General features: G+C 43.2%; 1 protein-coding gene across 2 annotated transcripts; it reads left to right on the top strand.

The window, feature by feature from the left end:
* Positions 1-38,328: 38,328 nt before the first annotated feature.
* On the top strand, positions 38,329-48,761 carry LOC124039188. Of its 2 annotated transcripts, none has more exons than XM_046355098.1 (8): positions 38,329-38,513; positions 38,895-39,009; positions 39,096-39,240; positions 39,823-39,936; positions 46,309-46,471; positions 46,661-46,809; positions 47,200-47,333; positions 47,641-48,761. In XM_046355098.1, exons 2-8 carry the CDS (start codon positions 38,904-38,906, stop codon positions 47,784-47,786), a joined length of 957 nt encoding a protein of 318 aa, XP_046211054.1. In that variant the 5' UTR covers positions 38,329-38,513; positions 38,895-38,903; the 3' UTR covers positions 47,787-48,761. The 2 variants fall into 2 exon arrangements, with proteins under 2 accessions (XP_046211054.1, XP_046211055.1); XM_046355099.1 differs by having other exon boundaries at positions 46,327-46,471.
* Positions 48,762-72,089: the final 23,328 nt, after the last annotated feature.

Below are 72,089 nucleotides of genomic sequence, written 5' to 3' on the forward strand. Positions count from 1 at the left end.
ACCTGACTCAGTTACACCAGCTCTGTCAGGAGGAATGGGCCAAAGTTCACCCAACGTATTGTGTGAAGCTTGTGGAAGGCTACCCAAAACGTTTGACCCAATTTAAACAATTTTGTTATGCAGGTGAATGAGGACCCAAAAGCGACTTGGCGAAAACAGAGTCTTTAATCCAGTTTAAGGAAATAGCAATACTCCTAGACAAATCGGAGCGGTAAATAAAGCATAAAAACAATATCACTCGTAATCACGAGAACTGACTGGAGACTCGATAATAAACTGCAGGTTGCCTCGGGAAGGCACTTGACCGTAGCAGACTCAGACACCTGCTCACCACGCAGCATCTGAGGGAAACACGACACGACAGGGCGATACAAAGACACAGCACGGTGAACAATATACAAGGATCCGACAGGGCAGAAACGGAAAACAAGGGGAGAAATAGGGACTCTAATCAGGGGAAAAGATAGGGAACAGGTGTGGGAAGACTAAATGATTGATTAGGGGAATAGGAACAGCTGGGAGCAGGAACGGAACGATAGAGAGAAGAGAGAGAGGAAGGGAGAGAGAAAAAGGGGAACGAACCTAAAAAGACCAGCAGGGGGAAAACGAACAGAAGGAAAAGCAAAATGACAAGACAATATAAGACAAAACATGACAGTACCCCCACTCACCGAGCGCCTCCTGGCGCACTCGAGGAGGAATCCTGGCGGCAACGGAGGAAATCATCAATCAGTGAACGGTCCAGCACGTCCCGAGACGGAACCCAACTCCTCTCCTCAGGACCGTAACCCTCCCAATCCACTAAGTATTGGTGACCCCGTCCCCGAGAACGCATGTCCATGATCCTACGTACCTTGTAAATAGGTGCGCTCTCGACAAGGACGGGAGGGGGGAGGGAAGACGAACGGGGGTGCGAAGAAAGGGCTTGACACAGGAGACATGGAAGACAGGATGGACGCGACGAAGATGTCGCGGAAGAAGCAGTCGCACAGCGACAGGGATTGACGACCTGGGAGACACGGAACGGACCAATGAACCGCGGAGTCAACTTACGAGAAGCTGTCGTAAGAGGAAGGTTGCGAGTGGAAAGCCACACTCTCTGGCCGCAACAATACCTTGGACTCTTAATCCTACGTTTATTGGCGGCTCTCACAGTCTGTGCCCTGTAACGGCAAAGTGCAGACCTCACCCTCCTCCAGGTGCGCTCACAACGTTGGACAAACGCTTGAGCGGAGGGAACGCTGGACTCGGCAAGCTGGGATGAGAACAGAGGAGGCTGGTAACCCAGACTACTCTGAAACGGAGATAACCCGGTAGCAGACGAAGGAAGCGAGTTGTGAGCGTATTCTGCCCAGGGGAGCTGTTCTGCCCAAGACGCAGGGTTTCTGAAAGAAAGGCTGCGTAGTATGCGACCAATCGTCTGATTGGCCCTCTCTGCTTGACCGTTAGACTGGGGATGAAACCCGGAAGAGAGACTGACGGACGCACCAATCAAACGACAGAACTCCCTCCAAAACTGTGACGTGAATTGCGGACCTCTGTCTGAAACGGCGTCTAACGGGAGGCCATGAATTCTGAACACATTCTCGATGATGATTTGTGCCGTCTCCTTAGCGGAAGGAAGTTTAGCGAGAGGAATGAAATGTGCCGCCTTAGAGAACCTATCGACAACCGTAAGAATCACAGTCTTCCCCGCAGACAAAGGCAGACCGGTAATGAAGTCTAGGGCGATGTGAGACCATGGTCGAGAAGGAATGGGGAGCGGTCTGAGACGACCGGCAGGAGGAGAGTTACCTGACTTAGTCTGCGCGCAGTCCGAACAAGCAGCCACGAAACGGCGCGTGTCACGCTCCTGAGTCGGCCAGCAAAAGCGCTGGCGAATAGAAGCAAGAGTGCCTCGAACACCGGGATGACCAGCTAACTTGGCAGAGTGAGCCCACTGAAGAACAGCCAGGCGAGTGGAAACAGGAACGAAAAGAAGGTTACTAGGACAAGCGCGCGGCGACGCAGTGTGCGTGAGTGCTTGCTTAACCTGTCTTTCAATTCCCCAGACTGTCAACCCGACAACACGCCCATAAGGAAGAATCCCCTCGGGATCAGTAGAAGCCACAGAAGAACTAAAAAGACGGGATAAGGCATCAGGCTTGGTGTTCTTGCTACCCGGATGGTAAGAAATCACAAACTCGAAACGAGCGAAAAATAATGCCCAACGAGCTTGACGAGCATTAAGTCGTTTGGCAGAACGGATGTACTCAAGGTTCTTATGGTCTGTCCAAACGACAAAAGGAAAGGTCGCCCCCTCCAACCACTGTCGCCATTCGCCTAGGGCTAAGCGGATGGCGAGCAGTTCGCGGTTACCCACATCATAGTTGCGTTCAGATGGCGACAGGCGATGAGAAAAATAAGCGCAAGGATGAACCTTATCGTCAGACTGGAAGCGCTGGGATAGAATGGCTCCCACGCCTACCTCTGAAGCGTCAACCTCGACAATGAATTGTCTAGTGACGTCAGGAGTAACGAGGATAGGAGCGGACGTAAAACGTTCTTTTAGAAGATCAAAAGCTCCCTGGGCGGAACCGGACCACTTAAAACACGTCTTGACAGAAGTAAGAGCTGTGAGAGGGGCAGCAACTTGACCGAAATTACGAATGAAACGCCGATAGAAATTAGCGAAACCTAGAAAGCGCTGCAACTCGACACGTGACCTTGGAACGGGCCACTCACTGACAGCTTGGACCTTAGCGGAATCCATCTGAATGCCTTCAGCAGAAATAACGGAACCGAGAAAAGTAACGGAGGAGACATGAAAAGAACACTTCTCAGCCTTCACGTAGAGACAATTCTCTAAAAGGCGCTGGAGAACACGTCGAACGTGCTGAACATGAATCTCGAGTGACGGTGAAAAAATCAGGATATCGTCAAGGTAGACAAAAACAAAGATGTTCAGCATGTCTCTCAGAACATCATTAACTAATGCCTGAAAAACAGCTGGCGCATTGGCGAGACCAAACGGCAGAACCCGGTACTCAAAATGCCCTAACGGAGTGTTAAACGCCGTTTTCCACTCGTCCCCCTCTCTGATGCGCACGAGATGGTAAGCGTTACGAAGGTCCAACTTAGTAAAGCACCTGGCTCCCTGCAGAATCTCGAAGGCTGATGACATAAGGGGAAGCGGATAACGATTCTTAACCGTTATGTCATTCAGCCCTCGATAATCCACGCAGGGGCGCAGAGTACCGTCCTTTTTCTTAACAAAAAAAAACCCGCCCCGGCCGGAGAGGAAGAAGGCACTATGGTACCGGCGTCAAGAGACACAGACAAATAATCCTCGAGAGCCTTACGTTCGGGAGCCGACAGAGAGTATAGTCTACCCCGAGGAGGAGTGGTCCCCGGAAGGAGATCAATACTACAATCATACGACCGGTGAGGAGGAAGGGAGTTGGCTCGGGACCGACTGAAGACCGTGCGCAGATCATGATATTCCTCCGGCACTCCTGTCAAATCGCCAGGTTCCTCCTGAGAAGTGGGGACAGAAGAAACGGGAGGGATGGCAGACATTAAACACTTCACATGACAAGAAACGTTCCAGGATAGGATAGAATTACTAGACCAATTAATAGAAGGATTATGACATACTAGCCAGGGATGACCCAAAACAACAGGTGTAAAAGGTGAACGAAAAATCAAAAAAGAAATAGTCTCACTGTGGTTACCAGATACTGTGAGGGTTAAAGGTAGTGTCTCAAATCTGATACTGGGAAGATGACTACCATCTAAGGCGAACATGGGCGTAGGCTTGTCTAACTGTCTGAAAGGAATGTCATGTTTCCGAGCCCATGCTTCGTCCATGAAACAACCCTCAGCCCCAGAGTCTATCAAGGCACTGCATGTAGCACCCGAACCGGTCCAGCGTAGATGGACCGACATAGTAGTACAGGATCTAGATGGAGAGACCTGAGTAGTAGCGCTCACCAGTAGCCCTCCGCTTACTGATGAGCTCTGGCTTTACTGGACATGAATTGACAAAATGTCCATCAAATCCGCAATAGAGGCACAGGCGGTTGGTGATCCTCCGTTCCCTCTCCTTAGTCGAGATGCGAATACCTCCCAGCTGCATGGGCTCAGTCTCTGAGCCAGAGGAGGAGATGGTTGCGATGCGGAGCAGGGAAACACCGTTGACGCGAGCCCTCTTCCACGAGCTTGGTGACGAAGATCTACCCGTCGTTCTATGCGGATGGCGAGAGCAATCAAAGAGTCCACACTGGAAGGAACCTCCCGGGAGAGAATCTCATCTTTGACCACTGCGTGGAGTCCCTCCAGAAAACGAGCGAGCAGCGCCGGCTCGTTCCAGTCACTAGAGGCAGCAAGAGTGCGAAACTCTATAGAGTAGTCCGTTATGGATCGATCACCTTGGCATAGGGAAGCCAGGGCCCTAGAAGCCTCCCTACCAAAAACTGAACGGTCAAAAACCCGAATCATCTCCTCTTTAAAGTTCTGGTAATTGTTTGAACAATCAGCCCTTGCCTCCCAGATAGCTGTGCCCCACTCTCGAGCCCAGCCAGTAAGGAGTGAAATGACGTAAGCAACCCGAGCTCTCTCTCTAGAGTATGTGTTGGGTTGGAGAGAGAACACAATATCACACTGGGTGAGAAAGGAGCGGCACTCCTTGGGCTGCCCGGAGTAGCAAGGTGGGTTATTAACCCTAGGTTCCGGAGGCTCGGCAGACCAGGAAGTAACAGGTGGCACGAGACGAAGACTCTGGAACTGTCCAGAGAGGTCGGAAACCTGAGCGGCCAGGTTCTCCATGGCATGACGAGCAGCAGACAATTCCTGCTCGTGTCTGCCGAGCATGGCTCCTTGGATCTCGACGGCAGTGTTACGAGCGTCTGTAGTCGCTGGGTCCATTCTTTGGTCGGATCCTTCTGTTATGCAGGTGAATGAGGACCCAAAAGCGACTTGGCGAAAACAGAGTCTTTAATCCAGTTTAAGGAAATAGCAATACTCCTAGACAAATCGGAGCGGTAAATAAAGCATAAAAACAATATCACTCGTAATCACGAGAACTGACTGGAGACTCGATAATAAACTGCAGGTTGCCTCGGGAAGGCACTTGACCGTAGCAGACTCAGACACCTGCTCACCACGCAGCATCTGAGGGAAACACGACACGACAGGGCGATACAAAGACACAGCACGGTGAACAATATACAAGGATCCGACAGGGCAGAAACGGAAAACAAGGGGAGAAATAGGGACTCTAATCAGGGGAAAAGATAGGGAACAGGTGTGGGAAGACTAAATGATTGATTAGGGGAATAGGAACAGCTGGGAGCAGGAACGGAACGATAGAGAGAAGAGAGAGAGGAAGGGAGAGAGAAAAAGGGGAACGAACCTAAAAAGACCAGCAGGGGGAAAACGAACAGAAGGAAAAGCAAAATGACAAGACAATATAAGACAAAACATGACAAATTTAAAGACAATGCTACCAAATACGAATTGAGTGTATGTAAACGTCTGACCCACTGGGAATGTGAAGAAACAAAATAAAAGCTGAAATAAATTGCTCTCTACTATTATTCTGACATTTCACATTCTTAAAATAAAATGGTGATCCTAACTGATCTAAAACAGGGAATTTTTACTTGGATTAAATGTCAGGAAATGTGAAAAACTCAGTTTAAATGTATTTGGCTAAGGTGTATGTAAACTTCCGACTTCAACTGTACATAATCAAAATATAATATTTACATGTAAAATGTTTATCCTGTTACTTGTAACAGGATAAATGGCAGAAGAATAATTGCAGATTAAATAATGCTTTAATTGAAAATGTTACTCAAAATTGTACCGCCAACCTGTTCCTCATGTTTTTTTGTTTATCTGTGGCACTATTGTGAAGGGCCATGGCCATGTAGTAGCTTGTAGTAGTAGCTTATAGTGTTGTAGCGTTTAGTGCTTGGTGTGGAAATAATTATAAGCGAACCTGGAGAGCTTTGTCTTCACATTCCACAATAAAATGGAACTGAACCTAAGACTTCAAGTAAGCTGAACTCAGACCACCTCTCAAGTTCAGTTCGCTTTGAGGGTTCGGATTTCCTTTGAAACCTTCACACTGCACAAAAATGTCAGAGAACTGCACTGAGTTCCAACATTTTCTGAAAGGGACCAAGTGTGAAAACACCCTAAAATGTATAAAAAGGTCAAATTATTCCCAGACCCTAGTCTACAAAAAAGGATCCATATGTGTACAGCTTCTGCAAGCGCCTCTCCTCTACGACAGTAGGCAAAAGCGATGATAATGCATGCAATGCTTTATAATAAAGATACTTTTTTCCCCCCTTACATTCCAGTACCTCAGAGCCCCCAAGTAACCCCCCTCTCGGGCTCACTTTTTGTTCCGGCACAACCTAACTTACAAATTAAGCACTGCATTTAGCTCAAGCAAGCCAGAGGGTGGGCAGACTGGTTAGGGAATTAAAGAGGCCGCAGTCAGCACACTACTTAGAGAGCACAGAGGGAGAGGATTGTTCCTATAACATGTTTATGTGAGTGAGCCGCACCTTGAGCCTGTCTATGCTACTTTTCGGTTACTGGCCCAACACTCTTAATAGCTAGGCTACCTGCTACAGTGGATGTGGATGGAAAAGAGATGAGGTTGACACCATAACATAGAATGAATAGAGCGGGCGTCCCCATTCAAGTCAATGTTGCCATAATGGGTGGACCATTGCCAGTGTACCCATAGGAGTAAAGCAGGAAGTAAAATGTAAAATGTGCTAGAATATGTGCTCTGCTTTGTTGATTGAACTCAACTGGCATAAATAAATACATTCCATTGCATGAGCCACATCAGTTAGCATCATTTGAATGAACATTCTACATTATCATGGAAATTATTGCATCACAATACCAGGCAGCCATTAGGAGTGTACCCGTGAGTTTACCAGCCAAATTGCCAGGGTTAGAGGTTCCAAGCCCGTTCTATTCATTCTATTTCTATGGTTGACATGGGGACCACTGCATCGGTCATCAGTGAGGAGACCTACCGAATCACTTGGTCCTCAAAACAGGCTCCCGCCATCCCACTGGCAGGAATCAGACTGCGTATGTACACCGGAGAGACCATACAATTGCTGGACGCGAGAGCACAGCCCCTAGTGGTGAAAGGGAATGGGCCTAGTTTACTAGGGTGTGACTTGCTCAACAAAATACTCAACTGGGGTGAGAAAACACACGAGTGACTGAGGATGTCATTCAAAACCTCAGGTCCGAGCCTCGCTTTTCAAGCACTGGATAGTGCTCTACGCCAGGAAAAAAAGACAAGTTGTAGCGGCTGCAGGAAACAAACATCATTACTCCCATTTAGTTCTGAGATCTTATGCAAAGTGCAAAACTGAGCTGAGTGTGCAGGATGGCTGCATACTCGGGGGTTTCAGAGTGGTCGTCCTGCCTCCTGATGGTTCACAAGTCATGGATGAGGTCTATGAGACTCACCCGGGTGCCTCCCGGATGAAAAGTTTGGCCAGATCTTACATCTGGTGGACTAACATAGATCAGGACTTAGAAAACGGGTTGAGAGTTTCAAGTTCCTTGGTGCCACATCACCAACAAACTATCATGGTCCAAACACACCAAGACAGTCGTGAAGAGTGCACGACAACACCATTTCCCCCTCGGGAAACTGAAAAAAATTGGCATGGGTCCCCAGAGCCTCAAAAAGTTCTACAGCTGCACCCTCGAGAGCATCCTGACCGGTTGCATCACCACCTGGTATGGCAACTGCTTGGCATTCGACCATAAGACGCTACAGAGGGTAGTGTGAACGGCCCAGTACATCACTGGGGCCAAGCTTCCTGCCATCCAGGACCTATATACATTCGGCAGTGTCAGAGGAAAGCCCCAAAAAATTGTCAAAGACTCCAGTCACCCAAGTCATAGACGGTTCTCTGCTACTGCACGGCAAGCGGTACAGGAGCCCAAAGTCTAGGACCAAAAGGCATCCTAACAGCTTCTAGCTCCAAACCATAAGACTGCTAAACAATTAATCAAATGGTCACCCGGACTATTTACATTGACATCCCCCCTTTTGTTTTTACACTGCTGTTACTCGCTGTTTATTATACATGCATAGTCACTTTACCTCTACCTATATGAACAAATTACCTCAAATAACCTGTAACGCTGCACATTGACTCGGTACCGGTACCCCCTGTATATAGCCTCGTTATTGTTATTTTATTGTCTTTTTATTATTTTAGTTTATTTGGTCAATATTTTAAAGTCTTTATATTCATCTGCATTGTTGGTTAAGGGCTTGTAAGTAAGCATTTCACGGTAAGGTCGACACCTCTTGTATTCGACACATGTGACAAATAAAGTTTGTGGCGCTGCCCGTCCCACTATATTTGTGGGAGGGAATTGACCACCCATGGTCCAGGATGCACTTTTGCAGGCCCCTTCATGGGTCACATGTTCCTTGTCATGGTGGTTAGAGGCTCATAGTGGCTGGAGGCTCATATCATGAGCAACATCACGGCGACAACAACCATTGAAAAACTTTGGCAGGGGTTTGCAGACCATGTTCTACCTACCTGACACTCGTGTCCGACGATGCGACAATCTTCCCCTGGGACTTGTTCCAAGAACTAATGCACAGAAAATGGATTTGCCATGTCTGGAGTGCTACCGTTTCACCCGGCGTAGGTGACACTGAAAGAGAAGCTCAAAGGGATGACAGGGGGAACCATCACAACTAAGCTCTCTCGGTTCTTGTTCCAGTACCGCATCATGCCAAAAAACAGGACAGACTCTGAGATGCTGATGGACCGGACACCCAAAAGCTCACCTGGACTTTACTGCATCCGGACATCAAAGCATTAGTGGCATGGAAGCAGGAGAAACCAGGAGACATGACGATCACTCAAGGGAATGACAGTTCAAACCCAATTACTTTCTACATCCGTAACTTCACAAGCAGCCGAGACTGGTTGCCAGTTAACATTCTGAGTCAGTGGTCCAGTCTCTTTTGTGGTCAAACTGACAGATGGTCGAGTCATGCACAGACACCACAACCACATCTGCCTGTGCTAAGACAAAGAAAAGACAGTGTTTTCCAAAAACACATTTGTAGGTTGGACCCAGGTGCACACACCACAGTACATGGTGATTGAGGAACGAGGGACTCTGGCTCCAGGAGAGGGTGATGAACTTTCTTTGATTCTCTCACAAACACCCAACCCACTCCAGTGCCCTCAGACCCAGCTCCACTGGGGTATGCCTCACCTGTGTGTAGTGGCACACCAGGAGTACTGAGCAGGTCACAGCCTAGTCACAAGGCTCCTGAAAGACTAACTTTATAGTTGAGACTGAGAGACTCATGGTGTTAGTGTATGAACAGCAGACCTAGTTAAAAAAGAAAAGAAATGACTAAATGGTTTACATTTTAAGTGTTCATTTCCAAAACGCTGTATCCCACCAATTTGGATTTTTTGTCTCTCTGAAATGAAACCACCAAGTGATAGATTTCAAACAAATACATGCCTGTCATTGAACAACCCCATGCCTTGATTAGATCATGAAAAAAAACACACCAATCTCTTTCATAAGTTCTTGGAAACAATAAAAGCCAAATCACCAACATTTCTGAAAATTGCTATATAGCGTTTTGGAAAGAAACTCTTAATTTGCAGCAACACTTTGCTCTAGTTCTAAAGTGTTGTGAAGAAAAGAAAACCGGGTTGTTCCACCTCAAAAAGCACATGAAAGAGGATTGATACTCACCATCTCAGATTTTTCTGGAATTGTTTCTGTAGCTAGTAACAGATCCTCTGACGAGGAGGAGTAGTAAGGATCGGAGGACCAATGCGCAGCGTGGTACGTGTTCATGCTCTTTATTAAACCAAGCGAACACTGAAACAAAACAATAAAGGACACGTGAAATAGCCAACCGAAACAGTTCCGTGTGGAACAAACACAGACACAGAAAATAAACACCCACCAAACACCACTGGGAAAAGGCTGCCTAAGTATGATTCTCAATCAGAGACAACTAACGACACCTGCCTCTGATTGAGAACCATACCAGGCCAAACGCAAACACAACATAGAAAATGGAACATAGACAACCCACCCAACTCACGCCCTGACCATACTAAAACAAAGACAAATCAAAGGAACTAAGGTTAGAATGTGACACATGCGATTTGGACCAAACATCTTACTACCAATGAGGCAGACATGAGGAATTAGGAAAGCCACCTACGGATCCCTCTCACTCCATGCCAATCCCACCCCAACCACCAGTATCAGTTCTCTATGTTTGGCAAGTAATATGAGGCTGTGGCTTGATGTGTTGCAATTTGTCATTGAAGTTACTTTGCATATTTACCATAACGTATTGTGAAAGTACCTGGGTTTGACGACTAGATGTTGCTGTTCCTGCGATACCGCCACACTCTTATCCATTTTGCTGGTCACTTATGTTTATTAAATAGATCACACCATTTCCTTTGCAGCTTTGGGTAGAAAACCAATAGATTTGTCTCATTCTAATGCTTCAACCCAACTCTCCTTGAAAAGTATATGCAATTCTCACATGAAGACTTTTCCTACGAGCCCAAAACTTTGATGGAGAAATGGGCTAGGGACTAAAATGTTGTGATAAACCCAATAAAATAATGAATAGAATGGCAGTCATGTTTAAAATAATAATAATATCAGGATACAGCTCTGTACAGTGCCTTCAGAAAGTATTTACACCCCCTTGACTTTTTCCACACTTTGTTGCGTTACAGCCTGAATTTAAAATGTATTACATTTAGATTTTTTTCATACTGTCCTTCACACAATAACCCATAACGTCTTGAAAGGTCTTGAGTCAATACGTATTCAACCCCTTTGTTATGGCAAACATAAATAAGTTCAGGAGTAAATAATTGCTTAACAAGTCACATAATAAGTTGCATGGACTCACTATGTATGCTATAATAGTGTTCAACATGATTTTTGACTGGCGACCTCATCTCTACCCCTCAGCAGTGGAGGCTGCTGAGGGGAGGATGACTCATAATAATGGCTGGAACAGAGCAAATGGAATCAAACACATAGAAACCATGTCTTTGATGTATTTGATACCATTCCACTGATTCCGCTCCAGCCATTACCACAAGCCTGTTCTCCCTAATTAAGGTGCCACCAACCTCCTGTGCCCCACACATACCATTAACTGTAAGGTCCCTCAGTCGAGCAGTGAAATTCAAACACAGATTCGACCACAAAGACCAGGGAGGTTCTCCAATGCCTCGCAAAGAAGGGAACCTATTGGTAGATGGGTAAAAAAAAAACAGGCACTGAATATCCCTTTGAGCGTGGTGAAGTTATTAATTACACTTTGGATGGTGTATTAATACACCTAGTCACTACAAAGATAAAGGCTTCCTTCCTAACTCAGTCAGGCGACAGAAAGACCAGGACCGGGCTTGGCTGCACGACCAAGTTGAGTTGGCTATGGATGCACTTCTCTGTCGCTTATCGTTTGTACACCATTCGTTTACTAGTTTGAAAGTAAAGGCGAGTAAACTGTGAAACTCAAGTGGACACTCCTTGTCAAATTACAACAGTTATGTTTCAGTAATGTTCCAGTAATGTTTCAGTAATTCCAGAGAAAAGAGCCAGCAGCACACATTCGTCCCTTGTGACTCAGTAAGAGGATCCAACACTTCATCTCCAGGTGACACTGGGTTTTACTACCATCTGACCACAGGAGGCTGCTGAGGGGAGGACGGCTCATAATGGCTTGAATGGAGTGAATGGAATGGTGTCAAACACATGGAAACCATGTGTTGATGTGTTCTATACCATTCCATTAATTCCGTTCCGGCATTTCTATGAGCTGGTCCTCCCAAATTAAGTTGCAACCGGCCGCATGTGCATCTGAAAAAGCATTGTACTTGCCTTCCTCCCCTTTCCTTTCCTCATCCCCTCCATTGACATGGTGCTCACACCTCCCTCACACCTCCCTAAACATCACGGAAATAATTCATAGTGAAATATGAAATATTGAAGAGCACCATCGAGGCAGTTATAAGGGTCAGGAATGAGGGTGACTGAGAACTGAGATGGGAAGAGTTGAGAATTCGTTATCATCTTAAATCCAATCTAAAGTTAGAGGCCAGATCTGCCAACGTATCACTTTACTTTAATGAGATGGTAAAGATTTGGAAGGCTGAGATCAAGAGAAGGTGCAGCAGTTTCTGTATGTTACCCTGCCAACCTCTACAAGAAAATAGTTTTCCCCAATATTGTATGTTTTGTATTAGTTCAGGCAACGTAGGCACATTTTGGGATTGTAACGGCAGATCTCCTCTTCGTCTGAAGAGGAGTAACAGGGATCGGACCAAAACGCAGCGTGGTAAGTGTCCTTAATGATTTATTACGAAAACAACTGAACACTCGAACAAAACAAAAATAACGTGCATCAACGAAACAGTTCCCTGTGGTGACGAACACTGACTTGGAAAACAAACACCCACAAACTAACAGTGAAACCCAGGCTACCAAAGTAGGGAATCTCAATCAGAGACAACTAACGACACCTGCCTCTGATTGAGAACCATACTAGGCCGAAACAGAAAGCAAACATGGAAAAACAAACATAGACTGCCTACCCCAACTCACGCCCTGACCATACTAAATAAAGACAAAACAAAGGAAATAAAGGTCAGAATGTGACAGGGGTGATTTTTACTTTTTCATATAAGCATGAACCTTGGTACACCTATACAGTTTGGGGCCCTGTACATTTTCTGTAAAAAACGTTTTATTCATATAAGGTCTACAACAAAATAGAACTCCATTGCTGATTCCAAAGCTTAATAGTAGTGAAGTACGAGTGCTCTATTGTTGCAGGGAGATTCCTTAAGACATTTGGGCGTAATACCCTTTTGATAGAGACAGACAGTAGCAGGTTCTTCGAGCGAGTCACTCACAGGTAGAAGATGTAGCTGAATGCTCTGGCCCGAGTGACTACGTTATCCTCGCTTTAACGCTCTCTCACACACACACAATCTCTCTCTGAGAGGTTACCCTGTCCCGCCTGAAGTGACAATTGCCAGAGGGGGGGACCACTCATATTGACTGAAGACTTTGACCTTGCCACAGAGTTCTGCACCTGCCACATCCATCAACTCCATTCTCCCTACACTCGCTCATCTTTCGGACACAAAGGAAGCTGGGAATGATTGTTCTTAAATGTCACATAGAATGGGAGCATTGCAATGCACCTCTGAAATGTAACAAATCAGGTCCAATAATAGAAGCACACATTTTTTAATGTGACCATTAATATTCTGTGTTAAGAGAAGTTCTGCATTGAATTATTTAGTGATGTGTTGCTTTTAACACACACGACTCAAACATATTTTGCTGTAGGGGGGAGTAACAAGAGCACTACATACGTTCTGGTAGAGAGAGGGATGTTTGGCATGTGTATGTATGCGCTTGGCATAAAAAAGGCATACGTTGTGAGATTTCCAGAGAACCTCAAAGGCTTAGCTGTGACTGAAGAGGCGAATTAACCTTGAACAAATGTTTGCTCTCCACGCCTCTGCAGTTGACAGGGGACCACAGCCAAATACAAGACAGGGGTTGCAACTCCCCAACTACTACACTATGGACCTCCTACTCCAGAGGCTTCATAATACATTTCATAATTGAAAACATTTGTCTTCATGTGCAATGGTGGAACAAAAGAGTGGGAAATAAGAGAGTTAGCTAACGTTAGGTACACAGACACTGCATGTCTAACGTTAGGTACACAGACACTGCATGTCTAACGTTAGGTACACAGACACTGCATGTCTAACGTTAGGTACACAGACACTGCATGTCTAGGTACGACACTTGTCTAGGTACACAGACACTGCATGTCTAACGTTAGGTACACAGACACTGCATGTCTAACGTTAGGTACACAGACACTGCATGTCTAACGTTAGGTACACAGACACTGCATGTCTAACGTTAGGTACACAGACACTGCATGTCTAACGTTAGGTACACAGACACTGCATGTCTAACGTTAGGTACACAGACACTGTATGTCTAACGTTAGGTACACAGACACTGCATGTCTAACGTTAGGTACACAGACACTGCATGTCTAACGTTAGGTACACAGACACTGCATGTCTTAGGTACGTGCATGTCTAGGTACACAGACACTGCATGTCTAACATTAGGTACACAGACACTGCATGTCTAACGTTAGGTACACAGACACTGCATGTCTAACGTTAGGTACACAGACACTGCATGTCTAACGTTAGGTACACAGACACTGCATGTCTAACGTTAGGTACACAGACACTGCATGTCTAACGTTAGGTACACAGACACTGCATGTATGTATTACCTGTTTATGTAAGAACGCACAGATGACTTGAATGGCTAGCAAGCCGAGATTTAACAGAACACGGCCATCTGCATTTCTTACGTTTTTAATCAGAAGATGTTCAAATATATTACCTCCAAACCTGCCAGGCGTGACTGTTTTGTCCGGCCAAGCCAATGACATGAACGTGTCAGTTGCCATCTGTCGCTGAAAAGAAATTGGGGGAAAATGTAGACAAGTGCCTGCAACTCTCATCTTTCCAGCACTGCACTTCATCATTGATTTCCTTATAGAATCATAGCTGCAGGAAGGGTTATGGAGGTGCCACAGCAGCAGCACCCATGAGAAATTGAAATACATTTCACAAAGTTCTAGAATTACTGCTGTCTGCTCAGAAAGAAATGAAATCATTCGGAATACTATACCAGGAGTAGGCCCATATTTTAGCCACAGATGATCAATAGTTTATTTATTTTTTAAATGGCCTAGCTGTGGATTGTGTGTGAATCGGGAAAGCGTGGTAAATCTGTCTGATCAGCATGCAGCCAAAACACGTTTTCTCTCACGGCTCAGTAGAAGACCCAGATGCAGACAGTTTGAAGTAACAAAAGTGTATTGCAAAAACAGGGGGCAGACAAACGACAGGTCAAGGGCAGGCAGAGGTCAGAAATCCAGAGCAAAGTCTGAAAGGTACAGAACGGCAGACAGGCTCAGGGTCAGGGCAGGCAGAATGGTCAAAACCGGGAAAACTAGAAAATGGGGACTAGAGAATTGTTTTTATAAACTCTGGTAGGCTTGACTAGACAAGACAAAACTGGCAACAGACAAACAGGATACAGGTATAAACACACTGGGGCTAATGGGGAAGATGGGGGACACGGGGGACACGTGGAGGAGGGTGAAGACAGGTGAAACAGATCAGGGTGTGACACTTTCACAATATTATAAATACAGTCGTGGGAAAATACAGGTTGAAAGCAAATGGATTCACCTGAAAGGGAAGACTAATCTGCCCGTAGGCTACCAATTTATCAACTTCAAAATAAGCCTATTGAGTGAACAGCATTATTTTACCCATTAAAAAGAGAGAGATAGGCTTTTGGCACGAGGTCCTCGGCCATCGTCGGTGAGTGAGCATCCTTGCGTGTGTCAGTGAAACTGGAAAGCTTTTTTAGGACTATAATTTCCTCCTTATACTGTACAATATGTCTGTCTCCACACACCTGCAGTAGGTCTCGGCTATTGATGGATTGTAGACAATGTCGTCTTTATTGATCTCAGATTCTCAGTTTGTCAGTGTCAAAGTAGCCTCTCATTTCGATAATTTGTAAGGTATCAAAAAATATTCTGCTAGTCTCCAGTCCTCTAAAATGATGTAGAATTGCTGAAAAGCATTTATAAGGGCCACATTTTTCCCGAACCCTAGGTTACAAAACCTTTTCCCAATGTGTGCAACTTCTGCAAGCGCCCCTACTTTACTGATTCATGCCAGTATGCAAAAGCAATGATAATGCATGCAATGCTTTATTATATTTAAAAATAAATGTTTTATGCGTTATGATACCTAAGGGCTCACTTTTTGATCGGCACCTCCCAATTTACAAATGAAGCACTGGCCGCAACTGTATAGTGTCACCCATTGTGGGCAATAAAACTATGAATATGGGTTCAGTTTGGGCTACACCACTAGTGTCCTAACCCGTTTGTCTTCATGCAGGCCCTGTGTGTGTTTGTTCAAGTGAACATTTACACCTGTGGAAATAACACTAATTCCCTTATAAAAGAAAATTGGTTTCATTCTGTGTATTTGGAAAATATTCAATCCCCTTGACTTTTTCAAATTGTTACATTACAGCCTTATCTAAAATTGATTAAATGTATTTTTTTTCTCTCATCAATCTACACAGAATACCCCATAATGACAAAGAAAACAACAGTTTTTTAGACATTTTAGCAAATAATACATTTACAGAAGTATTCAGATCTTTACTCACTACTTTGTTGAAGCACCTTTCACAGCGATTACAGCCTCGAGTCTTCTTGGGTATGATGCTACAAGCTTGGCACACCTGTATTTGGGGAGTTTCTCCTATTCTCCTTTGTAGATCCTCTCAAGCTCTGTCAGGTTGGATGGGTAGCGTCGCTGCACATATATTTTCAGGTCTCTCAGGAGATGTTTTATCGGGTTCAAGTCAGGGCTCTGGCTGGGCCACTCAAGGACATTCGGAGACTTGTCCAGAAGCCACTCCTGCGTTGTCTTGGCTGTGTGCTTAGGGTCATTGTCCTGTTGGAAGGTGAACCTTTGCCCCAGTCTGAGGTCATGAGCGCTCTGGAGCAGGTTTTCATCAAAGATCTCTCTGTACTTTGCTCCGTTCATCTTTCCCTTGATCCTTACTAGTCTCAGAATGTCTGCAGCTGAAAAACATCCCCACAGCATGATGCTGCCACCCCCATGCTTCACCGTAGGGATGGTGCCAGGTTTCCTCCAGGTGTGACGCATGGCATTCAGGCCAAAGAGTTCAATCTGGTTTCATCAGACCAGAGAATCTTGTTTCTCATGGTCTGAGTACTTTAGGTGCCTTTTGGTAAACTCCAAGCGGTCTGTCATGTGCCTTTTACTGAGGAGAGGCTTCCGTCTGGCCACTCTACCATAAATGCCTGATTGGCAGAGTGCTGCAGAGATGGTTGTCCTTACGGAAGGTTCTCCCATCTACTCAGAGAAACTCTGGAGCTCTATCAGAGTGAGCATTGGGTTCTTTGTCACCTCCCTGATGAAGGCTGTTCTCCCCCGATTGCTCAGTTTGGCCAGGCGGCCAGCTCTAGGAATAGACTTGGTGATTCCAAACGTCTTCCATTTAAGAGTGATGGAGGCCACTGTATTCTGTGCCTCGACACAATCCTGTCTCTGAGGTCTACAAACAATTCCTTTGACCTCATGGCTTGGTATTTGCTCTGACATGCATTGTTAACTGTGGGACCTTATATAGACAGTTGTGTGCCTTTCCAAATCATGTCCAATCAATTGAATTTACCACAGGTGGACTCCAAGTTGTAGAAACATCTCAAGGATGATAAATGGATAAATAGCATGATAATGCATGGTAATCCATCATCCATCATGCATGATAATGTATACAGGTAAGATAGTCTAGCTTACGCTAGCTACATTTTCAGATATTACACGTTTCTAATTTTGAGAGAAAGTGTTTTCATTTCAAGCTAAAGTGTACGGTTAGCTAGCTAGCTAACCTTAGCTGGCTGGCTCCCTAGCTGACGTTATTATTCATAAGGTTAAATGGCATCAACCTGTGCGTGGTTAATAGCAAACGATATCAACCTATGTATGGTGAATAGCAAAATGACAAAACAATAGACAGCAACAAATGAATTATACAAAACAGTCCACGCTTTATTGGCACATCCAGTAGAACCCCATAATAACAAGCCCTATTGTTGTCTGTGAGATGAGATCACACAGGGGGGGTAGCAGTTTGGTGAGAAGGCTATGCAGAGCACTCTGCACACTTTCGAAGTTACTAATGGTTATACTCTGAAATCACCAAACAGGGCAGAGGGGTAGTACAACATATTCACACTGTTCATCAAAAATTTAACCTTAATCTTATTCCTGATCTTAATCTTTCAAGTGATGATACCCACTGGTCAATTTCAGCAACATTAGAATTTTCTCCCTCAGAGGCAGTGGCATGTATTCATGGATGCCAAGGAAAGCCAGGCTTCCCCCAAAAATGTACAAAGAAAAAACATACAAAATAATTTATGTTTCATCTGTCTGTGTTTGGGCTAGGTGTCCTGCTAGCAGGACAACTTCCGGTAAAACCGGAGGGCGCGCAATTCAAATAAATAATCCTAAAAAGTATGGATATTAAACATTAAACAAAATGTAGGTACATATAAGTGTCTTATATTGATTGAAAGCTTAAATTCTTGTTAATCTAACTGCACTATCCGAATTACAGTAGCTATTACAGCCAAATAACGACATGCGATTACTTTTTGAAAATCTTCCTCTGATTTGTCATCCAAAGGGGCCCAGCTACAACATGTAGTGTCATTTTGTTAGACAAAATCCTTCTTTATATCCCAAAAAGTCAGTTGAGTTGGCGCCATAGATTTGAGTAATCCACTCGTTCTACATGCAGAGAAAGGAATCCAAAAATCTATCTCTAAACTTTGTTTCAACAAGTCAAACTACGTTTATATTTACTCCTCAAAAATATAATCAAACTATAATATTTCTTACAGAAAGAAGTATGTTCAATAGGAAAACGATTTTAGCAGGTACGTCCTGTCTCCATGGCATGCGCAAACACGAAATTCCAAGACTGTGTCCCTGTACAAATATTGATATTTCCTATTCGGTTTTGAAGTTACAAGCCTGAAACCTTGAACATAGACTGCTGACACCCTGTGTAAGCCATAGGAATTTAGGAAGAGTATGACATTGTTGCCACCCATAGCATTGAAAGAAAAGGCCAGCAAGCATTAGGCCTACCTTGATAAAAAATTATAGCCAATCAGCGTTGAGCTAAACTGAGTGAGCTCAGCTGTGAATGGTCCTGGCACACCAAAAAAAGTGTCAGGAGATGCCAGTTTGGTTTGGCTTCAGACCAATCATATCACAAGTCAAACATTAAAAACATTAATTGTTGCATCTCGCTGTGTTGTTGTCCACCGGTGGCTAGCTAGCTAGCTAAATTAGCTGTGGATGGAGATAGGGATTTGGACTTGATTTTAACGGTCAATGATTATAACGGTGATTCTGATCCAATCATAAATTCATACATTGATGTGCCCCTGGTCTGAGAGGATGGAAGTTCAACATGTACAGTACCAGTCAAAAGTTTAGACGCCTACTCATTCAAGGGTTTTTCTTTATATTTTACTATTTTCTACATTGTAGAATAATAGTGAAGACATCTCAACTATGAAATAACACAAATGGAATCATGTAGTAACCAAAACGCTGTTTAACAAATTAAAATAGATTTTATATTTGAGATTTTTCAAAGTAGCCACCCTTTACCTTGATGATGGCTTTGCATACTCTTGACATTCTCTCAGCCAGCATGAGGTAGTCACCTGTTCTTTCCTTCTTAATGCGTTTGAGCCAATCAGTTGTGTTGTGACAAGGTAGGGGTGATATTCAGAAGATAGTCCATATTATGTTAAGAACAGCTCAAATAAGCAAAGAGAAATGACAGTCCATTATTACATTAAGACATGAAGGTCAGTCAATCTGGAAAATGTCAACAACTTTGAAAATTTCTTCAAGTGCAGTCACAAAAAAACATCAAGTGCTATGATGCAACTGGCTCTCATGAGGACCGCCACAGGAAAGGAAGACCCAGAGTTACCTCTGCTGCAGAGGATAAGTTCATTAGAGTTACCAGCCTCAGCAATTGCATCCCAAATAAATGCCTCACAGAGTTCAAGTAACAGACATCTCAAAATCAACTGTTCAGAGGAGACTGGGTGAATCAGGCCTTCATGGTCGAATTGCTGCAAAGAAACCACTACTAAAGGATACCAATAAGAAGCAGAGACTTGCTTGAGCCAAGTAACACCAGCAATGGACATCAGACCGGTGGAAATCTGTCCTTTGGTCTGATGAGTCCAAATTTGAGATTTTTGGTTCCAACCGCTGTGTCTTTTTTCACCAGACAGATGTAGCTCTCCGGTTTAGTGATTAAACATAGGTTTTGTTTAATTTATTCTGCCACTGTGTCTTATTATTATTATCTCGGCCTTAGGCCTATATATCACCTTGTCATGACATATGAACTAGCAGGTTGTAGAGCAAACAACGCAATTATTACAACACATTGGTTGTAATATGGCTCCCCCCCCCCCTGGATTGGCTTCCCCTGTGGTTTTACCCACACACTGCTACTGCTCAGAAGTGAAGGTTAGTTTTTCCTCAGCAGCACAGTGGTGAAGCCGACAGAGAGCACTGGCACCAGCCGTCCAGGATCTTTTAAAGGATGAGAGTATTTTGACAGTTTCTAACAGACCAAAGTGGTTTAATGTCTGGAGATTTATCTCATGTGATGGTTTCAGACAAGGGAGATGGGAATAGGAATGGGAGTTTTGTTAGAAGTTCCATTATAGATGAAATGTGGATTCTCTATTATCGTGTTGCATGTGTGTCTTTTAGTGGTGCGCGGATCAATCTTTAGGGGAAAGAAATGCACACTTGTTTAAGCGAGGTGCTGGCTAGTGGAGTAGCACACTCTAGGAGCTCAGATGCAATAATTTAATAACCAACATTTCGACACATGCTGTCTTCATCAGGGTATAATGACAAACACTGAAGGTCACTATTTTTGTCATGTTTTGTCATATATTGTCTTGTCCTTGTGCTTTCCCTTCTGTTCGTTTCCCCCTGCTGGTCTTATTAGGTTCGTTCCCTTTTTCTATCCCTCTCTCTCCCCCTCCCTCTCTCTCTTCTCTCTATCATTCCGTTCCTGCTCCCAGCTGTTCCTCATTCTCCTAACTCACTCATTTAGTCTTTGCACACCTGTCCCCTATTTTGCCTTCTGATTAGAGTCCCTATTTCTCCCCTTGTTTTCCACTTCTGTCCTTGTCGGATCCTTGTATGATGTTCGCTGTGCTGTGTCCTTGTCTCACCCTGTCGTGTCTTGTCTCCTTCAGATGCTGCGTGTGAGCAGGTGTCTTAGTCTGCTACGGTCGGTGCCTTCCCGAAGCAACCTGCAGTCAATGGTCGAGTCTCCAGTCTGTCCTCGTTACTACGAGTGGATTTAATTTTTTTCCTGTTTTGTTTTCTTCTTTAGTGTTCCAGGATTATTACTTTTGCCATTTACTGGAATAAAGACTCTGTTTTCGCTAAGTCGCTTTTGGGTCCTCATTCACCAGCATAACAATTTTATATAGTGTCAAAGGACGCTCAAAGGTTTCTGTAATCATGGCCGGGTGTGGCTTGATATGAGAGGACAATCCTCAATCAATTTCATAAAAATAGTGAAACATTAAAAAAGCTATCATATTTAGATAAAACTATACTCAATATATTCACGTCAACAAATGTTTTAGTAAAAGACACTTTTTTGCAATGAAGGTCTACAGTAGACTCAACAGCACTCTGTAAGTGAAGCACCATGGTGTAACCGGAGGACAGCTAGTTTCTATCCTTCTCTGGGTACATTGACTTCAATACAAAACCCAGGAGGCTCATGGTTCTCATCCCCTTCAATAGACTTACACAGTAATTATGCCAACTTCCGGAGTATGTCCTCCAACCTATTAGAGCACTTGCTGCATGAACTGAAATTTTGTCCACCCAACCAAAGGATCAGAGACTGAATCTAGTACTGAAAGCATAAGCTACCACTAACTAGCACTGCAGTGCATAACATTTGGTGAGTAGCTGACTCAAAGAAAGAGAGAGAAAGACAATAGTTGAACAGTTCTGAACAGGTTAATTTCTTTCAAAATGAAGGATAAGCAAGTGAGAGAGGAGGAGAGAGAGAGCTAGCTATAATTTGTAGTATTTTTTCCCACTTGCTTAGCTAGCTAGCTAGTTTGGCCTACTCAAACACCCAGCTCAAACAGAGAGAGATGCTATGTTAGCTAGTTGGCTATGGCTATCCAACACTGGAATTATTCCAAGTCAAGGAAAGCTTTTGGTTTTATAAATTTATTGCCACCGTGGGCCGCTGATTAAACTGCTTGCTGACCGTACACTATACTGCATGATTGTAGCGGGTTTACTAATGCGTAATTCTATTAGCCATGTAGACATTAGATAATATGGTGACAACGATGTAGGCTGTGTGTAGTGGATAGCTTTTATAATATGAAGGTTTGGCTTGGAAAGGTTTTTTCACCTGGTCACAGATAGCTAATGTGTTGTGCACTGAAGTCCACAAGCGAAGGGAAAAGGTGCGAGAGGAGTAGACCGCGTAGAACCGAGAAGGAATTATGAGCAAATTGATCATGCTGTTTGTATGTGGCTGCTATGAAAGTGATCTGTGTTTGTGTGATCAGGAGTGTATTCATTCTGCTAATTCTGTTGAAACACTTTTCTTACACGGGGATAACATACCTCTCATTTCCAATTGTTGGACTAATGATTACGACCTACATCAGCTAGATGCAGGGAAGAGTGTTTAAGGCGGTATTAAATGTGTCACATTGATTACTAAAAATGATCTTGACCTGTACACCTACGTTGTAAACTTTCATCCATAGGCTAGGTTGTATGGAAATTTGAGTACCATGTAGCCTAAACCTTTGTAAAGCGCCTCACAATCATCACACATAACATAGGGGCGGCAGGGTAGCCTAGTGGTTAGATGTAACAACGTTCTTCGTTTGTAGAAAGAGAGTCGGACCGAAATGCAGCGTGGTGGTTACTCATGATCTTTAATGAAGGATCGCGATACATTAAATAACTATTACAAAATACAAAACAAGAAACGGAACGTGAAATCTAATTACAGCCTATCTGGTGAAACTACACAGAGACAGGAACAATCACCCACGAAATACACAGTAAAACCCAGGCTACCTAAATACGGTTCCCCATCAGAGACAACAAGAATCACCTGACTCTGATTGAGAACCGCCTCAGGCAGCCAAGCTTATACTAGACACACCCCTAATTAACCACAATCCCAGTGCCTACAAAAACCCCAATATGACAATACAATAAACCCATGTCACACCCTGGCCAGAACAAATAATTAAAGAAAACACGAAATACAAAGACCAGGGCGTGACATTGGAGCGTTGGACTAGTAACCAGAAGGCTGCAAGTTCAAATCACTGAGCTGACAAGGTACAAATCTGTTGTTCTGTCCCTGAACAGGCAGTTAACCCACTGTTCCTAGGCCGTCATTGAAAATAAGAATTTGTTCTTAACTGACTTGCCTAGTTAAATAAAGGTCAAATTAAAAAAATAGCCAGCACTGCTATCACTAATCTTACCCAAACATTAGTTTTCTGGTCCTCACTTCTCTTAGTTTTCAACTCTCCATTTTGCAGCTTTTCTCTTATTGACTTGAACCCTGACATTGTCCTTTTCGCCGCAGTAGATCGACATGAACTTTTACTACCTGTTGCCAAAGCATGGCAATTGGCGTGGAGGCTATTTGGCACGCGTACAGTTAGGCCCTAAAGCTTATAGGCTTACGCACTAATGACAAATAGCCTACAACCTTAATGTAGCCTATAGATATAAATTGCACAAGATTTTTAATGGGTTGAGCAATGGGAGGTTCTAAAGGAGGACGGGCTCATTGTAATGGCTGGAATGCAATTAATGTAATGGAATCAAATGTGGTTTTCATATGTTTGTGTTTAATACCATTCCATTTCGTCAGTGCCAGCCATTACAATGAGCCCTCCTCCGTTAGCTCATCCCACCAGCCTCCTCTCACACAGTACTAGTGATTGACATTAGCAGTAGCACAAAAGTATAGCAAGCCAAAGTTGCCTGATAAGTAAAATGCTCTGTGCATCTTAAATGATCTCGTCAACAACAATATCATCAATACGCTGGCCAAGAAAACATCAGCAACGTCAACATCACCTTCATCATCATCATCAACAACATATTACCATAGTCATCCACAACATCATCATCATCCCTAGCCTGCACATTTAAAAAATGGTGCTTCCTCAGGGGTTCTTTTGGAAGGGTTACGAACCATAATGACTCAAAGAACCCTTAGAGCTCTCCAATGGTAATTTGCAGTGTTATTTCTTCTTTTAGTGATAATTCAAATGTAGGGGAGGCGGCTCATGCAAATATTTTGGGGCCTGGTTTGTTCATAGCTCTTTTTGTGCAAATGTGAGTGTCATTCCAGTTTATAGTGAGTGAGTGGCATTCCAGTTTATATAATCTATTGTGTTATGCTATTTCATATTGTACAGTATATGACGACGTCATGCGAAGGACTTATGTACTAACCTCGTGTTAACTGAGAACAGTTGACTAGTTGTTCTCAATCTTCTCCTCATGAACCCCCAGCCTTGATATAGTACAGGCTGTTTTTGGCTTTCAGCTTTTATTTAACCATATTAGTGCATTTATATCCAGTATTCTGCCCATATGAATGCATTTACATAGGCCTAGGCTACACAATTCTGCCCATATGAACTTATTTTAGGCCAAAACTGAACAAATTTCGTCTGGTTATACTGTGTATATACAATATTCTGCCCATATGAACAATACATATTTGTAGCCAAACTCTATTTAATAAATGGCAGTAAACATACACATTTAATAACAGACTCATAAATACGATCACACAACAGGCTACAGCTGGCTTCACAGCTTCCCCATAATTCATAGCTTCCAGGGGAAACTTGACATACAGTGTTCGTGGTCAAATATTTTGCATTGCAGAGGTGCTTCGAGCCATTCCAGAGCTAGCACATCTGATCAACTTGTTAATAAACACAATAATAAAACCTAAGCAATTTTAACAATATAATATGGCTATTAAACCAGATTTTTAAAAACCTGTATGGTTCTACAAAGAACCTTTGAGATTGAGAATGTTTCTTTATAGAACCGTACTCCATAAAGTTTCTATAAAGAATCATTAAAAAGGCTTCCATATAGCCCCAAAAATGGTTGTAACAAGAGCAGAACCATTTTCGGTGCTATATATAACCTTTTGTTAATGGTTCTTTATAGAACCTTGGGAAATGCTTTTATATCACCATACAGGTTCCATTTAGAACCTTCAAAAACAACCTCCATATAGCATCCAAAAATGATTCTGTTATGGTTACCAGCCAAATAGCCCTTATTTGGCACTATATATAAACATTTTTTTTGGTATGTACCTCCTTCTCTTCCCTGTATTCTAAAGGGCAATTACCATAGGGGTAAAGGAATGCTTGTACCTGTTTGTCTTAACAGTGGGGAATCTAAACTGGGAGCACAGTCAGACTGTATGGATTCTGCCATACTCACCACTTGTCTGTTGAACAGATCTGACAGACTAGTCTGCTGGACTCTTGAGATCTTACTGCCCTCTTTCACTATTCTAGCTACTGCATTTTTAGCTTTTACACCAAGGTTGCCTACCAACAGATCAACTGTGTGTGTATGTGTGTGTGTGCAACAAGATCTCACGGTCTGACTTCAGTATTCAACATTTGTCCAAGGGGGGATAAATGTCTCTTTTCATGAAGTTTTTCCTGTGTTTTACATATATTTCCACACTATGAGGTTGGAATAATACTCTGAAAATGATGATAAAGCAGTTTGAAAATATATTTCATGTCACAGTTATGAGTGAAGAGGTGTGGAGTCAGGCGCAGAGAGCAAAGATGTGGGAAAAACAACACGCTTTAATGTCCCGAAACACAACATGTACAAAGTGAAAACACAAATGAACAGAAATATAACCGGACAGCGTGTAACCCAAAATACAACAAAATACACTCAACCAACAAAACAGACGAACAAGCCCGCACGAAACAGAAGCGGGCTAAACAGACTATATATACCCTATCCTAACAATCAAACTAGAAACAGGTGCTACCAATAGACAAAACTAAACGAACACAGAACAACGGATCGGCGATAGCTAGTAGACCGGCGACGACGACCGCCGAGCGCCACCCGAACAAGAAGGGGAGTCACCTTCGGTAATATTCGTGACAGTACCCCCCTCCTGACGCGCAGCTCTCGCAGCGCGCCGACGTCGGCCTCGGGGACGACCCGGAGGCCGAGGCGCTGGGCGATCCGGGCGGAGGCGATGAAATTCACTCAACATGGATGGGTCTAGAATATCCCTCGCCGGAACCCAGCACCTCTCCTCCGGACCGTACCCCTCCCAGTCGACGAGGTACTGCAAGCCTCTCACCCGGCGTCTCGAGTCCAGAATAGCTCGTATCTTGTACGCCGGGGACCCCTCGATGTCCAGAGGGGGTGGAGGAACCTCCGGTACCTCATTCTCCTGCATGGGACCAGCTACCACCGGCCTGAGAAGAGACACATGAAATGAGGGGTTAATACGATAATACGAAGGAAGTGATAATCGATAACAAACCTCATTTATTCTCCTCAGGACTTTAAATGGCCCTATACACTGCGGACCCAGCTTCCGGCAGGGCAAGTGGAGAGGCAGGTTACGGGTCGAGAGCCAGACCCTGTCCCCAGGTGCAAACACGGGGGCCTCACTGCGGTGACGGTCAGCGCTCTTCTTCTGCCTTATACTAGCTTGGCATAATGACTCCTGGACTGCCCTCCAGGTCTCCTTAGAGCGCTGTACCCACTCCTCCACCGCAGGAGCCTCAGTCTGGCTCTGATGCCACGGTGCCAAGACCGGCTGGTACCCCAACACGCACTCAAATGGTGACATGTTGGTAGAAGAGTGGCTTAGTGAATTCTGGGCTATTTCTGCCCAGGGAATATATCTTGCCCACTCGCCTGGCCGGTCCTGGCAATACGACCGCAGAAACCTACCCACCTCCTGGTTAACTCTCTCCACCTGACCATTACTCTCTGGGTGATACCCTGAGGTAAGGCTGACCGAGACCCCCAGACGTTCCATAAATGCTCTCCAAACACGGGAGATAAATTGGGGGCCCCGATCAGAAACTATATCCTCGGGCACCCCGTAGTGCCGGAAGACATGGGTGAAAAAAGCTTCCGCAGTCTGTAGGGCCGTAGGGAGACCGGGCAATGGGATAAGACGGCAGGACTTAGAGAACCGATCCACAACGACCAGGATAGTAGTGTTACCCTGAGAGGGGGGAAGGTCAGTAAGAAAATCCACCGAAAGATGGGTCCACGGCCGTTGTGGAATGGGAAGAGGTTGTAATTTACCTCTTGGCAGGTGTCTAGGAGCCTTACTCTGGGCGCACACCGAACAGGAGGAAACATAGAATCGCACATCCCTCCTCAAAGTGGGCCACCAGTACTTCCTCTCAAGACCTCTCACGGTCCTATAAACACCTGGGTGACCCGACGAGGGTAGACAATGAGCCCATCGAATCAATTGATCACGAACAGCCAGCGGCACGTACCTACGACCCTCCGGACACTGTGGAGGCGTAGGTTCCCCCCTTAGTGCCCGCTCGATGTCCGCGTCCACATCCCATACTACCGGTGCCACCAGCTTAGCTGCCGGAATGATGGGAGTAGGATCGATGGACCTGTCCTCAGTGTCGTAAAGTCTTGACAGCGCGTCAGCCTTAGTGTTGAGGGAACCTGGTCTATATGAGACAGTGAAATTAAATCTGGTGAAAAACATGGCCCACCTTGCCTGACGAGGATTCATTCTCCTAGCTGATCGGATATACTCCAGGTTACGATGGTCAGTCCAGATAAGGAAAGGGTGCTTAGCCCCCTCAAGCCAGTGTCTCCACACCTTCAGGGCCTTAACCATAGCCAATAACTCCCTATCCCCCACATCATAATTCCGCTCCGCTGGCCCGAGTTTCTTAGAAAAAAAAGCACAGGGGCGGAGCTTCGGTGGCACACCCGAACGCTGTGAGAGCACAGCTCCAACCCCAGCCTCGGATGCGTCCACCTCTACTATAAACGCCAAAGAAGGGTCCGGATGTGCCAACACCGGCGCTTTAGTAAACATCGCCTTCAACTTATGAAAAGCTCCGTTCGCCTCTGCTGACCACTGTAAACGCACCGGTCCCCCCTTCAGCAGTGAGGTAATAGGGGCAGCTATCTGACCAAAACCCCGGATAAACCTCCGGTAGTAATTGGCAAATCCCAAGAACCGCTGCACCTCCTTTACCGTGGTCGGAGTCGGCCAATTACGCACGGCCTTAACGTGATCACCCTCCATTACCAAACCAGAGCTAGAAATACGATAACCCAGGAAGGAAACTGATTGTTTGAAAAACTCACATTTCTCCGCCTTCACATACAGGTCATGCTCCAGCAGTCGTCTAAGAACTTTACGCACAAGAGATACATGCGCAGTGCGTGTAGCGGAGTAGATCAAAATATCGTCAATATAAACCACTACACCCTGTCCGTGCAGGTCTCTGAGTATTTCATCCACGAAGGATTGAAATATAGCTGGAGCAATCTTAAAACCGTATGGCATGACGCGATACTCATAATGACCCGACTTGGTACTAAATGCAGTTTTCCACTCATCTCCCTTCCGAATACGCACCAAATTATAAGCACTCCTGAGATTCAGTTTAGTGAAGAACTGTGCTCCGTGAAATGATTCCACTACCGTAGCAATGAGAGGTAGTGGGTAACTAAATCCACTGTGATGGAATTTAGACCTCTATAATCAATACACGGACGCAAACCACCATCTTTTTTCTTCACAAAAAAGAAACTCGAAGAGACAGGTGACATGGAGGGCCGAATGTACCCCTGTCCCAGAGCCTCGGTGATATAATTTTCCATAGCCACCTTCTCCTCCTGAGACAAAGGATACACATGACTCCTGGGAAGTGCAGCGTTAACCTGGAGATTTATCACGCAATCCCGCTGCCTATGGGGTGGTAATTGGGTCGCTTTCTTTTTACTGAAAACGTTAGCCAAATCATCATACTCAGCTGGAATGCGCACGGTGGAAACCTGGTCTGGACTCTCCACCGTTGTAGCACCGATGGAAACCCCTACACACCTGCCTGAACACTCATCAGACCACCCCTGTAGAGTTCCCTGTTTCCACGAAATCGTAGGATTATGAATAGCCAACCAGGGAATCCCCAGAATAACTGGAAACGCAGGTGAATCGATAAGGAACAAACTAATTCGCTCCTTGTGATTCCCCTGCGTAATCATCTCCAACGAAATTGTGGCTTTCTTCACCAGCCCTGACCCTAATGGTCGACTATCTAAAGAGTGCACGGGAAAAGGGGGGTTTACTTTAACCAACGGAATCCTCAACCTCTGAGCGAGTCCGCGATCTATAAAGTTTCCAGCTGCGCCTGAATCTACCAGTGCCTTATGCTGGAGAGAAGGAGAATAATTTAGGAAACAAATTAATAGAAACATGTGACCAACAGGAAACTCTGGGAGAGTGTGGTGCTTACTCACCTGGGGTGACCGATGAGTATTCTGCCTGCCCTCATGATTCCCAGATGAATTCCTCCAGCACCGACCAGACGTGTGCCCTCTCCGGCCACAACTGGTACAGGAGGAGCTTCCTCCTCCGATCTCCCTTGATGCGGTACCTCCTAACTCCATCGGAATAGGGGCAGGAGGATCAGGAGGTAGAACTGACAAGACCCTTTCAGAACGTCCACGAGCAGCTAGCAGATGGTCCAACCGGATCGACAGGTCTATCAGTCCATCCAGGCCAAGTGTAGTATCCCGACAGGCCAGCTCCCTACGGATGTCCTCTCTCAGGCTACACCTGTAATGGTCTATCAGGGCCCTGTCGTTCCACCCTGCTCCCGCAGCCAAGGTCCGGAACTCCAGCGCGAAGTCCTGCGCGCTCCTCTTCCCCTGTCTCAGATGGAACAATCTCTCACCTGCCGCACGACCCTATGGAGGGTGATCGAACACGGCCCTGAAACGGCGGATGAACTCTGAGTAGTTGTCTCTTGCCGAGTCGGGCCCGTTCCAGACCGCATTAGCCCACTCCAGGGCTCTACCAGACAGGCAGGTGATGAGGACCCCTACTCTCTCCTCCTCTGAGGGGGCCGGTCGAACGGTGGACAGGTAGAGGTCTAATTGCAGCAGGAATCCCGGGCACCCTGTCGCTGTTCCATCGTATTTCCTCGGAGGCGTCATGAGCAGAGCGCTGGAACCGGATCCAGATGGGGCAGATGGTAGAGTTGCTGGTGGGAGGGTCGGTGGAGTAGTAGGGAAACCATTCCTCTCCCAACGATCCATCCTCTCCATCATCCGTTCCATCGCTGATCCTAGGCGATGGAGGATGGATGTGTGATGTTGGACTCTCCTCCATAGTGGGAAGAGGAGTGGTCGCTGCTCCTGCTGACTCCATATCGTGGTGCGGGCTTCTGTCACAGTTATGAGTGAAGAGGTGTGGAGTCAGGCGCAGAGAGCAAAGATGTGGGAAAAACAACACGCTTTAATGTCCCGAAACACAACATGTACAAAGTGAAAACACAAATGAACAGAAATATAACCGGACAGCGTGTAACCCAAAATACAACAAAATACACTCAACCAACAAAACAGACGAACAAGCCCGCACGAAACAGAAGCGGGCTAAACAGACTATATATACCCTATCCTAACAATCAAACTAGAAACAGGTGCTACCAATAGACAAAACTAAACGAACACAGAACAACGGATCGGCGATAGCTAGTAGACCGGTGACGACGACCGCCGAGCGCCACCCGAACAAGAAGGGGAGTCACCTTTGGTAATATTCGTGACATTTCAGCCTGTATTGGTGTGTAAGGGTTTTCCTGTGGTGAAGGAGAAGCGGACCAAAATGCAGCGTGGTGGTTATTCATGTTCTTTAATCAAGGAACTAGACATGAAATAACTAGCAGAACAATAAATGTGTGAAAACCTAAACAGTCCTATCTGGTGCAAACACAGAGACAGGAACAATCACCCACAAACACACAGTGAAACCCAGGCTACCTAAGTATGATTCTCAATCAGAGACAACTAATGACACCTGCCTCTGATTGAGAACCATACTAGGCCGAAACATAGAAATAACCAAAACCTAGAAAAACAAACATAGACTGCCCACCCAACTCACGCCCTGACCATACTAAATAAATACAAAACAAAGGAAATAAAGGTCAGAACGTGACATGGTGGAGATTTTGCCTGCCTTGTGACATCACTGTGTGGTAAATGCTTTTATAGTGCATTTATAGACCAATAATAACGAACGTTCCAAACCTCTCTACCAATAACAGCTCGTTTTCAGTTTCCCCCACTTGGACCACTCCCAGACAGTCCTAGCAAAATTCCTGCTTGAGAAATTGCTCTTTGCTAAGAATCAGTTTTTCTTTAATTTTTGAACATTTTAATTGAAAACAATCACAGGAAGGTATATAATTGTTACCCAGAAATAATTTGATATTTGGATGAAAATGGCTGCGTTGGATAGGGTTAAAACAAAAACATTTGAAACAGGCAGGAGCAGGATCTCGCAGTTTACCCCAATCTGCCACCCACGACAGCCTAACAAACCGCGAGCTTAGTTGATAGTTGATAGTAATAACCCTCACCGTTGCCCCTAGTGGCCGGTATTCAAGACATGTCCCGATATCCTGGTTGACCTGGTCGAACATCAAATACTGGGAGATTTGGGTAGGGTAGTGCCATTTGCTACACGGTGCTATAGCCTTTCTTTTCCCCTGTTAGGCTTAGAAATGTGTTCATTTTTGGAATACATTAGGCATGGTTATTTTGTTTGTTGTTTTTGTGTGGTGTTCGTGGTTGGAGCAGTTGTCTCTGGGGCACATCTGTGGCTTGAGGTTTTTTTTACATGCCAACGGGTTACAGTGCGTAATTACCCACAGCAAATCTTCACAAAGACTAGGGTTAAGTTATTGTAGGATTTGGGGAAGCTCCTTTATATATATCATCTCTCTCCTGTGGTGCCCAATGTGATTGGCGCTTCTCTTGTCATGGTCCGTTCTGATGTGCTCAGCAGAGGTGCAGAGCAAAAATAAATTAAGCATTAAGGGCGCTGTACTGCAGCGCCAGCTGTGCCACCAGAGACTCTGGGTTCGCGCCCGGGCTCTGTCGTAACCGGCCGCGACCGGGAGGTCCGTGGGGCGATGCACAATTGGCCTAGCGTCGTCCAGGTTAGTGAGGATTTGGCCGGTTGGGATATCCTTGTCTCATCGTGCACCAGCGACTCCTTTGGCGGGCCGGGCGCAGTGCGCGCTAACCTTAAGTATGAAAAGGAATTGGAATTCAAAAAGGATTTGGAGCGTGCTAAAATCAAGTTGCAACGAGCGGCTAGAATTGGTTAGCGAAGGAAAGCTCTCGGGGGAGAGTTTGCTTTGGGAAAGTGACCCTGATTTACCTAGGGGTCACCCCTCTCTCGGTCTTGCCCCGGACATATTTGATATTGTTGGAAACATACCAAAATATAATGAGAAGGACCCTGAGACTTTATTTTCATCGTTTGAGCGTTTTGCTGACACTAGGATTTGGCCTGACTCTGATCGCACCTTAATGTTGCAGTGTGTGTTGACTGGTAAAGCGCAGGAAGCATATTAAGCTCTTGGTGTAGCCGACAGTGTCAGCTCTGCTAAGGTTAAAACGGCTGTGTTACAGAGTCACAAATTGATTCCTGAGGCTTACCGTCAATGATTTAGAACTTTAAAAAGGGCTGATAAACAGACTCATGTTGAGTTTGCACAAGAGTTACCTTCACAGTTTAATCATTGGTGTTCTGCCTCTACGGTTAAGACTTTCCAGGGGCTGTGTGATCTGATTACGCCAGAGCAATTTAAGGACACAATCCAGTACAGTAACGAACGAAATGAGTACTGAGTATGTTTTGACTCACAAAAAGTGGTGTGGGGACGTTCTGAGAAATGTGTCCCTTGCCCACCGAGATACTCCCGTGGTAAAGCTGACTTCTGTCAAGAGTGTCACTACTCTCAGGGTTCAGGTCATTATAAAAAAAGAATGTCCTGTTGTCAGGGCGAAGGATAAATGTAGTACTCACGCTAAAGTTAAACATAAGCCTACGGCGTTAGCCGGCTCCGGTCCCACATCCGTTAGTTTCTGTCACTAATGATGACGTTACAAAGAAGTCTGTCACTACTTTCCCCGTGATTCCGTTATCTGTGCCCCGATCCGATCTAATCAAGAAGCAACGGCCTGACCCCAAATTAGAAGAGTTGTGTGACCAAATTGTGCCTGTGGAACAGTTTGTAGATGTCGCCCATGGCTATTGTCTCCAGGATGATGTCCAGGAAGAGGAATTGGGTGCCTCACAGAAGTAGTTTTGTGGGGGAGGCTATTGGTCAGGTTAAGTTTTGTGAATTGGTGCTGAAAACCTCTGGGCTTTGAGGAAAACCTACAATTGCGTACTGAGATATTTATTTTGGCCGAGATTAAAGAGGGATGTTTCTGCGTTCATCAAAACCTGTCACACCTGTCAATTAACGGGTAAACCTAATCAAGCTATTAAGCCGGTACTGCATTTTCCTATTCCCGTAGTCAGCCAGCCTTTTAAATATTTTATTGTTGACTGTGTTGGCCCTCTGCCTTGCTCTAAGAATGGTAGTAGTTACCTGTTCACTGTGATGTGTCAGACCACTAAGTTTCTTGCTGCCTAAAGGTTTTGTCTCAGTTTCTCACTGTTTGAATTCCCTAAGGTTACTAAGTTTATTCAGAGTGACCAAGGTTCTAATTTCGCCTCTAATCTGTTTGGTCAGGTTCTCCAACGGCTCCATATTAAACACAAAATGGCTCTAGCGCCTATCTTGTGCAGAGTCAAGGAGCTCTGGAACGTTTTCATCAAACACTCAAGTCTTTGTTGAGAACGTATTGTACAAAGATGGATAAGTATTGGGAGGAAGGGTTGCTATGGTTACTCTTAGCCACCAGGGAGGTTTCACAGGAGAGCACAGGTTTCAGTCTAAATGACCTAGTGTTCGGACATAGTGTGCATGGACTTCTAGCAGTGCTCCAGGATGACTGGAAGTCTCCGAAACCACCTCAGTCCCTGTTATCTTCCGTGTGTGTGATTTCCAGTGAGTCCTGTACACCGCTGGTGAGATGGCTAAAGAGAAGCGGTCATCTTCACAGGGGAGGATGAAAGGAATATTTGATCGGTGAGCTGAGCCTTTTCACTTTTGTCCAGGTGACCATGTTCGTGCTCTGCTGCCAATTGTTGGTTCTCTTTTTCAAGCCAGGTTTCAAAGTCCATATACGGTTGTGCGCCAGTGCACTGAGCAAGACTATCTAGTTGCAACTCCTAAACAGAGGAAAAAACACCAATTGTGCCATGTACATCTGCTAAAACCCTATTAGGAATGTTCCTCTGGGGCCAAACAGTGGGAGTCCGCAAAGGGTAAACCTGTTTATTTTGCCCATCACTGTTACATCACTGGGTTCTTCTTTTTGTCATGCTATGTCCGCGCATGCTGAGGAGGATGTCCCTGGTCCCGGCGATTGCGTCCTGCAAGGTAGATTGAAAAATGAAGAGTCACTGGATGTTTTGGATAGCCTTCTCGCTCATCTACCTGCTGACAGGCGAGGCGAGTTGGTCGATCTGATTCTGAGTTTTCCCGTTTTGTTTTCGTATACGCCTACACGTACAAACTTAATAGAACATGATATTGACGTTGGGGATGCTGACCCGGTCCGTCAGCGGTTCTATAGAGTTTCTTGAGAAAAACTAAGTTGTCTGGTCCTATTGATCAGGTGGACGTGCGTTTTCTCATGTGCGTTGTCCCCGAGTGTTGTGACTTTTGCGTTTCGCCCCCTTGACCAGTCACTGTTTATTTGTGTGTTGTTTTGTCTTGTCCTGTTGTTCTGTTGCTCCTGTCATCTGTTCCCTGCTGTCCTCTTTTTTATTCTTTCCTCTTAAAGGTTGCTTCCTGTGCGCAAAGGTTGCTGAGGTCTGGGGAGGACGAGGTTGGTTGGGACAGTGGGGCTGCTTTAACCAGGGCAGTATTTTGTTGGTTGGTGTTCCCGGGTCCTTGATTGGGAGGGGTGACGACCGTCCCACTCTGTCTGCCGAATTCAAATTCTTTCTCTCTGCTCTGGTTTTCCTTAATAGGATGTCGGTGGGCGGAGCTGTGAGGGTTGTCAGCGAAATGGTGTACACCTGGGCTCGGGGTTCCCCCATACTTTGAAGAGACTCTCTCCACGCAAACATACTGTTGTTTTAGCTGTGGCATTTTGAGGCTTCTTGGTGTCATTTGTTTTGGCACCTCTCAACACCCCTTATTATCACCGTCTATGCCTGCGTCCACTCACGTACACTACTGACGACACACGCCGTTGTTCCTCGGATATAGTTTACTTGATTTAATACTATGTTTTTTTATTTCTTTATCTCAGCGTTGTCTCCCTCTTTGTTGCGGCTACGAGACGGTTCGTAACACATTGGAACTGGTGCGTATGTGTGTTTCCCTCTAACAGGGGATGGAATTTCAGGAAAATAGCATAGTTTCACTGTAGTTATCCTTTTTCATCATCATCTCTGCCAAGGCCACACTATTGGTCACCGGTACTTAATTGTGGCACTGGGTGCCTTGTTAATTCCAGAGGGAAAGCAAATGTCTGACACGGATTTAGCATGAAAGTCTCCCGCCCGGTCTGCAGTGAGAGATAGAGGGTAAACAAGAGTGTGAAAACACACAAGCGCGTTAGTCACGGCCTTTCAATTATTAAACTGTACATGTAGGAGTCAAACAGGACACTGACGAAGGCTTAACTTTGTCTGTCTCAATGGTCCAATCTCCTAAGGAGAGAGAGAGAGGTCTTTGCAGCCATTGAGCCATGAGAGAGGGGGGGGGTATAAGGAGCATTGAAAGTATAGGGATCGCCAATGGCGATCAGCGTTTACCCACCAATTTTTGTTTTACCACTACATCACTGATATATGTAATGTTGTTTCTAGCTTCGGTATTATGTATTTATTGCGTACAAAACACCTCAACCAAACTTGCCTGGTGACCAGCAGGTTAGGTTGAAACCGGGTCTAGTGTGTGATGCTCATCTATGACTGCAGGTGCCAGCATGAGGATGTCAGACAGAGAGCACTGTGGGGCATCATCGCTGTAGCCATGGAAACAATGGGACCTTATTAGGGCCAGATGGAATTGGCAAGTGCCCCTGGAAATGATTCATAAGTACCTGTGGAATTAATTCATATGAAATCAAATGGCGTTAAAAGAATCATTATTAATGGTCATATAGTCCTAATAGTTGTATTGATTGAACATCCAGATAGAAGCTGTAAGGCATCAGTGTTGTAGCCATTGCGGAAACCATTCTTCATAGATTCTGTCTGCCCTGTCCAGGGTCTGGCATTTAACAACAGAGGAGTGTTTCATTTGGCATTTCATGGTGCAGGAATCGAGAATTGGGGATATTATTTGATGAACTAATATACGAATATACGGTGTCCACAGTGTCCGTATTAGGACAGCCTCAGTCTCAACAACTACTTCTGAGACTGAAGCTGTCCTAATATGGACAGCGTACAAATACGCTTTGATGGTCTCTGTCAGTAAACATTCCAATCTTAGATTGTGCAGATATTTTGGTTCATGATTTAGACGACTTCAGTGGCGTTTGCCTTCTGTAACTTAAATTCTTCGTTAATTGTGTTTGAATCACAGATCGGTCCGTGACAGGTAGTGATAGAATTGTCGCGAGCAGTATCCATCATATATGAATGATGATAGATGGCGTGTATGTAATTGGACATGAATGAGTTAAGAGCAACTGATAAATTGTGCCTTGATCTCTGCTAGGATTCTTTAGGTCATAAACGTCTGATGTGGGAAAAGCGATAGCAGGGATATCTATCGTCTGCATAGGGTTGCAAAAATACTTTCCCCAAATTCCCAGGTTTTCCAGAAATCCATGTAGGAAGACCTCTGTAAATAGGAGGGAATAAACAGGATATCCAGAATCTTCCAACCAGGATTTCTGGAAAACACAGGGTGATTTAAGGAAAATAAATATCTTCAAACGTGAGGACAAACAACACATGCGTGTGTGTGCTTACATGTGTCTGTGTGCCTGCCTGCCTGGTTGCCTGCCTGTGTATGGATGCCGTGCGTTCCTGCAGGCGTGTGTGTGTGTGTGTGTGTGTGTGTGTGTGTGTGTGTGTGTGTGTGTGTGTGTGTGTGTGTGTGTGTGTGTGTGTGTGTGTGTGTGTGTGTGTGTGTGTGTGTGTGTGTGTGTGTGTGTGTGTGTGTGCGTGTGCGTGTGCGTGTGCGTGTGCGTGTGCGTGTGCGTGTGCGTGTGTGTGTGTGTGTGAGAGTGAGAGAGAGAGAGTGTGCATGAGAGCTCATAAGCGCTTAATCCCGGGCGTCCCTGGGGAGTGCTTCATTAATTATGCAGAGCGTTTAAAGCGCCCTGCACCATGGGGCAACATCTGGCGCAGGACGCGTGAGCCGTCAATGCATGGACAGAGCAGGTTCTCTGGGTCGAGGACTCCGTCGGGAGGTGGAACGCCAACCGACCAGTGCCACAGTGCCCGCCTCCTCACCCGCCAGAGCAGAAATAATATAATCAAATGGCTAACAAGAACATGGTCTCAATTACCCTTCAGTACACAATGTACTGTAGTTACTCTACACTGCCCGGACAGTAGTGGAAAATCACTGCAACTCTGTTAGTTCTTCAGTAAATCTATTAGAAACATTATGCTTGAAATGAAGAAACCTTGCTCAGTTAGTGCCAGTGTTGCCATAGGGCTTGGTAGGATCTTTTTTGTTAATAGCTCAGTGATGTGTTTTAAAAGCAATACACACGTTAACAGGAATTGAGCTGCAGGTCATGCTGTCTGGCGGAAGAATGAACTGACGGCAGAAACTCCCATGGTAGTATACTAAATGCACTGTATGTCTACTGGTGTGATCTAATGTAATGGCGAGCGACACTGTGTGGTATAAGGCTGTATATCCCACGCTGTTACAACACTAGTTATAAAACCTACAGCAGCTCTGACACCTTGTGGTCCCATAGAATACATCAGCCAGTTCGATTGTTAAGATATCTGAGTGAGGTACAGGCTCTTCTATTATTCAATGACATGACATTGAGGTGATCTACGTCACTAGACAGCATACGGCAGTTTGTTTTGTTTTCCACGATGTTCCTAAGCCTTGTGACCTATTCACCGTTGGGTAAGAGTTGACATTATCACAACAATGACACGGCTTGTCCCCGACACAACGACGCGGATTGTCCTTCAATTATGACTTCATGTGGGCTTGTGAATGGAGAAAGAGGAGGAGTCTCTCCTACTTTCACTCATATCTCTCTCCAGCCACGGGGCCCGGTCTATCTATGATTTGTGGAGATAGCACGAGTAGCAGACGGACCGTCCTGAGTACTGTGAACCTAATGCGTGCTGCGTCCACCTACTCTCCTGTGTGGGAGCAACTGGAGACAATCTGTTGAATACTTTTTCCACGGAACATTCTGGAAGGTGTATCCTAGACGGGATTAACCGTATTTCAGGGCCACCACAGTAAGGTAAGACATTTTTATTTCACATATGTTCATCAGTCTTATAACAGTATGATTTAGGAACAATCCACTTAATTGTACTGGGAACAGTCCATGCACTGTTGCCGTGTAACAATGTTGAATAGGGATGTCTGAGAGACATTCTGAAACAAAAACAAACTGCCTAATGTGGTGCAGCGGGGTAAAGCACAGACATCCAAACTATTTAATTGGTTGATGTATAAGGTGTCAATAATAATCAAGATGTTATTGACGTAGCGAAATGAAGAGCGGCTTCTGACTAATATGACTTCTGAAATGAAGGCACGGACATTTATTGAAATGACTGTACTGAAATGACTTCTGTACTGAAATGACTGAAATGACTTCTGTACTTCTGTCCCGTAGACGCTGACCATGGGAGATTGCATCTCAGTCCGTGCTCTGCTAATGCTTCTGGCCCTAGTCAGCTATCTAATTGCACTGACATTCAACATATTGGCTCTATTTGGGCCCTGGACAGGTGAATTCTTACAGTCCATTTTAAGTCAATGACATCTGTATGAAATATACTGTAATATTTTGTAACCTGTGTGTTTGTACATGCAGGTGCTTTCATGCAAACCACACAGTATGTACTGAGCAAGTCCACAACGCACCTAACCCCAGATAGATGGGTACTCTTTCTATGGGATGTCCTTAACATCTGGTTGATCGGCATGTTCATCTATCTGATACACAATCTCCGTAGAAGGTAAGATACTGTACATTAAAGCTAAACTCTCGTTGACACCAAAACACTCATTTAAACATGGGTCCTTCAGACATTTTGGTAATTTGCCTTCCCAAAACCTGGCTGGAATTCAATCAACTTTGCACTGGATATTAGCCTGGTCCCAGATCTGTTCCTGCTATCTGGCTAAAATCCTTGTCACTCATTGTCAAGCCAAAAATGACAATTCTATAATGAGTTGGCAAAAGAGTAAAAACAGACTGGCATTCAGTCTAACTGACGTGACATAAGAAAATAAATCACTGGTCTGTATTTATTGTGAGACAAAACAAAGTGTATTTTTTAAAGTTCAGAAAGTGTGATTTTTACTGTACTGGCTAGGGTTGCAGATTTCCACAAATTCCCTGGTTTTCCAGAATGTGTGTTTATTCCCTCCCAATTACATGAACCTTCCAACCACCGTTTCTGGAAAACCAGGACACTTAGGAAAAGTTAGTGGAATTTTGCAACCCTAGTCCTGGCCCTGATGATGATGATGCTGTTATTAATTACGATGATGATGATGTTAATAATTATGATGATGATGATGGTCTTGTTCCTTAGGGAAGCTTATACATGGATGTACACCACTCCTGCTGTCCTGCCCTATGGATTCTACTTGTCCTGGATCGTAAATAGCATGTTGAATATGGCATGGTTATTTCTGTACGACAAAGAGTAAGTGTTTATATATTTAGGTGTATTTAGTGTACGATAATATAAAGCATTTGGTTCTATTTCAAATACTCGTTTCGATGTCTCACTATGGGATACGCCTGGGTCTGTCCACAAGCTCGAAGGAAGCGCCAACTGGTCTTTCTCACCTCTCCTTCTTGTGGAACCTCAGCAAGACTAGATTTCTGGTTTCCTACCAAACCGTTGTCAGGCGAACCATGAGGTTAACACTGCTGAACATAGGACTTCAGCTTCGGACAATAGTGTTGAGTACTGAACGAAAAGGTTTTGCTTTGAGTAGAATTCTTTTTTTGCCTTGTCAGTCTCCGTTTAGCTAGCACCACACGGCTAGCTATCGAGATTTGGTTAGCCATTGACGCAAGGCTTTAGCTAACTTGGCTAACTAGCTGGAATCTGCAGTTGAAACAATTACAAATCATGGTCCCCGCCACTGTTTCTTTATTTTCTTTATTTTTTTTAGTTGAAGTCGGAAGTTTACATGAACTTAGGTTGGAGCCTTTAAAACTCGTTTTTTCAACCACTCCACAAATCTCTTGTAAACAAACTACAGTTTTGGCAAGTTGGTTCAGACATCTACTTTGTGCATGACACAAGTAATTTTCCCAACAATTATTTACAGATTATTTCACTTATAAATCACTGTATCACAATTCCAGTGGGTCAGAATTTTACATACACTAAGTTGACTGTGCCTTTAAACAGCTTGGAAAATTCCAGAAAATGATGTCATGATGTCATTTCAAGGCCTATCTTCAAACTCAGTGCCTCTTTGCTTGACATCATGAGACAATCAAAAGAAATCAGCCAAGAGCTCAGAAAACAATTGTGGCCCTCCACAAGTCTGGTTCATCCTTGGGAGCAATTTCTAAATGCCTGAAGGTACCACGTTCATATGTACAAACAGTAGTACACAAGTAAAAGCAACAGGGGACCACGCAGCCATCATACCGCTCAGGAAGGAGATGCGTTTTGTCTCCTAGAGATGAACGTACTTTGGTTTGAAAAGTGCAAATCAATCCCAGAACAACAGCAAAGGACCTTGTGAAGATGCTGGAGGAAACAGGTACAAAAGTATCTATATCCACAGTAAAACGAGTCCTATATACACAGAACCTGAAAGGCCGCTCAGCAAGGAAGAAGCCACTGCTTAAAATGGCCATGCTTCAAAACCGCCATAAAAAAAGCCAGACTACGGGTGGCAACTGCACATGGGGACAAAGATCGTACATTTTGGAGAAATGTCCTCTGGTCTGATGAAACAAAAATAGAACTGGCCATCAATATGTTTGGAGGAAAAAGGGGCAGGTTTGTAAGTTGAAGAACACCATCCCAACCATGAAGCACAGGGGTGGCAGCATTATGTTGTGGGGGTGCTTTGCTGCAGGAGGGACTGGTGTACTTCAAAAAATAGATGGCAACATGAGGTAGTAAAATTATGTGTATATATTGAAACAACATCTCAAGACATCATGAAGTTAAAGCTTGGTCGCAAATGTGTCTTCCAAATAGACAATGACCCCAAGCATACTTCCAAAGTTGAGGCAAAATGGCTTAAGGACAACAACATCAAGGTATTAGAGTGGCCATCACAAAGCCCAGACCTCAATACTATAGAAAATGTGTGGGCAGAACTGAAACAGCGTGTGCAAGCAAGGAGGCCTACAAACCTGACTCAGTTACACCAGCTCTGTCAGGAGAAATGGGCCAAAATTCACCCAACGTATTGTGTGAAGCTTGTGGAAGGCTGCCCAAAATGTTTGACCGAAGTTAAACAATTTGAAGACAATGCTACCAAATACTAATTACCAAATACTAATTGACCCACTGGGAATGTGATGAAAGAAATAAAAGCTGAAATAAATTATTCTCTCTACTCCTATTCTGACATTTCACATTCTTAAAATAAATTGTGTGATTCTAACTGACCTAAAACGGGGATTTTTTACTTTGATTAAATGTCAGGAATTGGGTCTTCTCCTGAGCAGTGATAGGTTAAGTGTGCCTTGAATTCTAAATTAACCACTGACAGTGTCACCAGCAAAGCACCCCCGCACCATCACACCTCCTCCGCCATGCTTCATGGTGGGAACCACATATGCAGAGATTGCTCGTTTTTCTTGGCCCAAGCGAGACTCTTCTAATTGGTGTCCTTCAGTAATGGTTTCCTTGCAGCATTTATTTGGGCTTCGATTTCTGAGGCTGCTAAATCTAATGAACGTATCCTCTGCAGCAGAGCTAACTCTGTGTCTTCCTTTCCTGTGGCTGTCCTCATGAGAGCCAGTTTCATCATAGTGCAACTGCATCATAGGGTTTTTGCGACTGCACTTGAAGTACTCAAAGTTCTTGAAATTCTCCAGATTGACTGACCTTCATGTCTTAAAGTAATGATGGACTGTCGTTTCTCTTTGCTTATTTGAGCTGTTCTTGCCATCATATGGACTTGGTATTTTACCAAATAGGACTATCTTCTGTATACCACCCCTACCTTGTCACAACTGATTGGCTGAAACACATTAAGAAGGAAATAAATTCCATGAATTCTTAACAAAGCACACCTGTTAATTGAGAATGCCAAGAGTGTGCAAAGCTGTCATCAAGGCAAAGGGTAGCTACTTTGGAAAATCTCAAATATGAAATATTTTTTGATTTGTTTAACACTTTTTTGGTTACTACATGATTCCATATGTGTTAATTCATGTCTTCACTATTATTCTACAACCTAGAAAATAGTAAAAATAAAGGTAAACCCTTGAATGTGTAGTTGTTTCAACTTTTGACTGGTACTCTATATAATTATATACAGTGCATTTGGAAAGTATACAGACCTCTTGACTTTTCCAAATTTTGTTACGTTACAGCCTTATTCTAAAATTGATTAACATTTCTTTTCCCTCATCAACCTATACGATATACCCCATAATGACAAAGTGTCATTATGGGGTATTTCGTGTATATTTCGTGTATATATATAGGGTACCAACAATTGTCTGCAGCATTGAAGGTCCCCAAGAACACAGTTGTCTCCATTCTTGAAGGGAATACGTTTGGAACCACCAAGACTCTTCCTAGACCTGGCAGCCCGACCAAACTGAGCAATCGGGGGAGAAGGGTCTTGGTCAGGGTGGTGACCAAGAACCTGAAATTCACTCTGACAGAACTCCAGAGGAAGAGAACCTTCCAGAAGGACAACCATCTCTGCAGCACTCAACCAATCTAGCCTTTATGGTAGAGTGGCCAGACGGAAGCCACTCCTCGGTAAAAGGCACATGACAGCTCACTTGGTGTTAGCCAAAAGGCACCTAAAGACTCTCAGACCATGAGAAAGAAGATTCTCTGTGGTTAAACCGAGATTGAACTCTTTGGACTGAATGCCAAGCGTCACATCTGGAGGAAACCTGGCACCATCCCTACAGTGAAGTATGGTGGTGGAAATATCATGCTGTGGGAATGTTTTTCAGCAGCAAGGGACTGGGAGACTAGTCAGGATTGAGGGAAGGATAAACAGAGCAAAGTACAGAGAGATCCTTGATGAAAACCTGCTCCAGAGCGCTCAGGACCTCAGACTGGGGCTAAGGTTTACCTTCCGACAGGACAACAACACTGAGCACACAGCAAAGACAGTGGCTTCGGGATACGGTTCTGAATGTCCTTGAGTGGCCCAGCCACAGCCCGGACTTGAACACGATTGAACATCTCTGGAGAGACGTAAAAAAAGCTGTGCAGCAAACGCTACCCATCCAACCTGACTGAGCTTGAGAGGATCTGCAGAGAAGCTTGGGAGAAACTCCCCAAATACAGGTGTTCCGAGCTTGTAGTGTCACACCCAAGAAGACTCAAGCCGTTAATCGCTGCCAATAGTACTTCAACAAAGCACTGAGTAAAGGGTTTGAAGACTTTTGTAAATGTGATATTTCAGTAGTTTTTTTAATACATTTGCAAACATTTTGAAAAACCTGTTTTTGCTAAAAAAACATTTAAACCATTTTAGAATAAGGCTGTAACTTAACAAAAATGTGGGAAAAGTCCAGGGGTCTAAATACTTTACTAATGCACTGTGTGTATATTTTTATATATAATATACAATTGAAGTTGGAAGATTACATACACTGTAGTCAAATACATTTAAATCCGTTTTTTACAATTCCTGACATTTAATCCTAGTACAATTTCCCTGTCTTAGGTCAGTTAGGATCACCACTTTATTTTAAGAATGTGAAATGTCAGAATAATTGTAGAGAGAATTATTTATTTCAGCTTTTATTTCTGTCATCACATTCCCAGTGGGTCAGAAGTTTACGTACAGTACATTCAATTAGTATTTGGTAGCATTGTCTTTAAATTGTTTAACTTGGGTCAAACGTTTTGGGAAGCCTTCCACAAGCTTCCAACAATAAGTTGGGTGAATTTTGGCCCATTCCTCCTGACAGAGCTGGTGTAACTGAGTCAGGTTTGTAGGCCTCCTTGCTCGCACAAGCTTTTTCAGTTCTGCCCACAAATTTTCTATAGGATTGAGGTCAGGGCTTTGTAATGGCCACTCCAATACCTTGACTTTGTTGTCCTTAAGCCATTTTGCCACAACTTTGGAAGTATGCTTGGGGTCCTTGTCCATTTGGAAGACCCATTTTAACTTCCTGACTGATGTCTTGAGATGTTGCTTCAATATATCCAAACATAACGATGGTCATTATGGCCAAACAGTTATATTTTTGTTTCATCAGACCAGAGGACATTTCTCCAAAAAGTACTGTACGATCTTTGTCCCTATGTGCAGTTTCAGGTTATGTCGATAAAGGACTCGTTTTACTGTGGATATAGATACTTTTGTACCCGTTTCCTCCAGCATCTTCACAAAGTCCTTGGCTGTTGTTCTGGGATTGATTTGCACTTTTCCCACCAAAGTACATTCATGGGAAGGAGAAGGCAACTTGCTGTCACCAGGATTTTTCATAACGCAAAGTCCCCAGCAATGCAGCTGGCTACAAACCCACTGTTCGGCTCTCCTAACAGAGGCAGACAGTTAGGACAGGTCGCAGACAGGTCCCAGACAGGTCCCTGACAGGTCCCGCCAACATGACTCCCCAGGACGGGCAGCCAACAATTCACTCCGTGTCCTGCCCTGCCTCTTCTCGGTGGAGTACAGACTTTACCCCCCATAAAAATGGGGGAGAGGCCCATCTGTGCTCCTAGGACAATACATCTCATGCAGCTGCTCCTTTCTATGCATCCGCTTACAGGGAAGGTGAGTCCCCCCCCCCCGTGCCACTGCTCTCCCCTCAGCGCTCTCATAAGCAACCGAGGCAGGAAGTCAACTTGTCAGTCACCACCGAGCACTGTCCCTAAACCAAAAAAACAATCTATCAACTAGAGCAAATATCATACCCCCAAGACATGCTAACCTCTCACCAGGGGAGGTTAGTAACAGGGGAGGGGAGGTTAGTATTTACGGCGGGGTATGATATGTGTGCGCCTGTAACTTTCTCACTCATCATTATTCACGATTCATTCAAGATTATCTGTACTCATGGTACAGATTGACCCAGGGTTTTCCAAGGTAACTCCGACGTCATGCCTAAGGTCAGTGGCAATTACAATTGTCTCGCCTTGGAGCTTATGGCTTTCCACCCACCACCCTTCAATTCTACAGAAGAAGGGCACCGTATATTAGCATATAATAGTAAGGGTTAACAGCCCCTTGATGGCCTGAGCGGTAATTCCACCAGAGGTTTGGCTACCTCTTGGCCACTGTTCAAAGGCATCTCTTCAAAAGAGAGTTGCTAGGCGGAATGTTGGGCCACCCTTCATATTGGTATGAGGTTTGTAGCCGACTGGACGTCACTGCACCTTCATTGGTGCATACTGTCTTCAGTGTCGGAGCCTCTGAGGGGTAATGTTAGCACTACCCTGGCTTTGGAGAGCATGTCTGCGTGACTGGAGTTGGCCAAATCCCACAGCGAGACATCCAAACAAACATTTGAAATAGAACTTAAGGTTACTTGAGTAACCTCGGTTCTGTGAGAATATGAGTGAGATGTTCCACCAATTTTCCCTGCTCGCAAGAGTGCAAGGAAGAGAGGCATGCTTGAGAATTACCAATTGGCGGAGGAGTTGGTTCCTTTATGGAGGAGAGGGGCTCACCTCATTTGCTACTCGACCTGTCTGTCTCCAACAGACGCTGTGCGTTTGTTTTGTTTGAGCTTTTGGACATGCCCAGACATATCCCGTATATCTCATATTCTCATAGAACCAGGGTTACGTAAGTAGCCTTAGGTTTTGATGTTTTGAGTTGTTTTGAGTTTCTACATTGAATATAAGGAACTAACTTGTATACTTCTCAAGACAAATTACGTTTTCTAGCTTCTGTGTGTGTCATAGAAAGATGGTGCCAACGCTCCTGATCACAGCCTTACAGGCCATCTCAAATTGCGTGATTATCATGTTCTCCTGCTGCGGACTGGTCGTCTATGGAGCGTGGCTCCACAAATATCACAACAATGATCTCTGGCTCATTCGAATATTGGTACAATCATTTCAACTTTTTTCTATGATTCTCCAAGACCATTGCATTGCTTACAGAAACCTTCCACAAGTGTGCTTTTTGTTACAGACATGTGCCACTAGTTGATGGTGTCCATATTAGGACAACCTCAGTTTCAGAAGGACTGAAGCTGTCCTAATACGGACACCATATCTGTTAACTCTATTACAGGTGCAAAACGGAGTGGCTTTGTATGCAACATGGTGGGCTGTGGCTACCTTTTTACACTTGACCGTTGTTTTAGACCATCAAACCCCAATACCCAAGACAGACGCTGCCATAATGGTACTAGTGCTGCTCCAATTGGGACTCATAGGATGGTGAGAGTTTGTTCCTAACTTGTACCTAACCTCTCAATTCACCAAAGTGGTATTGAATCAATAAACCACATAGCTTAATAAACCATTTATGCTTTGCCAGTAATATTTCCATTGCAAATTGATGAACAGTACATTTGCTTGATATATATATATATATATATATATATATATATATATATATATATATATATATATATATATATATATATATAACGTATAAACTATGACATTGGCATGACAATGATACAATGGCCCTAAGGGGCAAATGTAAAAGCTCATTTGCCGCTTAGGGACACTGTACATTCACCAGAACCCTTTCCTTCTATCCACTTGTTGTAAGCGTGAGACTTTAATTTTAAACGTTTTTTTCCCTCCTTACTACTCTCTCAGGTTTGTCATAGAGAACTGGTACCTGGATAAGCACGTGCGCTACATCCTCACAGTGTACCCTGTGGTGATCCTGGTGTTGGCCGCGAGCGTGGCCAATCCAGCCACGCCCGGTACCCACATAGACATCATGTCCGGTAGGCCCTATGTCCCGAATGACTCCTAAAGTGACACCTACAGGAAGAGAACACCTGTAGGCCGTTTATACTATTAGTAGATTCCCATGGGTCTTCTACAAGCACATCATCCTTAACTGCAACTGATAAGCTGTTATATTTACTATGTGTAAGGATAATGAGAACGGTTTATAGTTCATGCTCTTGGCAATGTTTACACTATCTTCCCCAGTGTCACTGTTATGTGTGCATCTCTATCGGCAGTCACCGCGGTGACTTTTCCACGATTCTTATGTCGACCATACCTGACGCATCATCTCTTTTCCAGCCGTCATCTTGGCCATAACCAGTGTCATATTTATTGTACGCATCATCATGGTGTTGTGGAAGCACAAGCATCAACCACTTTACGGAGAAGAGGAGCTCAGGTCACCGGTGGACATTGCCAGGACACAGAAGCTCATCTTCATGTGAGGGGATGGACAGCTGCTGCGGATATATGTAGGCCCCTGTTGTTTCCCTTAACATTTAATGGCTGAGACCGATGTGACCAAATCCTCCCTGTGTCCACAGCACATGTCGATGGTGATTTGGTACTTCGCTGCTGGCTTTCCACGTGGTGGGTGGGGCCTCTGCACTAGCCAATGCTAATGTCTTTCTCCGCTAATGAAATCGTGTCAATTACTGTGTGTCAAAAACAATGAACAGAAATGCTCTCATGCTGTCAACACTAAAGCGATATTAATATGATCATGTTTTTATGGTTTTGTCCATCTTTTAGTACCACCACGTTGTTTTTATACCCTATTCTTGTCTACCTTTGTGTTTCTACCTTCTCTTCGAACTTCTTTGGTCCTAGGGATTCCCACAGTGAAAAAGCTGAAATTCACTACATTCCTTCAACATAAATGGTTTGCTCAGTGGGAAATGAATATCCAACTAGTCAGTGACAACTGTGTGGAGTTTGAAATAACTATGTGAGCTTATTGCAGTATCGCAGGCACTGTGTCCTGGGATTTCCTATGATCTTCTATGTAGAATAATCCCTTACCTTCTAACGACTCTTGTGTAGCTTGTGAGTGGCATAGAGCAAAACGGATATGCGTGTTATAGTGGGGTCATAATAGTTTGTAGCTCATTCGGACTTTGCAGACATTTTTGTGAGAAGGATCGTTTTCCGGATCCGCCCTTGTCTCACAAACACTGCTCTAGTTCAACCCCGTCAATCAGGCTAATGGTTGGTGTCACCGATGCAGTAGACAAATCCAATACAAAACTCCAGAAGTCTGTAGCTCAAACACACACGATATTTAAGAGGGGTTGGAAGCACTAAATCACGCCGGGGTGACCGTTGGAATCAAAGCTGTGCTATATTGTAAAACACTTTGGACTGCACTTGTGTTTGGGCATAAACAAATAAAGGTTTTTATTACACTTATTATTAATGAACTCATCTGTAAATAGTATTGTGATTTAATGATGCCAAAAACAACAGCTTACCACTGTGCAATAGTAGTGTAACTTAGTGGTTAGACACTTTTGGGAAATTGCAGCCACACACCCACATATAGTAGTGCCCTAGCGAGTGTCATATTGCTCTGGCGATTCTATAGCGGTGATCTGTGAGGCTGCCAGTTGGCTCTTGGATAGGCTGAGCTCATTATGGATGGAATAGGAGTGTGTGTGTGTGTGTGTGTGTGTGTGTGTGTGTGTGTGTGTGTGTGTGTGTGTGTGTGTGTGTGTGTGTGTGTGTGTGTGTGTGTGTGTGTGTGTGTGTGTGTGTGTGTGTGTGTGTGTGTGTGTGTGTGTGTGTGTGTGTGTGTGTGTGTGTGTGTGTCACAGGCTTTCTACTCAGTTTCAGTAAAGGCATCCGAGGGTACACGCACACAATAGACCTATTATACTGCAGTAAACCATGATAATCTGACAAACAGTGCCATTATCAAAAGTCCAACGCATCAGATCCCAGAGTGTGTGTGTGTGTGTGTGTGTGTGTGTGTGTGTGTGTGTGTGTGTGTGTGTGTGTGTGTGTGTGTGTGTGTGTGTGTGTGTGTGTGTGTGTGTGTGTGTGTGTGTGTGTGTGTGTGTGTGTGTGTGTGTGTGTGCTGTATAAGGGGAGTTACAGCTGATGGCTTGACAGTGAGCATCTACCGGTCCCGTGTGTCTATGTATGCCGGTTAGCGATCTGGATAAACAAGTACAGTATGGTTCGGTAATGGTATGGCTACTGGATGTAATGATATGATTATACTGCCACCTGGCGGAACAGGAAGTTGATGGTTCAAAGTAATAAAGATGGATGACTAGACACACACGCCTGATACTTGTGGAAAACCTCTCGGCCCCTGTTTATTCCAAATGAAAAGCAAAGATATCTGTACCTTCCGAATGGTGTGTTGAAAGTGGTGAGGTGTCATGATTCATCTGTGAGGGGTATTTGCTAGTAACCATGCGCCCAAGAGATGTTCCACAATAATCAAGCGTGTGCATCCATTCAGCCGTCTTTATTATTCTTAACCATCCACTTCCTGTTTCGCCAGATGACAGTTTAATCATATCATTACACTAATGACAATTTTACCCAATATGACCTTACTGGTAAATGATGTCTCCTACGGGGACGTTTTAAATACATACTGTACAGTATGTCACTAAAAGGATCCCTTTGATGAGAAGTTCTTCTAACAACTTGTTATACACCGAGTGTAACGGTTATACACCGAGAGTACAAAACATTAGGAATACCTGATCTTTCCAAGACATAGACTGACCAGCTGAAAGCAGGTGAAGGCTATGATCCCTTAACGATGTCACCTGTTAAATCCCCTTCAATCAGTGTAGATGAAAGGGAGGAGACAGGTTCAATTATTATTTTTCAATTGAGACATGGATTGTTTATGTGTGCCATTCAGTGGGTGAATAGGCAAGACAAAAGATTTATAGTGCCTTTGAACGGGGTATGGTATTAGGTGCCAGGCTTTGAGTGTGTCAAGAATTGGAAGGCTGCTCGGTTTTTCACTCTCAACAGTTTACCGTGTGTATCAAGAATTGTGGTATGGCTTTATGCAATGATAGACCTTTGGCCTACCACTCGTTTTAAATGCCATATGTTATCAGCCCAGCTCTGGATAGAACACCGATGATTGTATTTTGATCTCCTTATCTGCATATCACCAACTACATTAAATAAGCAGATGAGTTGATAAAAGCACTTTCCAGAAACTTCTGAAAGGAAACTTTGAAAACTGGAAGTGATGTTAATGCTCATACGGATGTATTTCCCATCTCACTGATATACAGTGTCCAAATTAGGACAACTTTAGGAGTTGTTTCGGTCTGAGGCTGTCCTAATATGAATATTATACTACATATTAGTACAATCTCAGTGTCAGCAGGTGGCTGTGCTAATGTGGACACTGTAGTATGTGGATTATAGTGTCCCTCTACCAAACATGCAATGGCTTTACTCCCGAGATCTGTTTAGGACCACGTTGGGTAATGTCTCATGTTAGGTAATGAGTCCTTTCCTCTGAAGGTGACCATGTACTGCTGGGCAGACTACACCTGTATCATGCTCCAGATGTGGAACACTGGCTCATGCACTCTCTCTTTACTGTGTTCTAGAGGTATCTCTCTCTCTCTCTCTCTCTCTCTCTCTCTCTCACACTCACTCACTCACTCACTCACACACACACACTAAACTGTTTTCCAGATGTTGTCTAACACATCCATCTATCTATCTTCAGAGGCAATTCCCATCTGTCACAGTTTTAGTGTGTGGAGAGGAGGGGGAATAATAGAAATGCCAAATATGTTTGGTTACTCATGCAGCCCTGCACACATGAATGCCTAAGTGATGAAAATGAAATGATGAGGCTGTACATGATGTGTGATTTATATCACTCAGTTGTGATTGATGTTGTCTCCGCATGAAGGAATGTGTTTGGTCCAGTCTCCTGCAACCCTGAAATGCAACATCCGTCATTCTATCTGATCTGGACCCTGATCAACGTAGCAAAAATCACGTGGCTGTTTCTCTCAGACAGGCAGTAAGTGATTTGGCGTTTTTTTTAAACATTTAAATGGGAAGTTCAGTATTGTAAAACGTAATGTTTGATGGTTCTTCATCCTGAACGTAGTCTGTGGGCCAGGAGAAACTCAAATCCATGGTTCAGTGTTATTTAAACAGACAAATCAAACTTCAGCTAGCTTTGATAGTTGCTGTTTAAAGAAAACCGAACCGTGGATTACCGTTTCTGTTGGCCCATAGAGAACTTTCAGATTGAGGAACCATCTAACATCGTTTTCAAATATTAATCTACACTTTCAAGATACACATTTTGGGATTAAAAAATATGACGAAAGACATGCGGTGGGCTTTTGTGCAAAACCAAGTAAGCCAATAGAAAATGATGGATCATCCTTTTTGTTTTAACCTTGACCTTCTACCATCCCTGCTTTCTAAATGGGATATGCCAGTTCACAGCTTCCACATGTTGTATGTCTCCTTTTTCGAAACCTGCACTGCCACAGCACCTTGCTGGCCATCAACAAACCTAAAGAACCCTGGTGGACCTGCTATCTAGTGAATTCAAGATATAATCTACAGTTGAAGTCGGAAGTTTACATACACTTAGGTTGGAGTCATTAAAACTCTTTTTTCAACCACTCCACACATTTCTTGTTAACAAACTATAGTTTTGGCAAGTCGGTTAGGACATCTACTTTGTGTATGACACAAGTAATTTTTCCAACAATTGTTTACAGACAGATTATTTTACTTATCATTCACTATATCTCAATTCCAGTGGGTCAGAAGTTTACATGCACTAAGTTGACTGTGCCTTTAAACAGCTTGGAAAATTCCAGAAAATTACGTCATGGCTTTAGAAGCTTCTGATAGGCTAATTGACATCATTTGAGTGAGTCAATTGGAGGTGTACCTGTGAATGTATTTCAAGGCCTACCTTCAAGCTCAGTGCCTCTTTGCTTGACATCATGGGAAAATCCAAAGAAATCAGCCAAGACCTCAGCAAAAAATGTATAGAACTCCACAAGTCTGGTTCATCCTTGAGAGTTGGGAGCAATTTCCAAATGCCTGAAGGTACCACATTCATCTGTACAAACAATAGTACGCAAGTATAAACATGGGACCACGCAGACCTGAAATTTGCTTAGTGATAAAAACATCTGAGACATTGGTCACATACAGTTGAAGTCGGAAGTTTACATACACCTTCGCCAACTACATTTCAACTCTGCTTTTCACAATTCTTGACATTTAATCCTAGTAAAAATGTAAGTCTTGCCATAGATTTCAAAGCAGATTTAAGTCAAAACTGTAACACGGCGACTCAGGAACATTCTCCTTGGTAAGCAACTGCAGTGTAGATTTGGCCTTGTGTTTTAGGTTATTGTCCTGCTGAAAAGTGAATTAATCTCCCAGTGTCTGGTGGAAAGCACACCGAACCAGGTTTTCCCCTAGGACTTCGCCTGTACTTAGCTCTATTCCATTATTTTTTTTAATCCTGAAATTACAAGCATACCCATAACATGATTTAGCCATGACTATGCTTGAAAATATGCTTGAAAATATGGAGAGTAATGTGTTGTATTGGATTCTCCCCAAACATAGCACTTTGTATTCAGGACAAAAAGTGATTGCTTTGCCACATTTTTTGCAGTATTTCTTAAGTGCCTTGTTGCAAACAAGATCTATGTTTTGGAATATTTTGATTTGATACAGGCTTCCTTCTTTTCACTCTGTCAATTAGGTTAGTATTGTGGAGTAACTACAATGTTGGTCCATCCTATCACAGCCATTGAACTCGGTAAGTGTTTTAAAGTCCCTATTGGCCTCATATAGTGAAATCCTTGGGAGGTTTCCTTTCTCTCCGGCAACTGAGTTAGGAAGGACGCTTGTATCTTTGTAGTGACTGGCTGTAATTGACAACTTCACCATGCTCCAAGGGAGATTCTATGCCTGTTCTTTTTTGTTTTTTTACCAATCTACCAATAGGTGCCCTTCTTTGCGAGGTATTGGAAAACATCCCTCGTCTGTGTGATAGAATCTGGGTTTGAGATTCACTGCTCGACTGAGGGACCTTACAGATAATTGTATGTGTGGGGTACAGAGATGAGGCAGTCATTCAAAAAACATGTTAAACACTATTATTACACACAGAATGGGTCCATGCAACTTATTATGTGACTTGTTAAGCAACGTTTTACTCCTAAACTTATTTAGGCTGCCATTACAAAGGGGTTGCATACTTATTGACTAAAGACAATTCATTTTTAAAATTAATTAATTAAAACCTAATTCCACTTTGACATTTTTGGGTATTGTGTGTAGGCCAGTGACAAAAACATTTAAACCATCATATATTCAGGCTGTGTGAATATTTTCTGAAGGCACTGTATCTGGCACGGCATTCGAATGCTGCCCAATCACAGCCACAGTTACTTTTAGCTTAACCTAGAATGTCAGTGGCTAGGTGGTTCACAATGTATTTTAAATGCTGAAAGGAGTGTCCAATATGCTACTCTGCAAATAGTTAAATGATCACATGGATGAGTACACCATAAAACTGCAAACCATTCAGTAGATGGAGATCTTGAATCGTTTAAATATTTGAGTGAAAACCAACACAGTGAAAACATGTACTTAATACTTTGAAAACTGGATGTTTTACTTCATATTTTGAGGCATGTATTTCTCTGCTGTTGTCAATTCAATGTTTAGGCCATTCCACGTTGGTTCAACATCATTTCATTGAAAAGACGTGGAAACTACGTTGACTCAACCAGTGTGTGCCTAGTGGGAAGGCACAATCCTACACTCTTAGAAAGGTTTGCAAAAGGGTACTTTGAGAGGGAATAGGGTTCTACCAAGAACCGTTTTGATCTGAAGAACACCTTTTGGAAGACAAGGGTTCATTGATGATTATTAGGAAGGCAAGAAGTGTTCTACATAGAACCATATACTGTATCTTCTTTCCCAGCATGCTCTATTGCCGAGCCATTTTCAGAATTGTCTGTTTAATATCTGTGTTTTTGCATGTACATTGGTTGAAGTTATCCAATCTCTTAGTAGTCGGACTTACTGCACCCGTTAGTCTCAGTATTCAATCTTCCCTTGTGGTTGATCAAATATGCCACTTGTTGGATATCTTTTCTCTGGCTGGATTCCAATAGGAATTAAACATCACTTTGCAATTCAGCACAATGTGGCTTGCAGGCCTGATGTGACCTTTAAACCAAGTGTGTCCTTACAGCCCTGTGTTAGGGCATAACTAGGCCCTCAAAGAAAGGCCTTATTATATGTCATAAATTATTTCATTTTAAAGGATAATAAGGCTGGTGGAACCATTCACAGAGGGTACTAGAAAGAACCACCCAAAGATAAACGGGTTCTCAGTAGAACCCTTCTTGGAGGGTTCTAATCAGAACTCTTCATAGAGGGTTCTAAGTAGAACCATATACAGGGGGTTCTATGAAGAACCCTTCATAAAGGGTTCTAGGGAGAAACCTCTGCAAAGGGTTCTACCTGCCCCAAAAAGGGTTCCCCTATGGGGGCAAACTGAAGAACCCTATATGGTTCTACCCAGAACCATTTTTTTTCTAAGAGTGTAATCATTAACAACCCATCCAAATTGCATTTTGCACATTTTTTCTAAATATAACATTGCATCCCTATTAGGCCTACATTCGGTTGAGAATCATTGGACAGCAATTTTCAAACCTGGTCTTTGATCTGAGACTGGACCATTGAAGAACACTCAACACCATTTGGAATGCCATTCTGGTTTCGTTGGCATTAATTCAAATGTGTGTAATTGTCCAACACAACTCTATCCCGGGGTTAGGTATTCAGAAGAATGCAGCGTTTCCTCTAACTTTTTACCTGGGCTCTGCTCCTTTCATGTATTTATTTGGATTCTGACAGTGACAACTATACCTGATGCTGCCACCACCTACTTGAAAACATCGATAATTAACAACATTGCTTCACTCCAACTTACTGGCCTGTATGGCAAAGTGAAAAGAAGAAATTATGTGTTTGAAAAAAAATCCATTACGTAGACGCAAGACAACACAGCAAAATGTCCCTTTTTGGCCTGAATTAAAAGCTACAGGTTTGGGTCAAATAAAATACAAAACCACACAGAGTGAAATCTTTTGTGTTTTCAAATATTGCGGTGGTATCATCATGTTATACAATTACACACAGTGTTATGCCAAAGACGCACCAGATTTATTCTGGGTACCAATCTGTTCCTGTTAATTAATTGGAGTGGAACGTGAGCAAAAACAGGATTCTGCTTTTCAGACTCTCAGAGGTTGTGAGAGGGAACTTTCCAAACAATTGTATTGCTTTGTTTCAGATCAGGATACCATCACAATCTGATGTCTTAAGCTCCATCACGAGGATCATACATGTATGATGCACCTCATAGTCCTCACCAACAGAGACCAGCATCTCCATGACATTGTTCAGCTCTAAAATAAAGGGTGAAGTAGTAGTCTGCTTCTCCAGAAGGGGGAGTAGTGAACTCACTGATGCTAAGCCTTCAGTTGTCCCACTCTCCCGTAGAGGTCCTCTGTCATTCGATGCACTCTCCCTTCTGCGTCGTGTTAATGTGGTGAAGGACGTCGCCAAAGCATTCGTCCGTCACGCTTTAACAGTTCCAATACATGATGTCCCAAAGACGAGTCCGATCAAACGCTAACGCGTCGTCAGAGGCCCATTGGAGTAGAGAAAACACATACATAGATAACCGAGACAATTCAACTGTCCTTAAACCTTACTCACCAGAACAAGACAGGTGACATCCTGTAGCAATTCACCTCCATTCAATGTATGTTTGATACATATTTTACTGCTTTGGTCAATGAGTTGAACATAAATGAAATCCCCTTTCTCTTGCTTTTTGTTTTGTCATTCATTTTAATATTTTTGTTCAGCAGTTGTATTTTGTTTGTGGAAATATGACCTTGTGCGGAAAGTGAACTGAATAAATATGAACATTTACAATAAGCTTTCTGTCTCTCTAAGAAATGGATGTATACACTACAATAACATAATTATGTTGGAAATATTGTGACCTTAATGTAATTTCAATACTGTGGTCTGTCAATATAGAGACAACACATGTTTTTATCTCTATGGGTTTGACAGATTGCTATCAATGTTCTCACGTAATTAGTTGGCCTATAGCATACAGTATGTGCTGTACAATGAGATTGCACGTTCGTTCAATAGTGTACCTCAACATTACTACATGCAAGGTCATGAGCATATGCCCATGTTTTCTCCCCTATTCTCCTTGAAAAGCTCCTATCTATCCATATGCTGCCACAGTTGAGCCCACCATGTAGAAAATGAAACATTTATTGACGTATCGACTCTGGCTCTTATCTTCAATTGCTTTGATTGTGATTCACGTTAAACACCGACGGTTATAAAATCGTTTTACCAACCACTTTGTTGTAAAACAACCACAGTGCTTTGGCCAATTTGATAAATGTCAGTTGATATGAAGTGTTTTATTGCTGGGGGATAGAGCATCCTAAATGGTCTCTTAATCTTATTGGAAGTGTGCACCTCATGCACATGGCTGTTCACTCATCTGTCTGGCTACCGTACTGGCACAGCCAAATCCCGTCTGATGGGAAACACTAGGGAATATGGACCAATTGAAAGAAGAAATGGAAGCATTTTACAGGCTAAAGGCCTTGTAATTGTTTTTATTCTCCCAAGACTTTTACCTGAGAGAAATGAAGGCATATATGTGGATTTGCATTCTCAATTAAAGTCATTAAAATAACTATAGAGAGAAAAGAGATTTGGAAGTTAAAAAGCTGAACACACTGCCAAGTTGTCCTCCCACTCCTGTACTCCTACTCTTGAGAGTAGAGCTAAATTAGCTTGTTAGATGTACATGACTGCGGTGACAGCAGGCTTGAATAAACATTGAAGATGGCTGTCAGTTATTTCACTTGTAACATTTTAATGAATAGTCTTCAACGTTGACTAAAACATGAACGTTTAATTGGGGCATGTTCCAAGAACTAGGCGCCGACAACAGATTTGATTAGAAACGAATGTACATACTTGTTCAGGTGGTGCTGGGTGTTTTCATATCTACAGAATAAAGGTCTGTTTCTCATAGCAACAAACATTATTTTCATTATTGTGGTCTGTCTGAATAACATTGACAAATAAAATATGACTGCCATCCTACACCTCAACCCACAGCCAAGAACATACTTTCCCCAGAGTAAGATATTCTCACCACAACAAACTAAACTAGGTTTGAGTTCTGGGAAATCAGACGAGACACTTTTCTGTGTCTTTGGAAGCCTATAAAGACGAGGTTAAGTGAATTATTTGTAAAAGGGTTTGAATTTATTTCCTCAATCTCGCCTTTTCATTCAACTGTGTACCACCGATGTAGTAGGCTACACTCATTCATAGAGGAGAAAATGGGATTTGATATAGCACCAAAAAAAAGAGTTTAATACAAAAGTCAAGAAGATGGTTACCCAGGGATACAATGGTGTATTGAACCAGAAGATTCAGCAGAAGAGTCACAAAAGAAAAATGACAATAGGAATAAATGGGTTTTGCCCTTGCTGGTAATCGATTTGAGCACAATTTACAGACATACAGACATTTACAGACATACCGTAGACATACTATACACAAATTATAGACACACATACATTCAATTACATACAGAAAGATACAAATCAATCATATGTACCACCACAGGAAATCCTAATAACAATCCTATTCCTTAAGTAACATGTTAGTCAACCAACCTTTTAAACTCCCCCAAAGAAACTAGATCCTGAACTTTCAAACTGGTCTGGAGAGAATTCCAAGACAACAGAGCTGAGTAAATAAAACACGTTTTGCCATGACGCGTTCAGATTTTTGGAACTGTTGAACTCTTGAAGAAGAGACTAAGGGAAAACTTTTTTTTTTTTTTACAGAAGTTTGGGTATGACGGCCAATAGTTTGTGTGTAAATTGAATCATCATTTCTATGACATTTACCAGGAATAGACAGCATCTAAGGGAAACCATGTCCTTGATATAATGTACACTACCGTTCAAAAGTTTTGGGTCACATTTCCTTGTTTTTTAAAGAAAAGCTATTTTTTTGTCCCATTGATCAGAAATACAGTCTTGTAAATTGTAAATGACTATTGTCGCTGGAAACTGCAGATTTTTTTATGGAATACCTACATAGGCGTACAGACACTTTCCAGTGTCTGTGTTCTTTTGCCCATCTTAATCTTTTATTTTTATTGGTCACTCTGAGATATGGCTTTTTCTTTGCAACTCTGCCTAGAAGGCCAACATCCTGGAGTCACCTCTTCACATTTGATGTTAAGACTGTGGTTTTGCGGGTACGATTTAATGAAGCTGCCAGTTGAGGACTTGTGAGGTGTCTGTTTCTCAAACTAGACACTAATGTTCTTGCTCAGTTGTGCACCAGGGCCTCCAACTCCTCTTTCTATTCTGGTTAGGGCCAGTTTGCGCTGTTCTGTGAAGGGAGTAGTACACAGCGTTGTATGATATCTTCAGTTTCTTGGCAATTTCTCACATGGAATAGCCTTCATTTCTCAGAGCAAGCATAGACTAGCGAGTTTCAGAATAAAGTTCTTTGTGTCTAGCCATTTTAAGCCTGTAATCGAACCCACAAATGCTGGTGCTCCAGTTACTCAACTAGACTAAAGAATGACAGTTTTATTGCTTCCTTAATCAGAACAACAGTTCTCAGCTGTGCTAACATAATTGAAAAGGGGGTTTCTAATGATCAATTAGCCTTTTAAAATTATAAACTAGGATTAGCTAACACAACGTGCCATTGGAACACAGGAGTGATGTCTACATTGCATTTCTGATCAATTTTATGTTATTTTAATGGACAGAAAAAAAATGCTTTTCTTTCAAAATCAAGGACATTTCTAAGTGACCCCAAACATTTGAACGGTACTGTATATGGGGTGGATGGTGTCCATATAAGGACAGCCTTATATCGGGCTGTCCTAATATTGACAACCTAGGAGTAATCTATAGTCTCTTGACCTTGACTGTTTTTTTTTCTAGAGCACTAAAGAGGTATTTGCATTTAGCAGATGCTCTTATCCAGAGCAACTTACAGTCGTGAGTACATACATGTTCTTACTGGTCCCCTGTGGGGATTGAACCCACAACCCCGGCGTTGCAAGCGCCACGCTCCACCAACTAAATCACACGGTATAATCCTTTTGGGATCAGGCCTAGGGTACATACCACATATAGGAGTGATGAGAGAACATGAAAAACAGATCAAACAGTAGCAGGAATCAAAAACATCTCCTGGAAACCATGGAGACAGGGCAAAGCTCCCCCATGAATCTTGAGCCTGGAATTGTATCTGTTTTAATTGGGGTATGAAAATCACTCCGATACATCTGTCTATATATTACTGTTGATGTATCTGATGTAGAACATCATTACATCAGCGAAAGCCATTTATCCCTGTAGGCTTTCCTCACAGGACAGATTATTCCATCACCACCCACCGACACTATCAATACTACACTATACCAAAAATAGATCTTATTCCAAAGATAGCCATCATATTTATCCAGCAGGTGAGCTTTCTATTCAAAAGCCTTTTGTGCTCCAAGAGGAACATAGGTCACTGGCGAATTCCTGCATTCCTGTTCTGTATTTCGCTAGCCTGTGAAGAAGTGTAGCAATAGCAGTTTCCCACGTCGCCCCTTCTAACCTTATCTCCTCTTTTGTGCTTCCTCTCTTCCTCTTTCTCTTCCTCTTTAATTTGACATTCTAGGTTAGTGGCTGTTCAGCAATGCTGCCTCCTGACCCTTTCCCCATGTCCTCACCGTTAGTAGTTGAATTGGTTAAACTAACTCGTCGTCTTGATTTACCACCACCTGGGCCATCGAATGGCTAGACTTTCAGTGGCTCAGCTGGGTGTTGTCAAGAGAGTGGGCACATGTGATCCAATATCGAATACCAGTGTGAGGTCATGAGGAAGGAAGCAAAGCTGTTCAACAGCACAGGGACACCTGTGACCATTAGTTCTTGGAAACATCCAGTTAGCTCAAATCATCACGATAAGGGTGTTCTCATAGCGGTGTCAATATATGCCAATATTTGTTGAGTGGCTCCTGCAGTATCGTTGGTGTTGCAAAGGAAAAAACATTGACATTCAAAACATCACAGTTCTAGTTTGATTAGTCCCCACCAATTAGCTTAATAAAACAATTAGCACATATGCAAATGAGAGAATGAATTAATCCCATGGCACCACTTCAGTAATTAGCCCAGAATCCCAGAATCCTGGGATTCCACTGTATTGATTACAAACCAACAGTCCAGATGTGATGTGGGGACCAACGCCAATAGCGAGAGAGCGAGGGAAAACAGTAGGGTAATTAAAAAATATAAATGAGTATTTTATTTTTACAGTTAGGGTTCATTCATTAGAGGAACTTGTCCTGATACTTAGCACACTTAGCACACAAGGAACTTGTTTAAACAAAAGATGTGAGCCATAGGCCACCGAGAGGAATAAAAACACTGAGGAATATAAACAAAAAAACCAGGCACATCATTGACAAAACAAACACTTTTAAATATGAATTGGATACTGGAGGCTATAGCTTAGTTTTCTTCCACAAAAGTGGGAATCTTCAAACATTCAATTGCCAAGGCCAGCTTCGATCCAACACGTGTTCTTGTATTGATGCAGGCCTCAGCTCTTTATTTTAATTTCATGATTCATAATTCATATCAAATGAGATTATTTCTGTGAGGATTATGCGGGATAATGACACAACAAGATTGCCATCTCATGAAAAACCATCACCATGGAGGCATTGGCCCTAACTTAGAGCCACAGAAGTTAGGATCCCGCTAGCGCTGCTGAGACCGAGGCTGAGACCAGGACTGAGGCCGAGGCTGAGGCCGACGCTAAGACCGAGGCTTTCCTGATATGGACACTGTAATACTGCCACATCTGCATTCAGAAAAGCAATGGCTCTGATTATAGGTCTGACAAACACATAAATGCAGACCATAAATGCAGCGTTTAATGCAATGCTGTAAAGGTAGAATTTAGAGAGTGAAGGTGGTAACAGGGAGCACGGATTTCAGAGGTTGGCCTAAGAGTGGACAATGATGTCAATCATCGTGTGTTCGCACGTGATTGATTGCATGCTGCCAGGTGGATTGCAGAATCCCCATAAATTGGACACTTGTTAAGAATAAGGCTGGGTGGTCGCTGTCCATGGTATGAGTTAACAAAGCCATCCCATTGTGGTGCTGAACAGACAGCAGCGCACAAAAGCATACACTTTTGATTGCTTGATCAATAACAGAAAATTAGTTTCTGTCCCACAGCCTGGTCACTTACGGAAAAAGCACATTAATTCATCATGCGATCACGTGATCTCCTGTGAAATAAATGAAAAATGTAAACATGCAAATACCATGAAAATATCCGTGACAACATTTGAGCACATGAGAGAACCCATGTGTCAAATGTCACTGAGAATATTTTTCTTACTGTTGAAAAGGCCCATGGAGTTGGTGGAAGAATCCTTTAATTCATGGACACTTGCTCAGCTGGGCCAGGGGCGCTTTAATTAGGTCAGGTGGAAATGTCCGACAGATCTCAACTCATTAAAAGAAGGAAATCGCCATCGCCCGATCTCGCTGCTTTCTCTTCCTTAACGCCGTCTAATCCAGACATTCTGTGTGTCCATGAATCCACCACAAACTACCCAGTAAATATACCACTTTATGGTTAAAGTAATTCCTGCCTCAGTCTCATCCATTCCTCTGTCACCTGACCCGTGACCACCTGTTCACCTTCACTGTCAGTCATCCTACCTGTCCAGCTACCCACACAGATTCCACTAAACTTGCAGTAGAAAATAAAATGTGACAACATGGGGATGCAAAGTTTAAACATGTAATACCATGAAAATATACGTGACAACATTTGAGCACACGAGAAAACCCATGTGTCAATTGTCACAGAGAATATAGTATAGGCATAATTGCCAATTACTTCAATTATGGTCCCCTGCAGGTTTTGTCTATTTCCAAGGACATCCCCAAGAAGGATTTGTTTTACATTGTGTCATGGTCCCCTGGATTACTTGGTACTAAAGCTCTCCTGGGATTTGAACTCAAAACCTCTTGGTTGCCACATATAGGTATGTGAAGTTCCTGCTGTGCCGCCAGGTCTGTGGAGATGACAGAGATTAACTATACATACTGTATATTGCCAAGAATACATTTTTGCACTTTGCAGTTAGTTTATACAACAACTTGACGATATTATTTCTGACACTACGTAAAAAAATATATTGTGTACTAATTTGTACTGTGGCCACAGTTGGGACTGAGCATTAACTGGGATCTGAACTTAAAAGCTCTTGGTTGATTGTAACCTGAAAGGTCCTACTACACCACCAAGTATGTGAGCCTAAAACAGATATGGCTACAGACTTATTGACAAGGACACATTCCTGCACTTTGCTAAAAGATGCCCATAATAAAGTAAATATTTGTCCAATTACCACCACCAATGTTACATCAACGTAAAACGTGCAGTGCTCAAGGACACTTGACAGAGTACAAAAGAATGCTTTAGGGATTTGCACTTGCAACCTCTTGGTTTAGTGCATCAATGTTTCTGCGGTGCCACCAGGTTCATACTCATTTCTTGGAATGCGTGTTAACACACTCTCAAAGTGTTTGATGGTTATGCCGATGCAAGTTGAGCGCCTCCTCCGACACTGTCTGTTAAGCAGACTTTGCAAGAGCACGTGTCTCTAATGAGCTGCACTGTGAAGAGGTTATTGTGTGCATTTACTAGTAATGTAGCTGCAACTTGTTGCTAGAAAGTGCTGTAAATTTGTATTTTCTTAACTTGCTGACAAATGGCTCCCATTTATAGTAAAATTGACAATAACATACAGGCTGCCACTAGCAAATACATGCCAGTAACCTATTATGCCTCCACTGACATTTCGGTTTACAACATACAACATTACTTACTAATTGGCATCATGCTGAAGCAGCAGCAGCTCTTCAGAATATTAAAGGCATGGCTCATTTGAGGCTTGCATGGCTTTCAGCTAGCTCTTTTTGGTCTCCCATGAGAGGGAACGTCACCCCAGTTAATGTGATCTGCTTTATTTCCGCTTGTACACTGTCATTTCTCCAGCCTTGTTAAAGTTTGACCAGTGGATGTGATACCAAGTGCCCTCCCACGCATTCAGAAATTGCATTTTTATCCCCCACAGTTTTATCATTGGAATTACATGCAAAAGAGGACACTATGTGCTTTAGGACCATGTGGATGACTCAGAGAGGTCGGGTAGGCTGTCTGGTATGTGTTTACCCGACTGGATTTATGACTGCATGGACACCACAGAGCGGGCTGGCAGGCTGTGTGAAGGCAAAGCTTCTGGAAGGCTGGCTGGACCAGAGAGAGAGAGTTGAGCATAGTGAGTAGTTGCCACTGCTCTAGCCTCTAGTTAACTGTCAGATAGCGATATGAGGTGGCCATTATTACTATCTAACAGTTGTTTGTATGAAAATGTTTTGTGGCCTTTGTTTTGTCCCGTTTCAGAATTTCATGAACTTGGCAAGCCTTCGCCATTTTGATGTACTGTTAGAGAGAGCTGGCCAAAAGTTGGCCTACATTAGCGATTTATTTTTGCCTCAATCTAACTTGACCTGAATTCTGACGTTTTTTTCAGTGCAATGTGAGTTGTATTAGTCAGTATGGCAATGTAATGTTATTGATCTGTCAGTTTCCCTAGCTAATTCCCTACTTTTCACACTGACACCGTAATAATCACTTCTAGCCTGTGCTGTCATGGGAATGATTTCTTCATCCCACTCCTTTCTGTCTGACTCCAACCCACTACCAAGAACTGGTCCCAAACTCAACCGCAGAACCGGAATGTCATTTTAGGCTTATGTGAATCAGCTCGCTTACCAGCCGTGGTCCCAGCAATTTTGCGCCCTATTGTCAATGTCAAAAGAGCAAAAATAACTTTAGAAATAGGTTAAATTACCAGAGATTTTTACATCGACCTTACATTGTATTACTGGGCTATTATCAGCCAATATTCTAGATGTAATTTGAAGAGAGCAGAGTTGGAGAGACTTGCACTTTCTCGTGAGCTATTGTATACCCTACCTTTTAGGAGTTGAAGATTGGAGAAACACGGGTGATCAATAGTTAGGCATATTTCTATGCAACTTAGTAAACTATAGCTTAACCATAAGACTATTTAGGAGGTACAGTTCCTCGGAAAGATAACTGTTTTGAGTAGTCGCATAGGACATAGTCTGCATTGTAGGAGGGCGATTTGCAGGCAGAGGCAAACGTATTGAAAATGAAAAGGAGCAACGCTGGCTCACCACAGCCTACCTTTTATGTTCACATTGTGCCTTTTCCTTTTCAACGATGACTGTGTTTTTTGATTGCACTTCAACTCACGTTGGTTGAGGGCCCTCCACTTCTGTTGATTGTCAATATTTATTTACAGACACTGTAGTAAACTACAGTATAATCATGTTTAAGTTAACTTCATATTCAATTAACATATTCATAGTTAACTGCCAGGTGATTCTCCGCCCATGTAGGCAGTCTACTCTGTCAATGAGACCACAGATACTGAGCGCACTTGAACTCTCGCACCCAACTAGGAGAGGTAGGCTACTGAAGTTGAAGAGTGTGTGATTGATGCGAAAAAATATGTGTTTTTAATACAATAGGTAGACTAATGAATAAAAATGACAAAAGGGACCGTTTGAAAATAATCTGTGGGACAACAAAAATATTTTCACCCCAAAGTAGTGTGCCTGACCGAACACAACAAGATGAGTAGGCCTAACGAACAGCAAAAGCACTAGCCTATCTAGTATCACCCATAGTACAAAAGTTGACCTATTCTGTGTGAGAAGTAAATATTCCAAACATAGTCTGGGACAGTTGTGGGATGTGATAGATCCCAAATTAATACAACCAATAGCATTGAGGGTGAAGCAACAGATCAGAACGTTTAGCTTAAAATGTTGATGAACTATTAGTGTAACGATGTGCGCTGAGAGTCGCAAGCAAGTTCAGGGAGTGAGTATTTTAATAAAATAAACAGAACATAATACACAACAAGTAACACTAACAGCACACAGACATGAAACAAAAACAATGACAGCTCTGAAGGAACCAAAGGGAGTGACATATATAGGGCAGGTAATCAAGGAGGTGATATAGTTCAGGTGAGTCTGATGATGCGCAGGTGCAAGTAACGATGGTGACAGCTGTGTGCCATAACGAGCAGCCTGATCACCTAGAGGCCGGAGTGGGAGCACGTGATAATTAGGCTATTTCTTCTCATGAAAGTAGGCTATAAACGTGAATGTTCCATTCTCGAGAAGACACTATTATCAAAAGTGACCACAAATGCGATTATGTATGTAAAAAGAAAGAAAAAAAGAATGGCACCGGAAGAAACATAATGTTTCTGTCACCGTCTCTTATGACCGAAAAGAGCTTCTGGATATCAGGACAGCGATTACTCACCTCGCACTGGACAAAGATTTTTTCTTTAACGAGTCTGATGTGAACGATTTAGTTCAGACACCCGACAAGGCCCAAATCCCTGTCATTCACATCAAGAAGAGAAAGAGATATCGGGGACATAGGTTGGGGTGCCTTGTAAGAATCCGACGGCGATTGAGTAATCCCCCTCTACCATCAGTCCTATTAGCTTACGTGCAATCATTGGATAACAAAATGGATGAGGTTCATTCAAGACTATCCTACCAACTGGACATTAAAAACTGGAGTATCTTATGTTTCACCAAGTCGTGGCTGAACGATGACATGGATAACAATTACAAACTATTACGGACTACAAAGGGAACCACAGCCCCGAGCTGCCCAGTGACACGAGCCTACCAGATGAGCTAAATAACTTCTATGCTCGCTTTGAGGCAAGCAACAATACAATGAAGCATGCATGAGAGCATAAGCCGTTCCGGACGACTGTGTGATCACACTCTCCGTAGCCGATGTGAGTAAGAACTAAACAGGTCAACATTCACAGGGCCCGTGCATTACCAGGACGTTTACTCCGAGCATGCGCTGACCAACTGGCAAGTGTCTTCACTGACATTTTCAACCTGTCCCTGACCGAGTCTTTAAAACCAATATGTTTCAAGCTGACCACCATAGTCCCTGTGACCAAGAACATGTCTGTAGCCATGAAGTGCTTTAAAAGGCTGGTCATGTCTCACATCAACACCATTATCCCAGAAACCCTAAACTCACCCTAATTTGCATATCGCCCCAACAGATCCAAAGATGATGCAATCTCTATTGCACTCCACACTGCCTTTTCCCACCTGGACTATAAGGGCACTAGGCGAGACCCAGATGCAGATACAGGAGGCAGATGGTAAGAGTCAAAGATGTTTATTAACAATCCAAAAGGGGTGGGCAAGAGAATGGCCGTGGACAGGCAACAGGTCAAAACCAGTTCAGAGTAACAGAATTCCAGAATGGCAGGCAGGATCGAGGTCAGGGCGAGCAGAATGGTCAGGCAGGCGGGAATGGAGTCCAGGAAAACAGGCAAAGGTCAAAACCAGGAGGACAAGTAAAAGAGAATAGAAAAGCAGAAGCACAGGAAAAACACGCTGGTTGACTTGAACTTACAAGACGAACTGGCACAGAGAGACAGGAAACACAGGGATAAATACACCAAGGAAAGTAAGTGACACCTGGAGGGGGTGGAGACAATCACAAGGACAGGTGAAACAGATCAGGGTGTGACATGGACAAAAGGAACACCTACGTGAGAATGCTATTCATTTACTACAGCTCAGTGTTCAACACCATGGTGCCCTCAAAGCTCATCACTAAGTTAAGGACCCTTGGGCTAAACACCTCCCTCTGCAACTGGATCCTGGACTTCCTGATGGGCCGCTCCCAGGTGGTAAAGGTAGGTAACGACACATCTGCCAGACTGATCCTCAACACTGGGCCCCTCAGGGGTCCTTCCTCAGTCCCCTCCTGTACTCCCTGTTCACCCATGACTGCATGGCCAAGCACGACTCCAACACCTTCATTAAGTTTGCCAACGACACAACAGTGGTAGGCATAATCACAGACAAAGATGAGACAGCATATAGTGAGGAGGTCAGAGAACTGGCAGTGTGGTGCCAGGATAACAACCTCTCCCTCAATGTGATCAAGACAAAGAAGATGATTGTGGACTACAGGAAAAGGAGGACCGAGCCCCCCCCCCATTCTCATTGACAGGGCTGTAGCGGAGCAGGTTAAGAGCTTCAAGTTCCTTGGTGTCCACATCACCAACAAACTATCATGGACCAAACACACCAAGAGTGTCGTGAAGGGGGCATGACAATGCCTATTCCCCATTACAGGCTGACTACACCGCTCATGTCGTGTGCGCGAGCATTGCAAAATCATTTTTAAAAAACGGTATTATTCAATTATTGCACCCGCACTGCTCGCAGGCGCCAACGAGCCTCTCCATTGCCAAGGGCTAAAATAGAAGTAATAGAAATAGAAGTTCAATTTCTGACGCAGATCGCGCTGCAAGTCCTGCCTCTCCCATCTCCTCATTGGTTTAGAGAGGCAGGTACCCACGTGCCATCTCCTCATTGGTTATACCCACATGGGTGACTGAAAGACAAACGAGGTCGGTGATGCACCTAATTTATGCACCTAATTTATGGAAGTTGCCAATCGCAATATATAATCAAGAGAAGACAAAGCCTTGAAGGAGGAGAGATGACTAGAAACGATTTGGTTGACCGTTTTATGTGTGGATTAATTGGCGGAGTAGAGGACCTTGTGCATTTCAGGTAAAATAACAACTCCAACAACTCATGCAGCTGCCTCGAAACAGTTTATTTTAGTATGTACTTTCTTAACAATTTTTTTTCTTAAAACTGCATTGTTGGTTAAGGGCTTGTAAAAGTAAACATTTCACTGCTGTATTCGGTGCATGTGACAAATAACATTTGATTTGATTTAGATTTGATTGAATGCTTTCATTATAAAAGGTGCATTTTTATGGGGAAAATGATCTTTCCCAAACTTGAAACTTACGTGAGTCGCAAAATCACACAAAAAAAGGCATTGTTTCTTGCCTTAAACTGGACATTGTTCACAAGTTATAATATATAATTCAGAGTGATAGGCTAATATTGTTACCCATCTGACTGTTCTTGATTTAATCGTGTCTTTACATATACTAAATAATATATGTTTGAATTAATTTTGATTTAGAATGGACCATTATCATGCACCTGTCTTGAACCAGGGGCAGGGGAGAAATACATGTCATCTCTGCACTTGAATTTTGGGTTTCCAATCTCTCCAAAAGAATGTCATGATCGATGGTGTCAAAAGCAGCACTAAGGTCTAGGAGCAAGAGGACAGATGCAGAGCCTTGGTCTGAGGCCATTAAAATATCATTTATCATCTTCGCGAGTGCAGTCTCAGTGCTATGATGGGGTCTAAAACCCATCATCGTATACATCGTTTGTCTTCAGGAATTATATTTTCTGGGTCAAGGTTGGGCTTTTTAAGAGAGGCTTTATTACTGCCACTTTTAGTGCGTTTGGTACACATCCAGTGGATAGGGAGCCGTTTATTATGTTCATCATAGGAGGGCCAAGCACAGGAAGCAGCTCTTTCAGTAGTTTAGTTGGAATAGGGTCCAGTATGCAGCTTGAAGGTTTAGAGGCCATTACTATTTTCATGAATGTGTCAAGAGATATAGGATAAAAAATGTGAATGTCTCCCTTCATCCTAGGTCCTGGCAGTGTTGTGCAGACTCAGGTCACCTGAGCTTTGGAGAAATACGCAGATTTAAAGAGGAGTCTGTAATTTGCTTTCTTGTGATCATGATCTTCATGGATTTTCATGAATTTATCACTGCTGAAGTGAAAGCCATCCTCTCTTGGGGAATGCTTTTTAGTTAGCTTTGCGACAGTATCAAACAGATTTTCGATTGTTCTTATTCTCCTCTATTAAGTTGGAGAAATAGGATGATCGAGCAGCAGAGGGCTCTTCTATATTGTACGCTACTGTCTTTCCAAGCTAGTCGGAAGACTTCCAGTTTGGTGGAGCGCCATTTCCGTTCCAATTTTCTGGAAGCTTGCTTCAGGGCTCGGGTATTTTCTGTATACCAGGAAGCTAGTTTCTCTTGACAAATGTTTTTAGTTTTTAGGGGTGCGACTGTATCTAGGGTATTACGCAATGTTAAATTTAGCCCCTCAGTTAGGTGACTAACCGATTTTTGTACTTCAACATCCTTGAGTAGGTGGAGGGAGTCTAGAAGGGCATCTAGGAATCTTTGGGTTGTCCTGGAATTTATAGCACGCTTTTGATGATCCTTGGTTGGGGTCTAAGCAGATTAGTTGTTGCGATTACAAACGTGATAAATTGGTGGTCCGATAGTCCAGGATTATGAGGAAAAACATACATATCCATCCACAATACTTATTTTATGTGACAAACTAGGTCCAGAGTATGACTGTGACAGTGAATAGGTCCGGAGACATGTTGGACAAAACCCACTGAGTCTATGATGGCTCCCCGAAAGCCTTTTGCGGGATACCCATGGACTATGGTCATAAGTGTAACCAGGAACAGAGGCCTCATTTAACAAAGTAATTTCATCAGGCTTAAGCCATGGTTCAGTCAGACCAAACACATCAAGATTATGATCAGTGATTAGTTCATTGACTATAACTGCCAATCTCTGTCATGGCCACAGACCTGGTGGCGTAGCAGGAAATTCAGATTGCTGACATGCCCCATATGGAGAAACGACATGATTTAGTGAAAACATGTTTTTGGAACACTTCCCGTGGCATTTCACATGTGAAAACATGTGGTTTCCCATACACATTCATTACCTATAATACATCTCTGCACTTAACTAAAATAAAAGTGCAGAGGTCACTCTTTTGCTATCTGTTAATCTGACTGTTCTCTCCTCACTGACATATTTCAGCAATTTGAGGGTTTTCTGTATAGTTGTCTAATGTTGGTGGGGCATATAATTCTGTTTCAATGTTACACCTGAATCACAATGATAAATATAATGTTTTTATTTTTTATTTTTAACAAAGCTGACATTTCACCTGATGAAATCAGTTATTAACACTGTAGCAGAAAGATTGGAATTCCGTGAACCAAGAGGTTGTGAGTTCAAATAGCAGGTTAGGATAGGTTCAGTAATAATTACTGTGTAAGTACATGTACAGACGTGGCAAAAAGATATGAGAATGACACAAATATTGTAAGTCTGCTGCCTCAGTTTGTATGATGGCAATTTGCATATACTCCAGAATGTTATGAAGAGAGAATGAAAAAAGAATGGTACAAACACATTCTCTGAGAGAAACTTCTCCCACCCATCCAGGAACAGTTTGGTAATGAAAAATGCTTTTTCCAGCATGATGGAGCACCTTGCCATAAGGCAAAAGTGATAACTAAATGGCTCGGCGAACAAAGCATTGATATTTTGGGTCCATGGCCATGAAACTCCCCAAACCTTAATCCCATTGGGAACTTGTGGTCAAACCTCAAGAGGTGGGTGGACAAACAAAAGCCCACAAATTCTGACAAACTCCAAGCATTGATTATGCAAGAATGGGCTGCCATCAGTCAGGATGTGGCCCAGAGGTTAAGTGACAGCATGCCAGGGCTGGTTGCAGAGGTCTTGAAAAAGATGGGTCAACACTGCAAATATTCTTTGCATCAACTTCAATGTAATTGTCAATAAAAGCCTTTGACACTTATGAAATTCTTGTAATTATACTTCAGTACTCCATAGTAACATCTGGCAAAAATATCTAAAGACACTGAAGCAGCAAACTTTGTGAAAATGTATTTGTGTGATTCTCAACTTTTGGTCACGACTGTACACAATGTAGTCATGTATGTCAAAAAGTGTCAAATATGTACGTTTAAAAGCTCTGTGTATCATAATGACTCATTTTTGTTTTCACATGTGTAATGTTCCAAAACCACATTTTCACATGTGGAATGTCACATGTTGAAGTGTTCCAAAACCAGTGGTGGAAAAAGTACCCAATTGTAATACTTAAATACCTTAATAGAAAATGACAGTTAAAAGTGAAAGTCACCCATTAAAGTTTTACATGAGTAAACAAAACATTTTTTTTGTTAAACTTAAATATCAAATATAAATGTAATTGCTAAAATATACTTAAATATTAATAGTAAAATAATTTTAAAATCCTTATTCTAAGCAAACCAGACAGCACAGATTTCTTGTTTGTTTAATTGATGGATAGCCAGTGGCACACTCCCACACTCAACTCAGACATCATTTACAAATAAAGCATTTGTGTTTAATGAGTCTGCCAGATCAGATGCAGTAGGATTGACCAGGGATTTTATCTGTAACAGCGTGAATTAGACCATTTCCTTGTCCTGATAAGCATTCAAAAGGTAACGAGTACTTCCCACCCAGAAAACTGTCGTTAAGAAGAGGATTATGCTCGAAGGCTAAAATATGTTTGGTTTTGGTTGAAAGGGAAAGTTGAAAATACGTCTTTTTCATATAATTGAAAAGACACCTACAAAGGAAAAACGGCCAGTTTCGGTTGAATGTGAAAGTTGAAAAGACATTTTTCAGGTCGTTGTTTTAACGA

The sequence above is a fragment of the Oncorhynchus gorbuscha genome, linkage group LG07 (genome assembly GCF_021184085.1).
Source record: "Oncorhynchus gorbuscha isolate QuinsamMale2020 ecotype Even-year linkage group LG07, OgorEven_v1.0, whole genome shotgun sequence".
Taxonomy (NCBI): domain Eukaryota; kingdom Metazoa; phylum Chordata; class Actinopteri; order Salmoniformes; family Salmonidae; genus Oncorhynchus; species Oncorhynchus gorbuscha.

Excerpts from the sequence above, each read along its gene's own strand:
- LOC124039188 (XM_046355098.1), top strand. The coding sequence starts at position 38,904 with ATGGGAGATTGCATCTCAGTCCGTGCTCTGCTAATGCTTCTGGCCCTA. Across the intron at positions 39,010-39,095 it reads TCTATTTGGGCCCTGGACAG|GTGCTTTCATGCAAACCACA; the intron begins GTGAATTCTTAC and ends TTGTACATGCAG. Across the intron at positions 39,241-39,822 it reads ATACACAATCTCCGTAGAAG|GGAAGCTTATACATGGATGT; the intron begins GTAAGATACTGT and ends CTTGTTCCTTAG.